Source organism: the organism of the source record quoted next, unplaced genomic scaffold (assembly GCF_019419815.1).
Source record: "Pyrus x bretschneideri cultivar Hongxiangsu unplaced genomic scaffold, Pyrus_bretschneideri_v1 Contig9, whole genome shotgun sequence".
Classification (NCBI taxonomy): domain Eukaryota; kingdom Viridiplantae; phylum Streptophyta; class Magnoliopsida; order Rosales; family Rosaceae; genus Pyrus; species Pyrus x bretschneideri.
In genome coordinates, this window is record NW_025999831.1 from 4319403 (window position 1) to 4380350 (window position 60948).

The window sequence follows — 60948 nt, forward strand, 5'->3', positions numbered from 1 at the left end:
GATCAAGAGCATCTCTACTTCTTCCTAAATTTATCTTTCTTAGGGTAGTGAAGCTCTCGATTGCCCATTGTCTTGACCTACTGGTCAAGGATACTCTTCTATGTGCTCGGCTCGTCTACGTTGTGGTTACGGTGCATATGGTACATCCCTAGTAAGCGAGTGAATTCCTCGCAGGCTGTCGGTTGAACTTGAGCCGGATTGAGTAATTGCTTCTCTCCATCTGTCATGCTACCTACTCTGATATGAGGTAGATGATGCTCTTTGCAGACCTAGCCGTGAATGAACATTTCACCTGGAAGGTTGCTCATGTTGATTATCAAAGTGTGGCCTCAACCAAGAGTCTACGCTCGTTCGTGGGCCTAACCGAGAGTGCACGCTTCTCCGCGCATTAAGACAAAAGTATACATTATCTCGAGGGCCCAATTGTGATTGTACACTGCTGGAACACTCAGTTCGTGGCTGGTCGAGTAACTATTTACCGGGATACTGCTGGAAAGGTTCTTCGTCTACCCTTGTTCTACTTCAGAACACCTCTGCAGGGGCACGTTGCATTTCAGTGCGCTGCAAGAGCTGCTTTACCAAGGTCGTCTGCTGTGCGAGGGCGCTCTTCAACTTTACGACTTGTCGAGACAAGCGTTGTTCACTATTTAAGTTGGAAAAGCTTGGACAGAATGCGTCTCCTTGAGTAACAGAAATGTAATCGGCTCTGGGCGCGAGATTTGAGTTGGGAAATGTTAAATCTGTGGAGAAATGAGGTGAAAATGCCCCATGTTTAATCGTCGGCCCAGAAATCTAAAGCTGAGATGGCTAAACCGATCTTGAACCAGCTTGGGCTACTCAGGAAGCCACGGGAGTGGGCTAATCCTCAAGCGGCCCATGTGGGTGCGAGGTCTGGGCTCGCGTCGGGTCGTGGCTTAGGCCGGCTCGCCTTGGGCTTGGGCCAGTGTGGTTTAGACTGGCATAGGGTGCTAGGCTATCTTTGGAATGGCATGGGCCTGCAGATTTTGGGCTTTGCACTAAGTTTGGGCTCGTGCTGCTAGGGCAGCATCTTGGGCTGCTCTCGGCACCTGGGCATGCTGCTCATCGTGAGCTATGGGCTTGTCAAAGGTTGCCACGGTGGTGGCTGTCACAATGATGCCCCTTGAGGGTGGTACCGCTCCACTTGTCGTCGTGTTGAGCTTTGTGGATCGCCGTGGTCCTAATTCTTAAACTTTGGAAGTTCCATTCGTTGTGGTTTCCAAATTTCTTGTCATTGTACTTTTCTTTTACGTTGATTCAAAGAATTTTTATATAAAAAATTCTAGGAACAAGAACATACGAAAAATCTACGAATGAACAAAAAATGGAGAACCTTGAATGCGAGAGTCTTCTTCGAGCATGTGAATCAAGACTCTCAATGAAAGCACCAATTTGTGGATGCAAATTTCCACCTTCTTCTTCTTGGACGAAACTGCACCTGCAAAACAAGAGCCTCACGCACCCACGATGAATGTTAGGAGGGGGGCTTTGGCCGAAGAGTCTCCGATGCTAAAGTTAGAATTTGAGAAAAAGTGTTTAGAGAATTTTAGGAAGAAAAATGAATTTAGGTTTTTGGAGAAATGTGGGGCTATATATAGGGATGTGGCCGGCCCTATTTGGAGAAATAGGGACCGACCACTTATGGTAGAAATTTGGCCCTAATTGCAAGATATTATGTCAAATAATATCTTGCAATTAATTTGGTAATTAATCCCAATTTGAAAAGAATAATTGGGAGTTACCTTGTGGGTGAGGATTTGATGAGGAGTGATGAGAGGGTTTTAAAAGAATACCATTTTGATCACCCTTGACCTTGATTGAGTCGTTGTCTGTTGTATGCACGTGAGAATCCCGATGTGCCTTAAGGGTAATTTTATCATTGTTACCCAAAAATCCATGTGTCACCTCCATAATTTTCTTGATTATTTTTGGCTCCACAATATCAGCTAACAATTTTTGCTCACCAAGTAATGGTGATGTTCACCACCTTATTTATCACGATTCACAATTGGATGAGTTTAAATTTCAAGATCTGTTTAGTAAATTGACACAAGTTTCAAAATTTAAACATCCAGTGATTATAACTTATTTCGAACATAACCACCACTTTAGGGTGGTGAGCAAAACAACACCCATTATCTTTTGACATCTCTATCGAAGGTAATCTTGTAGGACAAATAAATTATTTTTTAGGTGGAGGGACATGCTCCCTTTTTCTTCTATTCCATATGCTCGACTAACCCTTTCCAAAAGGTGTCATCTTCTATGTTTTGAACAATACGAATATATATATATATATCACCAGAGGCTTCAATTATTGGATTTAATAAATACCAAACCTCTTAAATAGATTTCAACTATTGGATTTAATAACCTTAGATACAACGTTAACTAGAAAAGACATGAGTTCTTTTCACATTAAAGGGATATGAATAAATATTGAAATCACTGTTCTAAAAATCCCCGCCTAGTGCCTAGGCGGCTGGTTATTGCCCCGATTATTGCCTAGGCGTTTGAAAATTAAGAAAGAGCACCTAAACATGTTGAGGCGCCCGCCTAGACTGTGAAACCCCACCCCAAAGTTAATTGTAATTTCACATTTTTAAATTTATGAAATTTCCTTTTTGTCCTCTATCCTTTACCCAATCCAGGTTCCCTCTTGGATTTTGTCCTAACACACACTCTCTCTTTGACTGCCACGTGGCAGTCATCCACCCCTCCTTCTGTCTCTCATTTTTTTCTTCTCCTTCTAGTCACTCTCTCAGCTCACACTCTCTTCCTCTTGTAGACCTCCCTCTTTCAGCTCTCGCTCTCTCTCTTTCCCTGAGGACACACTTACCGTCACCCACACTTCATGCTCTCTCCCTCTCCTCATCCGTGAAACACAATGCACACCCATCGGAGCTCAGTGCACCTAACTCTCTCCGCGACTCCGACGACTTCAAGCCCACTTCGTGACCACAACAGGGGACCACGAAGGTACGAATCTCTCTTTCTCATCTCTACCTTCATTTTAATAGGTAGATCGTAAGGTAAGGTGGTGAATCGGTGTCAACCGGAGCTCAGGAAATTCCAACCTTCTTCCTCAACGAAAAACGGGTCAGATGGCCCAAACCTGGAAGCCCAGGCCCCCTAGCCCAGAATTTTGGGCCAGGCTACCAAGCCCAACCCATTTATTAACCCAAACCCAAACCCTATTTAACGCAGGCCCTTGGGCCGTCCAACTCACAAATACTCCGTATTTTACTAATGTATATTTTACTATTAGAAATGCATACATGAAAAGCATGATTTAATGGTTGCGTTTTATGAAACGTTTTATGAGTAAATTAGATTTACACTTTATGATGATCATGCTTAACTGAGAATATTTTGGAATACCATACTCTATCGAATTTATGTTCTTGGTAGTATATATGATGGATGACTATATACTATTTATGAACTTGTTTTTATACTCTTTGTAGTATATATGATGGATGACTATATACTATGAAGATGTTTTTGAGATATATGTACTTATGTTGGAAAGATTATATTCAATGTTTTTGTGCATATCTAGTGGTCACTATTCTGCCTACGAGCGATGATACTTATATTGGCTTCGGCCGGGTGTAGGTTGGTGGCTTCTACCAAGAGATACTTATATTGGCTTCGGTCGGGCGTAGGGTGGTGGCTTCGGCCGTATGACACTGATATATGATACCACTAGTTAGCACACTATATACGATATATGTTTAACGAAGGTTTTATGGCATGCTAAGGTTTTTCAGAAAAACCTATTACATATTATACTATTGAGTTTCCATAAAACTTTAGGGGTTAGTACATTGTTGAATAACTGTTTCAATATTATATGTACACACACACACACACACACACACACACATATATATATATATATATATATATATATATCAACTTGGTCCACTCATGTTTATTTTGGCCCCCTCATGACATAGGAACAAGGCATACGATCCAAGCTACAAGGCATTCCCCTACCAGTGATACCAGTCATCCTCTCTGCTTTGACTTCATTTGTAATAGCACTTCCTATCACACATTCTGCTTGTATTCTGAATTAGATATATGCTCTAACATGTCGTGCATTATCACTATCATTTTATTGACGGTTGAATATTATTATATTATTTTGGTAAGGTTTCTATATGAATATTACATTGCATAGTTATGCGTGAAATTTATATGCATGTTTCACATGTTTTCGGCATATGCATTCATTAAATGGCTTACGCCATCCTCGGGTGTCAGCCAACACGTGGCCATCCCGATGTCCCCCGGACATCAGGATCAAGGCGTGTCATAGACCACCTAGGCACCCGCCTAAACCACCTAAGCACCAACCCAGACCCACCTAGACACCTGCCTAGGTTGCAACTCACTTAGATAGAAAATATATAACTTTCCTTTTGCATTTTATTGTTTCCAATAAATTGTAAGAGACTTATTGAACACTTAAATAAACACACGTTATATGTTTGCTCCCAATGTTTTCATTATGTTCTAATACTTCATAATATATATGTAATTCTATTTTCTAGTTTATGATGAAATTATATATATATATATATATATATATATTTTTTAAGTATAAATAGACACTTATTTACACGAAATACAATAGATTTACTTAAATCTACCTAGCCTCCTAGGCGCTAGGCCCCAGCCCACTGCCCGACTAGCGCCTAGCGTCTTTTAGAACCTTGATTGAAATTAATAAATTCCCTTAATGAGCAATAATTGCATTTGGTGGTGGCTGAGAAATCAAGCAAGACATCATAAGACCGTTCCACTAAATTTGAAAATTTGGATTCAAATTTTGTACTTAAGCCTAAATATTAAAGAAAGTTAGGGTTTTATAAAATCAATTGACAATATAAGAAGTAACCCAAATTCTTGCTAAGTTTCTCCTTTCATCAATGTAGAACTCTTTTTACTTTCATATTCTCGCACACCTCCTCATATGTAGCAGATTTTCAAGCCTAAGACGTGGACAATGCAAATTGTGTGACCTGGAGCACGTGTGGCCATAGGACTTTGGGCCAAACCTGCTCTGATACTTAAAGAAAATTGGAGTTCCACCATAAAACCAATTGACAATACGATAAATATCTCAAACCTTATAAGTCCTTACTAAGTTTCTTCTTTCATCGATGTTTTTTACCTTCATACCTTCACAAATATGAACTCACAAACCTCTCAAATATAGGGTCATTTTCAATAAGGAAAAATTGTTATTCACGTTAGAACCAAAAAAGAACGCTTGATAAACTTGTATATGAAAGTTTGATATTGCACTCAATAGCTAGGGATGGCAATTTAACCCGTCAAATCTGATCTCAGCAAGTAACTGATCTGAATGGTTCGGTTTTGGGCATTAAATTCCGAGTATTTTATGGTAATGGGTACCCATCATGTAAGTTTTTCGGTTTCGAGTTTGGATATTGAGGTCTCCACACCGAACCCATACCCAAAACAAAATCGTATAATTTATTAATGAAAAAATATAAATATTTATTATATGAAAAATCATGAATTATTCAAATGAAATTAATTAAATATTTTCATATCATTAATATTATAAATTATGTGCTTAAATTTCAAGAAAGTAAATGCTATCTTGGTAATATAAATATTCAATATTACTTTTTTTTAATATTTAGATGTTTAATATTACTTAGATGCATTGTATCAATCGTATTAATAATAACAATTTATTTAATATTGTTTTTATTCAAAATTCTTTATTTATTTAATTAATAATATAAATAAATATACAAATATGTAAATATCATAATGGGGAAAACCATTCCACAATGAAAAATTCGTTACCCAATGGGTTCGATTATAGGGAAAACCCGTTCGAGGATTCTATGGTTTCGCGTTTGGGGAAAATAAATAGGTTTGGGTATGGAAATGGCTTCCAAACCCAATCCGCCACGTTGTCATCCTATCAATAGCTAAGAGAATTTCTCTTATTGAATTCATGCGCATCAACTACAAAATAAGCCTTACAAAGAAAATGGAATTGAAAGCAACCAGCCCACGTTTAACAACCCTAATTACGTGGTACATGACTAAAGTTTAAGTGAAAATAAAACGGACTAGGATTCTCTCCCCTCCTCTTTCCATCCCCTTCCATCCCCTCCTCTCACATTCTCTTATTTTATCTTTCTCTTGTTATAAATTAATATAAGATGTTGACGTAGCTTAATTGTGACCATTCAATTAGGAAGGGAAGGAATGGGAGGGAAAAAAAGAGAGGAGAGAATCTTATTCCCAATAAAATGATTTATCCCTTAAGAATAAGGATTATTAACCACTACTTGAAACAAACCCTAGAAACTAAGAAACCTAGCCCTAACAACTACCCTAATAACTTCAACATCCTCCCCTAAATTGAATGTCATCAGCAATCAGTTTATACCTAAAAGTGAACAAACACCCATTAACTCCCGCATCTTCAGGAATATGTCCAAAGGCTTTGTCATTATATCTGCAACTTGCTCCTGAGTAGGACACTAATTGTTCAACTTCATCCTTGGTGAGCTCACGAGGAAATGAAAACAAAGATCTATATATTTGTTGTGATCATGCGTTACTGGGTTCTTCAAACGTTTGATTGCAGGAATGTTATCACAGTACATTGTTCATAACTGAGCTCTTGCAAAACCCTTCTCAACCATATTGCTTGACAGGCAGTCGATGCTGCAACAATGAATTCAACTTCATTGGTAGACATAGGAACCACATGGTCTTTCCTTGAAAACCATGACACTACTCCTGAATTCAGTGTAAAAACATACCCTGACGTACTCTTCCTATCATCCTGATCACTAGCATAGTAACTATCTGTGTAACCAATGAGTTCTTTATTTTCTCTCTTCCAGTAGAACATTGTAGAATAAACCAAAACTAATTGTGCCCTTCAAGTATATCAACACACTATTTGCTGCTTGTAAATAGAGTTTAGTACTGCATGTAGCTGCTAATTAAGCCTATTATAAACATCATGTCGGGCCGTGTGGCAATCAGGTACATTAGGCTTTCTACGATCCACTTATAATGAGTGTTTTTAACCTTAACACCATCTTCATCCTTCACAAGTTTGAAGCCAGGAACAACAGGATTATTAGCTGGATTGCACTTATCCATGTTAAATTTCTCCAAGACCTCCTAAACATATTTATGTTGACTAATAAAAATACCATTCGACATTTGCATTACTTTAATACCAAGAAAATGGCTCATCCTCCCAATATCAGTCATGTCAAATTCAATTGTCATAGAATGTTTGAACTCTTTGAACATCACTTCATCATTTCCAATGAATATTAAATCATCAACATAGAGAAACAAATTAAAATTTTACCTACATCTGTTGTTTTGATAAATAAAGAGTGTACAAAGACATTTTCTGAAGCCTTCTTTGACAAAGTAGGATTCCATACAACTGTACCAAGCTCAAGGAGTTTGTTTAACACCATAAAAAGTTTTCTCACTTTCTGTTCATGACCCTTTTGTACGTTGTTAGGAGGTTGTGCAACAAACACTTCTTCGTTTATTTCTCCATGTAGGAAGGCTGACTTGGCATCTAACTGATAAATCATTCATCATTTATGAGCTGCAAGTGAAATGACGACTTGAAAAGTATCCAAATGAGCCACAGATTCAAATACTTCTGCACAATCCACTCTGTATTGTAACTATACCATTTTGCAACCAAATGTGCCTTGTATTTATCCATTTCTCCCTTCTCATTGATCTTCGTTTTATAGACTAATTTAACCACAATCATTTTTCCCTAGGTGGCAGCTCTATCAACATCCGAGTATCATTTTTTTCTATGGCTTTAATCTCTTAAATTCATAACTTTTCTCCATTTTGTGCTTTTCACGGCTTCTTCATAAGAGACGAGATCACTGTCAACAAAGAGAATAAAGTGTGGGACTATGATTTTTCAGGGTAGTAAGCCTGATTTGAATATAGTTGCAACAAAAGTCTAGTCATGGAGTCACCTGCTCCGAGCGGAGCTGTATTAGACAGAGCGGCATACATGAAGCAGCGATGCCATCATCATCTTGTTCCGGGGCAATAGGCAAAGTTCGAGTAACTCTGCTAGAGGACTTTGTTTGTTCCACAAGATACACAATCTGATCCGGATATATACGTAATTAAATCCTTATATAGTCTTAGAGCTCCTACATTCTAGGAATTGGCGTGTGCCGCAAGTAATCACAGCTCCTAAAAGGGTGCAATATATATTTTTAGATATCTTGTAGGATTCACCCGCCTTAGTACGAGGATTCTATCTTAAAAATGTCTCTTCCCACAGTCCACGGTATAAATACCCATCTAGGGTTCATCTCGAGTAATGCCATCTTCATACTTGAATTCTCTTGCCCACTGCTTGAGTCCAAAAACTATTCACTAACTTGATCGTCGGAAAGTCTTTGGCCAGCACACACCCCCGGGTTTTAGGCTTACTCATGGTTGTTTATTCATTTGCAGGTTGCTCAAATTTGTGCACTTACTCCGCATATAGTGGTGTGTTAACTGGATTCCAACACTAAATAAGCCATGTCTTCTTCCTTAGATAGACCTTGTCTACTCACATAGTCCCTCATCCAAGCAGGTTGTCTTCTTCTTCGTCCTTCACTGGCAGAGCCATCATCTGTCACTTCATTTTAGAAACTTTCTCCTTGTTCAGACTTTTCATTTTCTAAAGCTTCTTTAGTGGCGTTAATGTCAGGTTCCTTTTCATCATCTTATGGACATTCTTTTCCATGCACTGTCCATTCAAAATCACCCAAGATTTTTTTTTTTCGTGATTGTCATCCCAGTCCCAACCTTTGTCCTTTTCATATACCACGTCTCATCTCAAAACTACTTTTTGAGTAATTGGATCAAATAGTTTGTATGCCATGGATTTTTCACTAACTCCAAAAAAAATGCACTTAAAGCTCTTATCATCCAATTTAACCATTCTACTATTAAGAATAGGGACATGAGAAAGGCATCCAAATACTCAATAATCCGTTGATGGTTTATAACCACTTCAAGCTTCTTTTGGAGTCATATTCTTCAATACAAGTGCTGGACTCTTGCTCAAAACATGAATGGTCTAGTTCACTACTTCTTCCCGGAAAGTCTTTGGAATCTTTTTTTCGTTGAAAGCATGCTTCAACCATGTTCATCATAGTTCGTTTATTCTCTTTCGACGGCCCCATTTTATTCTAGAGTGTGTAGGCAGCAGTTAGTTGACTTTGAATTCCATTTACATTACAAAAGTTGATAAACTCCTGTGATGTAAATTCACCTCCCCGATATGTATGAAAGCTCCTTATGCATGTACCAGTTTCCTTCTCAAACCTAGCTTTGTGGCCTTTAAAAGTAACAAAAGCTTCTTAATTTTGAACCGGGAAGTATAAAATCATTAATGAAGGTGATTCAATAACTTTTCTTGCTATTTGAGGTAGGATTAATTGATCTACATAACTCAGCATGAACTAATTGAAGAATGTAAGAGGCTCTGCATGTGCTTTCTTTTGGGAATAAATTTCTTTATTGCTTTCCCACCAAACAACTTTCACAAACTTCCATAAGAGCTTTGAGCTGTGGTAGCCCTTGCACCATTTTCTTCCGTTGAATGACCTTTAGACCATCCAACTCAGGTGCCCATAACGACGAACCAAAGTTGAGATTAATCTACAGTGAGAGAGTTAAGGCATCTTTGCTCATTTGTCAATGATTGAGCAAACAGTATGAACATTCTATTGGAGGACATTTCAGTTTCCATGATTATTTAAACCCTTCTCAAGATGATAAAGTTTACATACATGTTGCATAAGTACGGCCAGACCCTTCTCTTGCAACTGCCCAATGCTCAGTAAATTGTTCTTCAATTTTGGTACATAGAATACCCTAAGGATCACCTGCATGATTCCATTTGCTTCCATACGAACATTTCTTTTCCCTGGCATAACTAAGCTTGAGTTGTTTCCTAATTTCACGAATTCTCTAAAAGTTTTTATCGATCTAGAAAAGAACTCCTTCTTGACATACATGTGATTGTTTCATCCTGAATCTAGTTCATCACTTCTAACTTTCTTAACATCCACATAAGCCATCAACATCTCTGTACTTGTGTATGCGTACTGGACCTTTGGTCATTTCATTTCTTTACGCACGCCTACTGAAAATGACTCAGTTCGTGACAATTATAACATTCATAGGTAGATTGATCAAGTCCATATCTAACATGTCCTCTTCCTTGTCCGTTGAAAGCACTGCGACCCCCACCTCTTCATCTTGGTTAAGCTTCATGAGTTACCTTTAGTGCTTATTAATCCATAACATCCTGCTCATCTTTTGATGCACCAACAAATGGCTTTGTTATTCATTCATGGACATGGTGTCCATATTGTTTGACTCCTCAATGGAGCACACAACATAATCATATTTTGGAGTCCTGGATTCTAGAATTTTCTCAATGACAACCACATCGCTCATCTTTTCTCTATGAACTCTCATCTTGTTTTCTATGGTGAGAGTGCGTCCAAAGTAGTGATTCATGAATTCTCCTACCTTTATGTGAAGTACCTTAAACTCTTTGCGAAAAGCTAGCAATTGTGGACGCTTGACTTGTGTCGTGCCTTGATACTTCTACTTCAGGGAGCCCAAATATCGTTCACATTGTCTTTTTTAAGTTTGTCTTCAGAACTCATCGATCAATGGCTTGAAACAGGTAGTTTTAAGTCTTCAAATCTTCCAACTTTTGATCATTAATTGCCTTCCTCTGTGCATTAGTAAGATCCATTCTTTATGATGCTGCAAGAATCCGGATTTCCACCAAGCTCCAATACTCCTTGTGTAAAAAATTCTCCATCAGCATGCTCCAGTGGTCATAGTGTCTATCAACTTTTGGGATTGCAAGTTGCACAAAGCTACTTTCAATAGTTAAGTCGTTGCTGCTTCATGCTGAACTAGCTAGTGTTTTAGGCTTTGATCAAAACCCAGTGATGGGCTCTAATGTAACAACCCGTCCTGATTTTATCAAAATGAAGGGGGTATTTTCGTGAAAGTTTACCTTAGGCTAATCTTTTTCTTTTAAAATTGGTATTTGGGTCTTAATTGGTGAGTCCAAGGGGCCCACCTCCTGATTTGTCCCCCAATTCCCTTCCCCTTTTCTTTCCTTCTCTGATTTTTATAACTCTTTCTCTCTCTCATCTCTTCTCTCCCTGTAACCTCATATTTCTCTCCCTCTTCTACTGCTTTTCTTCACTCCCCTATGTGACTTCCGAACCTTTCTCCCTCTGTGATTTTTCCCTCTCTTCTCAAGTTTGTCACTCACATAAGCAACAACAACCCCAAACCAACACCACTAAACGTAAGAACCTCGGGAAAACTCAAGCAAAGCTTCGTGGAACCCCAACAGCGACGGTGTCACTGTTCATCGTCTTCTCCGATGTGTTTCGTATTTTTTCGACATTGGTAAGCTTCTAGAAACCTTTGGGTTGTGTTTTAGGGTTAGATCGAAGGTTGTCTTAAGTGGTGTATATGTGTGAATCGCAGAAAATAGCTCAGAGTAGCTTTTCTAAATTTTCCGGCAAGCACCGCCCCTTTCGAGGCAAGTTCCGGCCAAACCACGGTGACTTGGCCAGCTTGCAAGGTATCAATCTCTTCTTCTCGCTGAGTACTACAACTTTCCTTTTTGTTTCACCCAATTTCGTTGAGTATTGAAGAAGTTATATCCATTTGAATCTTAACCAGTTTCTGACGACCTCCGCGGCTTTTGAGGAATTTTCAGGCCAAACCACGATGAGTTAGATGTCATGCGAGGTACCATTCTCTTGGTCTCGTCGAGAACTATGATTTTTGTTTTTGAATCACTCGATTTCGTTGAATATTGACAAAGCTATGAACATTTAAAGTTTGTTCAATCTCCCGGCCGGAATCCGGCCTTCTGAATTGGTTTCGGCAACCCACATAACAAACGGGCCAAAGAACTGGCCCGAGGTAGCCCAGTCCAAACCAAAGCTGAGCCCAACCTAAACCCAATTTCCTAAGCCCAAGCAAATGAAACCCAAACCCATTAGCCTAAAGCCTAAACCCCTAACCTTTTGTCACTTAGGCCTTTGGGCCATTTAGAACTCGAGCCTTAGGCCAATGACCCCCAAATCCCGAACCCTCTTTTATTTATTTATTTATTTATTTATTTTATTGTTTTTCTGGAAACCAAAGGCCATTGGGCCGTGCATTTGGGCCCAGGCCCGTCACTAACCCAGCCCTAAAAACCTTTTTAAATTAGAAACCCTTAAAGCCCAACCCTTTTAAAAGCCTAACCCAAGCCCTTTTTAACCTAGGGCCTTAACCACCAAACCCTTTAACCTTTCAAACCCTAAACCCTAACCGGCCCAAACCCTTTTTTAGAGAATATTCTGTTAGGGAATATTTCATTAGGGAATATTCCGTCGGGGAATATTCTATTGACTTTTATGAAATTTACCTGGGACCCTTCTTAGGGTAATTCAACGTCCTAAATCCATTTTTGACGTTCGTTTTCCCAAATTAAATCGTTTGGATAGAGCTTTATTAATTGTACCCTTTATGTGCTTAGGGGCAATTATCTATGGCATTTCCTTCTTCGCTAGGTTGCATGGCTCTTCGGCGGCTAAGTATCTATGAGTGGACCCCTTCTTAAAATGCATGTTTTAATAGTAGAAATGCATACATGAAAAACATGATTTAATGATTACGTTTTATGAAACGTTTTATGAGATAACATGCTTATTGAGGCTAGTTTGAATTATTACTATTTTTCCTATAATACATGTTATTTATAGAATATCTTATAGATGATGATATAATATTTAGAACATGTTTCGAACACCTCTTTATAGTATAGATGATGGATGACTTTATACTATGAAGTTGCTTTTCAAATATATATATATATATGTTCAATGGTTTTGTACTTACCTAGTGGTCCCTATTCCGCTACGAGACAAGGGATACATTTCGTCCCAGGCGACGGTTACGGTGTTGGCATAGGGCCCGAAGATGGTTTTCCTCTGGCTATTAGCACAGGGACGGGGAGCTAGCATGGGGCCTGGGGGTGATTTTCCTCTGGCAATTGGCACAGAGACTGGGAGTTGGCATGGGGCCTAGAGGGATATTGGACATTCATTAGTGATTACGATATATACGAGATATGTTTTGAGACATTGCACAACATGCTAGGTTTTGGAAAACCTATTTTATTTATCATGATGTATGTGTTTTAATAAAACCTGTGGTTAGCATGTTGATAACTGTTTTATTATATCTATATATATATATATATCAACTGGTCCACTCATGTTTGTTTTGCACCCTCTTCAGGACTAGAATCAAGGCATACAATCCCCGCGTCAAGGCACTTTTGCAGCGGCATCTTCGAGTCCTCTCGGTGTAGGACCCATTCTTTTATTCATTCAATTTTTATATAAATTCTTTTAGTATATATTCTAGATTAGATGTCTGCTCTGAACACGTTCCTGAAATGCATATTCATTATATTTTAAATTTATAAGTCTTATTTATTTCTTGTTCTCTGCATTTGCCTTCAATAAATGGTTTTTGTCACCCTTGGGTGTCGGCCAACTCGTACCTACCCTGATATTTGGGAAATATCAAGATCGGGATGTGTCATCTAATACCAGATGTTAGAACTGAAAAAGAACGCTTGATAAACTCGTAAATGAAGGTCTGTTGCACTTATTATGGGGAGAATTTCTCTTATTGGAATTCAAGAAATCAACGGCATAAATGGCTTTACAAAGAACTAGAATTGAAAGCAAATAGCCCGCGTTTAACAGCCCTAATTACGGGGTACATGACTAAAGTTTAAATCAAAATAAAACTACTTGTCGCTCAAGAATAGGAATTATAAACCACCACTTCAAACAAACCTTGGAAACTAGAAAACCTAACCCTAACACCAGAAAACCCTGACAACTTCAACAATTCAATCATAAAAAGTGTTAAAATATCGAGTCTAATCATCCTCCACGGTCCAATGTCTGTTAAACTCAAATCTCAAACAATATATGTTTTTGCATTAAAAGAAGAAAAAGAACTCAAAACCAAAACCAAGACCTTCCAAAGTTTCAACAGCTAAAATAATAAATAAATAGATAAATAACCGAAACCCGGACGAAATCGCAGCCAACAACGCAGCAGTCGCTGTATACCCACCGAAGTACTTTTACCAAAGGCAACGCGGTACTATTACTAGTCACCTTCAAATCTTCTGTGCCCGCCCAACTATTAGTACAAATGAATGTCACCCTCTAATATCTTGACCTCTGGACACCTATTTAACACGCACCTAACTCCAATGGGGGAGATAATATTAAAGGAAGGAAAAGAAAACACAGACGGTTTCGTCTTCAGTCGGCATCGGTGTCCCCCAGCACTGAAAACTGGGTCGTTATCTCCCAGGACACGGCTACACCAAACATTTGGATCCGGTGGGGAAGGAAACCAAATTCAAACCCTCATTCAGTCTCATCCTTTGGCATATATTATTACACGTGTCTACATGTGTCGACAGATGAACCGTGATGCTTCTCTCCAGCCTCCACCTCAGCTTTGTATTATTACACATGCCGTAACCCCAGAACTTCCTCTAACCCCCAGTATTCGAAGTGCAGCTCCAGCATGTAAAGCTGCTCCAACCCTAGAGAGAAATTCAAGAGAAATTACTTTTACTGGAAATTTAGGAAAAAAAACGAAAGATTAATGGAGTGAAAAATGCAAAGCGGGAAGAACGCGATGGAGTCGATAAAAGAAGCAGCTGCTAATATAGCAGCCTCTGCTAACTCTGGCATGGAAAAGACCAAACCCACCGTGCAAGAAAAGGTTGACATGCATACATACATCATAATTTTTCAGTTGTTTTATTGAGTTTTTAAGTGAATCACTTTGTTCACCACTATAAGATTTGAGCATAATATCGAGAAAATCTTCACGAAGGCTCGTCTCACAGATGCGCCAACTGTGAGATGATGTGACACTTCATTGTAGTAACAAATTAAGTGGCGGAAATTGGACGATACTTTAATTATTCTTTTAATCAAACACCCCATAGCATTTCTTGAACGTTCGAGGCTTCTATCATTTCTGTATGATTTGCTTTCTCGTGTATTACACCTTATTTTTGTTCTTATTTTCTAATGTGATTTTTGCATATATAGGTGGAGAAGATGAAATGCAGCGACCCAATTGAAAAGGACGTGGCGGCCGGAAAGAAAGAGGAGAGAATAGTCGATGCCGAGATCAACAAACGTAATGCCATGGAGCAAAACGCCGCGGCTCGGCGGGATGAGGCAGGGGCTACCGGCTATACTGCGACCGGTGCTGGCACTGGAACACACACGTATTCTACGACTGGGGCCACAGGGCAGCCGACTGGAACTCACCAGATGTCCGCACTACCTGGCCACGGCACCGGTCAGCCTGCGGGCCAAGTGACGGAGGGTGCGGTGGGCGCGCACCCTGTTGGGATCAACACGGGTACGGGTCGGACCACAGCCCACAACACTCGTGTTGGCGGGAATGTACCTAACTATGGGACTGGTGGGACCTATAATTGAGATAGACTCTTTGTTTTTGAATTATGGGCCTTGGTGTGGGCCTAAAAACTTTTTTGTGGGTCAATGTGTAATATGTGGTGTTTTTATAGGTAACGGTTTTGGTGGGTTGAAGTTGTTTATCTTGATATTTGCTTAGTTTTTAGTAGTATAAAATTTGGAGTCTTTGAAGTCACTAATTTTGGTTTATTGATTTTATCATTTTTTGGATCTAGATTATGTGGATAGTAGATTGTATTATTTTCTTTCTGCTCAGAGCGATTTAGAGCGTCCCGTTCCCCCAATATCGAATCTAGATGGAACTATGAAATGCTAAATCAATCCAGTTACAAGCATATCCTGCATAAACAGCCCTAGAAGATGAGTAGATCTAACTGCCTATGTTCCTAAAAACTTCGGATTAATTAAGAAATCATTTGAGCTAATCTTCTGTCAATGCATGTGCCTTATATTTAACATGGGTTCGTAAAGTAATAATGACAGCAAGAGTGGTCTACTTCCCCACCGGAAAATATTTTGATCCAATACTTTTCAAGTCGAATTGAGATATTTTGAAACAAACTTTCAGGGTTGACATAACTGATAATTACTTGTATGATATGATTAATAGCGCCACGATGACGTCTCGTGCTGATAATTTAAGACTTGTATGCTAATAATATGAAGACTTGTGTTAATTTTTTTTTTTTTTTTTCATATGCTTAACGCTATTGTGGCAGTATAATTGTATCATACAAGTTTCTCTTTAATAATTAAGAATGGTGAAAAGTTGAAAACTCACCTGTTTAACATTTTAGTTTCCACTCACTCAGATTTTAAATTAAGTACTTACAATTATTATAGTTAGTTTATTGTGTAATTGAACTCAAATTTCCTAATTTGTGGGTTGTTTAATAAGTGGTGGCAGAGTGAAGTGTGACAAAAGCCATACATTTGCTTGGTAGGTGGTTGGCACCTCTTTTATTGATATAGCTTTATTAAGAGCTTACAAAACTTTTTCTCAACCATCTTCCGAAAAGGGATGCAGCTATGTTGAAGGGACAATTATTTCAGTTGCAAACATATTTCAGCGGAATTAAATATATGACAATCTATTATCATTTTTCGCATGCCTCAAGAATTTTAGAGTAGGTACAAATTCTCCCAATTTATGTAATTGAAAGGATCCTCTGATCAATCCAGAGATCATTTCGATTTCATTAGTAATGAGGATTCAGAATATCACACATTGATCAATCAAAGAAATATTCAACAACTAAAAGTGCACCATTTTGATATGGCAGTTGAAAATAGATCTAGAGAGTTGCTCACTCCAACAAGCCTAGGTGGACTTTGTCTAGCTCAAACTAGCCAAGACTTCTATTCCGGGTAGTGTTTTGTATAGTCCTTTACTCTTTACAAACCTCTGACTCGTTCATTCACTCCGAGATGTTTGTGTTCAATATTCTCCCTCAATTAGGGCGAGAGTTTATGCAAAGACAATGTTGAAGACAATTCCAAATGCCCTCAAACAGAGGCCACTAAACAAGTAAAGGACAATGGGCAATATTTGTGGATCGGGAAGATCAACTTTCATTCAAGGAAGCGAACCATTGACGACAGCAAGCTGGGAATGACAGATGCTCCTAAAAAACTGATTATCGCATGTTTTTAGAGGCCGTACTTGACCCATCCGGCCCCTTAAACTCGCAACTTCACAAATAAAGTAGTTTAGGTTGAGTTTTCCTTCTGTGTTTTGGGAGCTAGCATGTCGATGATGGCCTTTATTTTCATGGTCTACTTCTTACAAATGAAAGTAAATTGTGGTTAATACAAAAAGAGAGGAGATTTGTATTTGATGTTTTGGGCTTAGGAGGAATTTTCTTCACATGGACTGTCCTTATATGTTATAGAAAGTTTGAACGGCTTTTTAGTCAAAATAATCTTGGAAATTGGCATAACTTCTAACTTTGGTCTTTAAGATTTAAAATCAATAGAAGTGGTTCATAAGCTTATCCACTATCAATCATTTTGTTCATTCCGTAAAAATTCATTAAATTGAGTTTGTCCTGCATCAAGTGAAGTGGTTGATTTGACAAAAGTTCTCTCAATTTAATTGTGATTTGTCACGGAATAACCAAAATAATTAACAGTGAACAAACTAAGGAACTATTTGTATCAATTTTAAATGTCAGAGACAAAATAAAGAAATATGCTAATCTCAGTGACTATTTAAGCTATATATCTTTATTTGTAAAAATAATTAATGTTAATACAACTTCTTTTTTTTTGTCATTTTAGAATAAGATGTTATTCGACCTCTAAGACATTTCACGAATAAATGAAAAATAATATTACTAACACATAGTACTAAGAAGTAATGGTTATGATAATTGTGTTTGTAGAAGAGTACAAATAGTTCGTCGAGGAATTACTAGCATAAATTACAACTACAATAAGGTACTTGTGATAAAACTATCATACATATTGTACTTGATATGTAGTAAGGTACAAGTCTGAGACAAAAAACTGTCGTGCTAATAGCAAACTATTGGTCCTTCTCTGGAATCTTTACAGAATTAGAAACTTGAGAAATATACATCAGCTTAGTTTATGACTTAAGCATCTTCAATGATGTAGGCAAACAAAATAGGACATGGTAAGTTGATCACTCAATTGTCTTATAGAAAAAGTCTTGCTTTAATGGAATAGGTAAACCGAGTAGGCAAAATTTTATTTTATTATTTTATTTTTGTCTTCTATTATAAATTAAAACGTGGAGCCGATTTGCCTATAATGTTGAAAGTATTGTCAAAATTTGCTTACCCAGTTGACTACACCATTAGAGTATGCTTTTACCTATGTGACTCATTAAAATAGGTTTGCCTACTTCATTAGAGATGGTTATTAAATCGAATACACGTATCATTGTCATAGTAACTTGATGATGATAGATTTTTTTTTTTTCGTGAATAAAAGTTTAGGGGGAGATCTACTCTCACCACTAGCGTAAAAGCATACCCCACAACCTCAAGTAGGTAGGACTTACGCGTGACATCTAACTGTCAGCTGTCACTGTTATGAAATAAAAGATTTATCAGTGTGGTGGAAACACGACCTAATACACCAAGTGTTTCAAGCAATAAAATTATTACACTTAGTATACCGAATCGTGGTGTTTGCATACCAAAAAGTTTATCCTTGATGATGGTGGGGGTTCTTTTTCGTGGTTTTCATGAAAGAGCATTTATTCTTAAAAAGAGTTTTTATTCTCTTCTTTACTTACATTAAACCAATGATTATAATTCATTTAGTATAGAGTGGTCAAGTTGTCAGAAGTACTAAATCGCTAATACATAAGTCATAGTGGTACAACTTTTGCCTTCTTCTAGTGACGTCCTCAAATATTCTTGGGAAATGCTTCAAAACAAGACAATTTTTTAATCTTGGAACAGAAATAGAACAAATCAGCCATGCACATCATGCACAAAACCAAAATTACTAAAATACCCACATATAAATACTAAAAATCATCAACCCATTGCATCATTGTTCTCATTTGGAAGAGAAGGATGTCGAGAAAGCTTCGTGAGCTCTGGGTTTTTAGGTTGAGCTTTGATTTCGAAGAGATGGAAGTCCAAAGAGAGGCGAGAAGAGTGAGCTAGGTTTTGGGTTGACCTCATGCCTCTAATTTCGAACAAAGGGATACGAGAGAGAGGTGAGAATAGTGAGCTTGTTTTTGTTCCATATTTTCTGTTTTGGCTGGAAAGTTCCATTTTTTCCAGCGACTAAGGCTTCGGTAGGTATAGAAAGGTAGGGTGTTTAGTTTCAAGTTCATTCATCATGATTTATGGAATAAATGGGTTGTTTGTAAGATGAATTAATACTTAGAAGTTAAATTAGGATTTGTGTTTCATGTTAGGGCATATAGGTTGTGGAATAAATTTCAAGTTTTGATGTGCTACAAAACTGGGATGGAATGATTTCTAGTTCAAGTGTTCAATTGTAGAAATTGATGAAATTTTTTCCGTAATGTGCATATGGTGTGCATGGCTACATCTTAATATGAGAAATAGGAATGTTCACCAATTATAATGCATGTATGTTGGCCCCGGAATTTAGCGAGTATGACCACAACTTAGTTGGCCTCAACGAAAAACAAAATTAAGAAAAAGCTTAGAGGACATTAAGGGTCATGAGTGTCCATGAAATAACGACAACGAGTATCATGTTTTCCATGTGCACGGTTAAGCGGTGGTTAATATACGTAACAAGACTTTTCAAACTATCACTATAACCTTATTTACATAACAATTATGTTTTAATTGTATCCACTATACCAATATGTTATTGTTAAAGTTTCTCCCGTTCTGTGCATATCACGTGCATGTATTGTACATATTGTATGCATGTGGTGCACATATAGTGCATATGGTGCGTATTTACATCTTTGATATTTTTTGCATTAATGTAGTTTACTATTTTTTCCTTTGATTTAGAAGCAGGCCCTGCAAATACGAAAATAGCGAACGAGTTCGTAAAACAATTTCCTTTGATTCAATTGGGTTCTTTCGTGCCCATTCAAATTGGCAATTTCAAATCCTTGAAATATTTGAATCCAATCAAATTTGATACCAAATTCAAATGAATGAATCTTCGATTCTTCATATAAAGTTTAGGATCATTTATCTGATTGCGTTATTTTTCTAATTTCGAAGAGAGAGTTGTGAGCTATGGGTTTTTGGGTTAGATCTATGAGCATAACATGTGCATGTCGTTTACATATCGTGTACATACAATGTATGAGCGAGCTTAATACGAAGAAAGTGAACGAGTACATGAAACAATTTCGTCTATATCCTTCTCTCTTCCTTCTTTCCACTCTGATTTTGCTCTTTTCCCTCAAATTTATCTCTTCTCCATAAGACAACTGACATTTAATACGTTTTTTCCTTTAATTGCAACAAAAGCCAAACCCTATTTTAGTGCTTGTAAATTTGGATCAAAAGAGGGGAGCAGAGGGAGGGAGAAGACAAAAGAAATGAAAACCCACATATAAATCAAAGAAATGATAAAATAAAAAAACAAAAACAAAATTGAAGAATTTGGGTCTCCTCCAAGAAACACCAAACCAATCACTTCAACTCCAAAAACCCATCAATCAAAAAGTCAAATTAAGCAAACTCAGTTCACAAAACCTACAAATGAAAAGGTAAAAATCGACGATGGGTGGGTTAAAGAGAGAGCTCTTGTGCATATTCAAAATGTAGAGAGAGAGAGAGAGAGAGAGAGAGAGAGAGAGAGAGAGAGAGAGAGAGAACTTGGATGAAGAAGATGGGTGTGGGTGTGGGTTAGAGAGAGCTCTTGGATGAAGAAGATGGGTGGGTTAGAATTCTTTCGAACTGGAATTGGGCGAGAGAAGAGATTTTTTCTCTCTCCTCCCTGTTTCTCTCTACAAAATGAGAAATAAGGGTTGAAATTTTTTAATAACCTATTTATATAAGAGGACAATTTGGTCATTCAAGGTGTAAGAAAAATCTTATTTTTGTCCGATTGTTGTGCACGCCATATGCCTATTCAAAATGTCCTATTTATGTCCCAAAATTAAGAAATTGTTCTATTTATGAGTATTTCCCTATGTTCTTTTGGTGGTCTTTGGTAGGCTTTTTGATCTTGTTGCCCGTCCCCACGATCATACCTAAGATTGCTGAGCTACAAGCTTATAATCTCTCATTTTCGGAATCGAATAAATTGGATAAATCAAATGAAAATCGAACCACAAATCAAATGAAAATCGAATCACCATGATACAAGTCATTTTCATTCACTTAGTGGCTTGCTTTGTAGCAAAGCTTCTCTTTTACTTTCCAAGCCAATGAAACACGACTAAAATCCTATCACCTTCTTCAAATCATATCAAAATTACCAACATTTTTGGACCCAAAAAAGGTTCCTTTAACCGAGTTTTAACATGAGCAAAATGTCAAGCACAATAAGTAAAAACTTATGCCTACAAAGCTACACTAGCAGTAAGCGCCACCAAATGCTCACAAAAACAATGATATCATAATCTTGTTAATTCCTCTAGGTAGCATCGCACATCAACAAATCAAAACCGCTCTCCCACTAGTACAAGATTCTGACTGCAAGAAAAAGAATTTCAAAGAGCACTCACACTCCAGACTTCCGCAATTCAGCAGCCCCGTGTGCAAAGTGACATCTTTCTCCAAAGGTGCAAGTCCCTTTGGTAAAATTATCACACAGTTTCGTCTTAAAGTTACTTCCTGGAGGGGCTGGGGCTCCTGGGCCTCCTCCTCCCGGAGCCTTACCAGGGCCAGAGTTTGAAACAGTCGCAATTAGCTCACTCACCATGGCACTAGCTTGCTGAATCTGTTCAAAGGTCCCCTCCAGTTCAATGTTCCTGAGATTGGGATTTGACTCATGGTCCCGGATTGAAAGTTTGGCTCCTGTCTGGCGACAAATCTGCTTCGAATGTACACCTCCCTTCCCAATAATGGCTCCTGCAAGTGATGCATCCACACTGATTTTTGCAGTAGATGAGGCACCAAAGCTAGATGCTGGGCGTGCCGGGTGTGGCTCCATCCAATTACCCATACGGCCTGGACCAGGTCCCATGGCATGAGGATCATCGTGGGACTGAGCAAGAGGCTTGCCAAGTTCCCACTCACCATGAGCAAAATGACATTTGTCACCAAATTTGCAGCCTTCAGCAGAATTATATTTATTGCATATGCGCGATTTAACTCCAGATGAATTGGACCCATTGGAATGGGATGGTGGGCCAGGAATGTTCCTAGGTGGCGGAGGGGCAGGCGCAAGATTCATCATCTGAGCCACGGCATTGTAACCTCCAGGAACATAGTGCAGGAAGTGGCAACTCTCGCCAAAAGGACAGCCAGCAGTGCTGCAATGAGAATCATGGAGTTCTCTAATCAGATGATTGTAAACAATTCAATTACTATTCTCTACAAACACACATGATTGCTCAGGCCAACAGTGGTCACTCAAATTGAAGATAAGAAATAAGATTTCACGGTATAAAAGTTCTTCCTAGAATTGTCAAGGACTGACACAGTATCACTATACAGGTAAATATGAATTCACACAGTTTTAGATGACTGAAAATAGTGCACCACAAAAATCTCAAATACACCCTCCATTTGCACAAAAAATTCAATCTAGATTCATACAAGACAACTTCAGGAACACATATACATATTGATTCTAAGATGAATTATTTGTCGAAACTCGTGAATTGCAGGCACACATAAGATGATTTTGATTTACAAAATCTGGTTCCTAGATTCTTGAGTATTATTTAACTGATTAATAAAATTTACGGCTACGATTACAAATCGTTTCAGAATAATAGCAAGGCAACATAAACTACTTGCAAGAATCATATAATTCAAACTCAGTACCTATAACTGAGATAAAAAAAGACAGTTACTAAAAGACCCGAGACTCTGTAAGACCGTAAAGAGCCCTGATCAACCTTCCCACCATTCCCATTGTAAAGGCACAAAGATCAAGATAAAAGAAAGAAAAGCCTCTCCGTAGAAAGTATGATTTGAAGCTAATATCGAAAGAAATTTTTTTTCCTCGGACAAGTGCCTCATATCAATGTGACTGAAATATGTTATTTATGAGCTAAGTTTTCTATGAGATAGGAAGAGAATACATTGTCATATCTAACCAATGTTGCCGTCAAGAGCTTAAACAAAAGGTATGGGAAATTAACTCTCAATTTAGCAGAAAAGGGTTGGTACAAGTTATGATATTTGATTTGTACGGTACAACAACTTAGAAAATTTACTAAAATCCAGAAAATGTATCATTAGTTTATATCTTACCAAATGTTTGAGAAAAACTGGGAACATTAATTGAGCTACAAGATACAATACAAATCATTTACATGCAATGCTCAATCTCACTATATTTTCATAAGCGCGGAATTTGGTCTAGTGAATGGTTATAAATGTATTTCATAAATATATCAGTTTTCTGTTACATGGAATTTGTCAACTTCATTAGACCAAAGCAAAGTATGTACCTGTATAACAACTATGAACTCCCATTTCATTAGTGCAATTATAAGATTTCATTTTGTAAAAGCTTATAACTACCTCAAAACGGATAAGATAAATTTCATGATATTTACTTAGATGAGAAAGATTTGAACCTGAAAAATTTGGTGCATGGCTTCGATTTGCTTCCTACACCGGTTGAAAAGGACTCCAATTCTGTTACAAAACATTAATTACTTTATCTCAGTTACATTTTCTCCTGATCTTTAATCCAATTGTTGTAGAGCATCTCAAACTCATTTGAACCAAAGCGATACAAATATTAGCAAAATTAGTTTTACCTGTATAATCCTAGTCCAAATAATCCAAGTGCAACATGATGTTTATGTAACTACATTAACCATCAAATTCTAGACGATTATTATTTTGTATTAAGCATGTTTAACTTACGTAAATGACCTTGTGCACATCCAAAGCAACTTCATTTGAAGGACACAAACTTGGGAGATTGCAAAAGAACACAAACTAACTAAAACATGAAAATTCAGAAATTACCAAAATTTAAGCAAAAACCAGAAACAATTTCACAATATCACATCAGCAGAACATACCACACACTCTAAATCTGAATACATACTGATAAACCCAAGTTGCAAAAAGAAATAACACTCTAGTAAATCAGGAATTTTTATACAGCAAAGAGAAGTTCAAGCTTCAGAAACTTTCTCAGCAACCAAACAGAAAAAAAAATAGTAGAAAAACTACAGAAAAAAAAAACAGAAAAAAGCAACAAAAAAACAGTAGATTCACCAAATTCACAAGAAACAGAGTGAGAGAAAGCAAAGAGCGAACCTTGCTTGTTCTTCTTGAAGCCGCCATTAGAGTGAAAGCCGCCACCTTCATGCCGCCCTCTTTTACGAGTATCCATTACTTCAGAACCCAGATCGAGATCCAAAACGAATCCAAACCACTACAAAACGACAACGGAGAAAGCACAGAAACGATGAAAGAATCCCTAATTTGGTGGTACAGAGATCCCTAGGGAGAGGATTAGTGATGAAGGGGGACACAGAGAGGCAAACCCTAGCCCAAACCCTAACCCTAGAAGAAGGGTTTTGGAAGAGGAAGAGCAGCAGCTGCTGGAAGGATAAAAGAAAGCGGCTTCCAAAACGAGAGTGGGAAAGTCCAGAGCTTTCGGATATTATTTATTATATTATCAACTATTTATTTTTATTTTAAAAAGTCAGGAAATTACACTAATAAATACTGTTATTTGATAATCTAGATTACCATAAAATAATTCTAATTGTCGTTAAAAGAAGGTGATATGACTAAATTAATTCAACAAAATTAAGTAAAATGGCCAAACTAAAAGTTTTGGGCGATATAGTAAATTAAACAATAATTTTACTGTTTTTTTAAGTCTTATAACTCATTAGCCCTATTTTTTCATTCACGTTTTTCTTCCAAATAGAATAAAATTTTAGTGACAAAATAGTTATCTAGATCAATCTCTACAGAAATGATAATCTCTTCAACGACGAAAATAGTTTGAAGATTGTCACGAAAAAGCATTTGTGACTATTTTACATTTCTCCTGTTATAAATTTTTATTTTCAAAATTTTAAGTAAGCAGCATGTGTACAATTGCTTGTAATTAATTAATAGGGTAAAGTACAAAAAACTACCTCAAATATTGGGGTCACGACAGTTTCATACCTCATCTTTTAAAATTGACAATATAATACCGCATCTTACGAATTTGTGACAATGTCATACCTCCGTCAATTTTTCTGTTAGTTTTTCTGTTAAGTGCTGACGTGGCAAGAGACGGGGACCACTCACTAATTCAGCTGGATTAAAAAATAATTAAATATTAAAAAATTAAGAATAAAAAAACAAAAAAAAATATTTCAGGGGTGCGGCATCCCCTTTCCTTCACCCGCACCAATTTCAGTTTTTTTTGTTCTTCTCTCTCCTCCTCCTTCTTCATCTTCATCTTCATCTTCTTCTCCTGGGGCGAAACTGGATTTGTCACTTTTTTTTTTTTTTCCTTCTTCTTCTTCTTCTTCTTCTTCTTCTTCTTCTTCTTCTTCTTCTGGGCCAAAACTGGGTATGAATTTTTTTTTCTTTTTGTTTTTTTTTTTTGGTTCCTGGGTTGCAGGTAGAGGGAAAAGGGGTAGAAGATGAAGATGAGCGTGGGGGGGGGGGGGGGGGGGGGGGGGGGGGGGGGGGGGGGGGGGGGGGGGGGGGGGGGGGTGGGGACCGAATTGGGTTGGGTTGGGGTTTTTTTTTTTTTTTTCTTTTCTCCTTCTTCTTCTTCTTCTTCTTCCGTAGGAGGGCGTGTTTTAATTTTTTTTTTCTTTCTTCTTCTTCTTCCTTCTTCCTTCTTCTGGGTTGCAGTTTGGGGTTTTTTTTTTTTTTCTCTCCTCCTCCTCCTCTTCTTCCTCTTCACCTCCTTCTTCTTCTTCTTCTTCTTCCGCAAGCGGGCCGGGAGGGGGGTTGAGTTGATGGCTTTTCTTCTTCCTCTTCCTCCTTCTCCTTCTTCTTCTCCTTCTTCTTCCTCCTTCTCCTCCTTCTTCTTCTTCTTATTCTTCTTCTTCTTCTTCCTTTTTCTTCTGGGTTTTTTTTTTTCTAGTTTGCAGTTTCCATTTCTTTTGTTTTTTCCTCGTCTTCTTCTTCCTCCTCCTCTTCTTCTTCTTCGGTTCTTCCTCCTTCTCCTCTTCTTGGGGGGGGGGGGGGGCGGCGGGTGGGGTTTTCAAATTTTATTTTTTTTTTGGTGTTAAAGATTAAGGAGGAAGAAGATGAAGATGGGGAAGAGAGAAAGAGGGGGGAAGGGACGACAAAGGTTTTTTTTTATTTTTATATTTTAAAAATATTAAATATTTTTTTTAGTTTTTAATAATTTTTTGATAGAAAGTGGGCTTCGAATCAAGCCACGTCAGCACTTAACAGAAAAATTAACAGAAAAATTGACGGAGGTTTGACATTGTCACAAATTCGTAAGATGAGGTATGATATTGTCAATTTTAAAAGATGAGGTATGAAAGTGTTGTGACACTAATAGTTGAGGTAGTTTTTTGTACTTTACCCTAATTAATAAATCATATCCATTTAATACTACAGTCTAGTGGTATTCCTCTTCATTTGAAAGTGAGATGTCTTAGATTTGATTATCGCCAAATGCGAATTTGAACCATATTATTGCTAACTCATTGTGAGGTTAAGCCCACCCCTCCCCCTTAGTATAGATAATATCATTTGTTAAAAAAAATAATAATAAATCATATGTACTAATTGATATGGTTGGTTTTTTTTTTTTTTTTTTTTTTGTGGAAATAATTGAAGATTTTTAAAATTAGGGATTCAAAGCGGTTAAATTTTGGGGGGTTGGGTTCCGCTTGTTGCCGCCAATGTGCTGGGTTGCTGACGTAGGCTCAATCTAATTTCTTACCTGTTTTTTGTTTTTATTATATAAAATATAATTTTTATTAAGAAAATAATATTTGGCTGACTATTTTTTCTAAATCATGAATTTTCTAATATTCTCCATTGATTTATGTTACTGACTATTTTACTTTGTTTTTTACATGGATTATTTTTACTCTCTCACACTTTATTTTTTTCTCATGTGTACTTTGTTTATTTATGTTTTTAATTATTAAATTAAAATGTAAAAAATAGTGTGAGAATTGCTTAAGTAAAATAGTAAAAGCTAATGTAGTAACAGAAGTTACTTGAGCTTAGGAGGCATGATTGGGCTAAAAATATTACAGTTGAAGGCCCAACGTATCCGTAGCCACACGGCCTAATAGTAGAAAAAGCCCACCTTCCAAATTGCCTTCAGCATGAAAAGCCCAACGCATCCATCCATGAGTTATTTGTTCATAGGCAAGTCTTCACTGTCAAAAACTACATTAATGAACAACAATGCTCCCCTATGGTCCTCTTTTATATTAGTTATAGGATTAATCTAATGGTAGAAAAACTATTGAGTTTATATAATTCTATTACACTAAAACAAAATCAAAACACCAAAAAAATTAAAAATAGGGTTCACGCTTAAATTTTCGACGTTGAAGGAGAGCAACGAGACCCGATTTCACAGTGCCCTCGGAAAATTAAAATTTTCTTCAAAGCTACAAAAAGGTATTTCCTTTGTGGTTGAATTGATTTCAATGTCTCCCAATTTCTCCCTCTTCGCTGTTGAAAAAAAAAAGTAGAATGGAAACTGTAATTTAATCGAGAGAACCATTCTTCTTTTAATTGGGTTTCATCTAATGCTCTCCTAATAGCACCATTCTATTTTATATTCCTTTGTGGTGATGGTTCAGCCTCTACTCCATTCTTCCTTTTTTTTTTTTTGCTTCACTTTTAATTTTAATTGCAGATTGTTGTATGATGGAAGAACAATCTTCCCAGAGACGATCTCAAACTGTTAGCAATGATCTTCAAGTGTGGGAGCATAGCAGTAGAGAGGGAGGGTCGGGACGACATCCTTGACAAAAGATTTCCTCTGAGATTGAATGGGTTGCAATTTTGCTCCTCTCTCACGAAGCAGGAAGGAAGGATAAGCGTGAAGCCTATTAGCATGTTTTGATTTTGTTTAGGTGTAATAGGTTTATATAAACTCATAAATTTTTGTACCATAAGATTAATCCTATGACTCATATAAAAGAGGTCCTTACAGGTCCTCAGAAAAAGGACCTTAGGAGAGCATTGTTGCATTAATGAAACCTTCTTTTTTCAACCAAAAGATGATGAAAATACATTTTTTATTTTTTATCACAACAACAAAAATTAAGGACAGTAACGTAACTTCACAAAATAAAATTTTGCTTTTTTTTTTTAAACCTCACCTACATGTAAGTTTATGATCTCTAATTTAAGGAAAAAAAAAAAAAAAAACCTCTCTCCCTCCCTCCTCAATTCTCTCTCTCTCTTCCTCTCTCTCCTTCAATTTTAACAACCAAACTAAAAAAATTCACATACTTTATGTGTGGGCATATACTAGTATATCTATATAACATTGCTAATAATTTAACTCTATGTGTAATTGCCCTTTAAAAAAAATATAACAAGAATAAAGTTGTAAAATTAAATAATTCAATAATAACCAATCATACCGCATAGAAATTATATGAGAAAATCAATTGGCGCCCTTCATCACCCCTGACGTTGAAATCGATATGAAAAAAGTACGTGCCAAAAGACTAATATCTAAAACTACATTAATAAAATCCCTTTTGTTAACCAAAAAAGTGTAAACGAACAATTTGTCTTCTTCCACAAAACAAAATCATGAGTAATAAAGTAAATTCACACAAACTAAATTTTACCCTTTTTTAAAAGCCTAACCCAAGGATGATCCTAACATCCTCTAATTTTTTAAAAATAAAATATAAAAAAGAAACTTCTCTATAATCATATTCCTTATTTCACCCTTTCTCCTTCCCATTTTAAAAAGAAAACAAAAATTATTTTCCCATACAATGTGGGGGGCATATAATAGTAAATAAATAAGGGAAGTGTCACCAATTTTCAATTTTCACATGCTTTTCTTAATTTTCGGCTGATCGAATCGAAATTTACAAATATAAATAACAAAAAATTAACAAAGGTGTGTGGGAGGTAAGTAAAAGAGTATGAATAGCACTCTCCATAAATAAATATTCTTTTTTTAACTGTAAGTATTTTAGTCATTTAGTACTAGTATTTAGTCGTATTCGTCTTCACTTGTAAGTGAGAGGTTTTAAGTTCAATTCTCACCAAAGACAAATTTGAACCACATTATTGCTAACCCATAGTAAGGCTACGCCTGACCCTTCTCTCTTAGTATAGATAATAATAAGTAAAAAAACAAAAACTATAAGTATTTTACTTTAGAGGAGATTAATGTTAAGCAACACAAACTTGATTAGCCATAAAAGTTAAGGTACTGAACCCGTCATTCATGTGAGTCGAGTTTTAAACATTCAACTTACAAGTATAGAGAAATACTATTATATTACTTGTGGCGCACCATCAAGATGTTTTTATGAAGTGAAAGGCAAACTAAAATTGTCAATTAGAAGTGCAAGAGGCTTTTAATGTAGGTGGTTATATAATTTATGTTCGAGTCTCCCTTTCTTAGCATTGCTTATTCAAAATTTGAAAAACAAGAAAATAAGAAAAGGTTATTCTTTTACTAATAAAACCTTGTTAAATAGTGTTAACCATGTAAATTGGATTCTATATTTGTATGAATTTCAAATCGTGCAATTTGTCGTGTTCGAATTTGTCACACAGAAGATGCATAAAATTTCTCTAATACACAAGCCCAATCCAAAAGGCCCAATAAGAACGAGGGCAAAAATGTCATTTTACAAGGGCGCCAAATACAACACAGCTCAACGGTCTCTCCTCCCTTCAATCGGCATTTACGAGGTTGCTCAACAGTCACCAACTCCAACCATCCAACAAACCAAAAACCTCGATTTCATCGAAGATCCCCACACAAAAGAAGATAGACACTCACATTTCATATAAACACTCCAACGAAACCTTGTTCTTCTCTCCCCCCAGCACACCACAGCGCAAGTCGCAGGTGAGTCTTCGGATCTTTCTATGAAATGGGTTCAATGTCGACGCGTCTCCACTGATTCCTGATCAGTTCAGACATAGGATTTGATCATGTTGTTAGAATTTTAGAAATGTTTTCAATCTGGGTTGATTTGATGTTTTGTGTGTGTTTAGATTGTGCTAGTGATTCAGTGAAGTGAAAAGAACTAATCTTTATGTGATGTTGTTATTATAAGCTTAATTATTAACAACAACAATAACAAAGTCTTTTCTCGCTGGGTAGGGTTGGCTATATGAATCTTAGAACGTCATTGCACTCAGTTTTGTATCATGTCTTCCGTTAGATTCAAGTACCTAAGTCTAATCTCAATTATTAACACCACTTAATCCAAAATATTTACACAATAATTTGTGATAAAGTGGTTTTCCAGTGTGGAAAAATGATGTGCCAAATTAGTTGTTCATCCTGTTAAGATTTGATCACATAAATTGATTGTTTTTAATTGCATCAGACGACACAGTTTACAGTTTCTTGATTTGTTTTTACTTTTATGAAGAAAAAAAAAAGTTTAATTTACTGCCTGTGTTAGTAGTTAAAATCGGTATTGGAATGTCTCTAATGATTGCTGATAAGATGTGAGAAGTTTGAACTTAGTATTCTTCCTGATCTTGCAGAACTTTGATTCGGTTTCTTGTGATTTGTATCTAAAATGGCCACGACTGCAGCTCCCGGATCACACATGGCAGCGGTTAAGCGTTGCATATCGTCCTCTCAAAGAACTTATATGTCATGCACAGCAAAGTTCGGTACAAACAGCGAGGTGGGAGTTTGGAGAAGGCTTAAGAGTTCTTCGCACATCTCAGGAACACAGCCATTCTCCCAGAGCTTGAAATCAGGGCCTGCGAAATCCGTGAAGGTTGTCACAAGAGCAATGTCAGGAGTAGCTGAGAACACTCCACTACCAGGATTGCCTATTGATTTGAGAGGTCAAACATCTTTCTTCTAGAAATTGTGCTTTAGTACTCAATTTGTTAACGTGTATATGAGGTTCTGTGTTTTTCTTTGTTGTGACGAACTTGCATGTTAATGACGCACAATTAAAGTCGAGCAACAACAATAGTTATTGGGGATCAGATATTTCTAATGAAGTTTTTCGTGAAGATCTTTGTCATTATCGTCAATGATATATTATTTTAGTTTACTGGGTTGTCACTTGTCACTGATGAATGCAGTGTATGGTTTACAATTTATAATTCCATTCTATCTCTAAATCAAGAGGATATCAAAAGGAATGTGACTTCGTCTAGGAAGACACTTTTGGAAGGCAAAGCAAGACCATGGGTTTGCTTTCATTGTTTAGATTATTTGGAAATGGAACTATCCATGTATTGGCTTTCTCAGATGGATTAGTTTCGTTGATAATTGTTCACACAAGAAGAACATCGAATCTGATGAATCTAACACTGAGACAGCTATTTGCAGGAAAGAGAGCATTCATTGCTGGTGTGGCTGATGATCATGGATATGGATGGGCAATATCAAAAGCTCTTGCTGCTGCTGGGGCTGAAATTCTAGTTGGTACATGGGTGCCGGTATGTAAATAAATATAACTGAATTCTCTAGTGATATTGGAGCCTTAACTGTTGGCGAAAATGTATAGTTTTTTAATGAAGTTTTCTTTGGCATAGGCACTGAACATTTTTGAGTCCAGTTTAAGGCGTGGAAAGTTTGATGAGACACGCAAGTAAGAGCAGATCTTTCGTTTCCTGCATTTCATGCAAATCTATTGATGTTTATCTATCTGTGTCTAATTCAGGCTTTTCTTTTGTTTCTTTATCCCCTTTCAGACTGCCAGATGGCTCTTTGATGGAAATTACCAAGGTTTACCCATTAGATGCAGTTTTTGACAGTCCCGAAGATGTTCCTGAAGATGTATGAATCTCCTGATTTTTAGTTTCTGGAATGTAAAATTTGAGCCAAATTATATTTGTAGTGATGCTCGTATTGTGTTTTCTGCAGATAAAAACCAACAAACGCTACTTGGGGTCCTCAAATTGGACTGTTAAGGTACCATTTTTGTTCACCAGATTACAGTTCAATTGAGTTATTAAATTATTATTTTACCGGCTAGCAGATAATGAACAATCTTTCGGCCTTTAAGTGACGCACAGAGCCAAAAGGAAGGGGGGACCTATCAGGGCCTTGACTCCTCCCTTTCCCTCCAAAAACATAAAAGCCTGGATATAAGTTTGGCCTATCTAGTATAATTTCCCATAGCTTAGACCCAACAACAAAATACTGGAAGGTATTCTCATATAACCCTGCTATAAGGAGAAAGAAACCTCCATACCCCTAGTAATGTGCCATTCGTTGCTCATTAGATGCAATCTTCAAGATGAAAATTAGAATTTGTTAGAGGTATGATAGTTAAACTAAATGTTTCCAGATGAATTACATGCTTGAAATGTCTCAAGGTTATTTGCAAACATATAGGTTATAATTGAATATGGTCGAGCTCAAATTTTTCTTTATTATAGGTTTTGTTTCCAGATGTTGGGTTAAGAAATTGGCCCGGCTTGGCTATATTGTCTGATTCTGTAAATATGTTTCGCAGGAGGTTGTGGAATCCGTGAAGCAGGATTTTGGCAGCATTGATATCCTTGTCCACTCTCTTGCCAATGGGCCAGAGGTGAATATTTCTTCCTTTTTTAGGTTTTGCAACATTGTTTAAGATCTTCGTGTTACTTAGGAAGTAAATGTATCATTCACAGGTTACCAAACCTCTTTTGGAGACGTCAAGATATGGATATCTTGCAGCTATCTCTGCATCGAGTTACTCATATGTTTCTTTACTCAAGCATTTTGCTCCAATAATGAACCCAGGCACTACTCTAACTTTAGTACTTTCTTTCTCCTCCTCCTCCTCCTCTCCTCCGCTCTTCAATTTTCAAAAATCCCATGATGTTCTAGCAAGTGTTTTTAGACAGCCTTGAATCTAAAGGTAAATGTTATCGTGGCAGGTGGTGCTTCACTCTCTCTAACATACATTGCTTCAGAAAGGATCATTCCCGGGTACGTGTCTTCTTGCATTGATACTACTTGTCAATAGTTATTCTCAGAGTAAACTTTTTTTTTAAGCTATTTTACTTGCAGATATGGTGGAGGGATGAGTTCAGCGAAGGCTGCTCTAGAGAGTGACACACGTGTGAGTCTTTTATCTGTTGCTGTATTATCTTTTAGATTGACCATTGTCTAGATTTTTCCTAATTTTTTGTAATCAAACTTATATATCCCATTTCTACGCTTGAATTCAGGTGCTGGCCTTTGAAGCTGGAAGAAAGCACAACATTAGAGTTAACACAATATCTGCAGGTACTACAATTATTTTCTGTTGACAGAATCTATCTTCCACTCTTGACCACCTTGAGGTCAAACGGTGTTTACGTTATGAAACCAAAATATCGATGTTACATGCATGCTTTTAATGATAAGCTAATTAGCTACATTCAACTTAAGGTGTTGATAAGCAATAGTGGCACATTTTTGTTAACGGGGCTTCAAGCTTATCTAGACCTCACATTTTTGTTAAATCCTTGCTGCATGCTTCTGTGTCCTCACATTTTCTTCTCTTGCTAATGCAGGACCATTAAGAAGTCGTGCAGCAAAGGCAATTGGATTCATTGATATGATGATTGATTACTCGTCGGAAAATGCACCCTTGCAGAAAGAACTATCCGCTGGTGAGTGATTAAGTACACAACCAAATACAAGCATGAAAATCATATTTTCCATTCTTCATTATACACGATTTTACCTTGCAAACTTAAATGAACTTCAAACTTTCATGGACACAGAGGAGGTGGGGAACGCTGCTGCCTTCCTGGCATCGCCGTTGGCATCAGCTATCACCGGAACTGTTCTGTATGTGGACAATGGTCTGAATGCGATGGGAGTCGGAGTTGACAGCCCAGTTTTTGAAAACCTTGATATTCCAAAAGCCGCAAAGTAACTCTCTGTGCTAGTGCTAGAGGTCAAAAATAACATGGGTGTTTTCCATCGAGAATTGAGGGTAGTAGGGTCTTTTTAGTTGGAATCCATTTTTGCTGTTGACATTGTTATGCATGCTGAATCTAAAATGACATTTGTTATTGGTGTAATTGTTATTCACAACCAAAATGAAAGGTGCGATGAAATTTCACATCATTTTACGATTTCTTTTCTGAATGGCATCAGCGTTTTCTTGACTGCAATTGCGCACGGGTGAGTCTTCCACAATCGATTGATTAGTATCAGGCTCAGATATGCCTTCCCCAACTGGCGGCTCCTGCATAACCAACCCTCTGTTCCTCGAGAACTTCCTAATTGATGTTGTGGATGGTGTTGTTTGAGAATCTTCGCATAGCAAATCGCCTTGAGGATTGCTTGATTTGTTTACTTTATAGGTCCTGCGCGGCATCAGCTGCTCGCCGTCCCCAACAATCTCTTTCATGAACTGAGAATTTCACAAATGCATCATTTGTTAGAGGAAAATCCGTCATCAAATCAGCTATAGTAAAACATATAATCGATAAAGTCGTCACCCTTATGTCTCCATCTCTTGAGTCGAGCTCAATCTCTGGAGGGTATTTGTTTGGTCTGGAGTGCGGTGCATCTTTCTGGAACTTTAACTACCTTCCAGTCCTTGAAATCAAATCGGAAGACCAAGTGTCCGTAAGTAGCCTCCCCGGAAGCAATTTTTTTTGGCAGAAGGAGCATTCCTTGGCGCTGAAATAACAAAGACAAAACCATGTAATAACCAAGTAAGAAACCCTATAACCATGCAAAGAATTCGAAACAGAAGGAATGTATGAAACAGAAAAAAATGGATAGCTGTTATTACCTAGTGCAGCATCGGGGCAGGTTTCTGGAAAACAATTGAGACTGCCCTTCCAAGAGACTGAGCTGCTTCCACTTCTACTTCGTTTCTCCAGCTGTTTGAGAATACAGTTAACAAAACCTCTAGTTGTGATTCCTTCCTTGTTATGTGCCTTGACATAGGTCATCAAGTGTCATCTAGTGGGTTGTGATGTCCAAAAGCGCGACATGATGACCTTTGCCAAGACACATAGTTTATGGCTTTTCGTTTTGTGTTTTTCTATACATTTCTTTTTACATCTCTCCCATCTTCCTACTCTTCTATCTCTTATTTATCTATCGTTTTTCTTTGTATTTCCGCTCTATCATTAATGGGACCTAATTGGGTTGAGATGAGAATACACGATTTCAATTTCTCGGTCCTTTCCCAATCCAAATCCAATCACTTGTGAATTTTTCCTTCTGGTTTTGCAATTAGTTTTTGCTAAAGAGTGCTATTTTTCCATTAAATTATTTTGATTTAATTGATTGAAGACATAAATTTTGAAATTTCATCTTAATCTAACCACAATCGATAGAAAAGTGAACATCACCTTCATTTTCGAAGATGAGAAAAATGCTCGTCATTTGGAGCACTCTAGCAATGAGCATTCAGCAACCAAATCCGCGCCTAAACATTACTACCACCAACTCAACTCAATTATTTCCAAAATATTTAAAATTTCAAAATTTAAATTTCACTTCTTCCAAAAAATTTAAAAATTTAAACTTCGTGCCACGTGTCACCAAACCGATCCCCTCCTCGACCAACATGCACTATATCCGAATCTTCTTTGTGAGGATTTTCAAATCGTGTCCGTTCATCATACATCATGTGATCAAAAATCATTTTAAATACTCGTATTTAAAATTAAACATGAACAGTACCTGAAAAAAAACTAAATGTTTAATGTACAATAACCGAATACAATTCAAAGATTCTCGTTCATATACCCCTACCATTTGTAAACACCATCTCAGACAACAAAAAACAGAAGCCCCATTTTCGTAAATTACCCCAACTCCAGGGCTAAATCCTGACGGACCCGCCCAGATGACAACTCCCACATGAATCTCCAAATCAAAGCCAAAAACTCAATTCACTGCCAAATTCAGTGTGACAACCCAACATCAAATCGGTTATAAATTTTACCCCCTTTTCCTCCAAAATTCCGAATTAGGCTTTTCTGCAACAACAAAACAATGAAAGCGTCGGTCAAATTCCGTGAGGACCAGAAGCCATTGATGCGGGCCAAGGTCCCACTCAGCATCCTGGGCCTCCCCTTCCAGTCCGGCATCGTCGCGGGCGAGTCCAAGGAGCTCACTCTCAACCTCGGCACCTTCTTCGAATCGGGGCCGTCCGTCAAGATCGCGTATCGTCCCAACGACGCGTGGAACCCTTTCTCCCTCGTCGTTAAGACCGGGACGGGATCCTTCGGATCGCCGATTTCTAGCTCCATGCTGATGAGCGCCGAGTTCAATCTCCTCGGCCGCGGGAGAAACCCTAGCTTCATGCTCCATTTCAAGCCACAGTTCGGCGACTTCTCGATCAAGAAGTCGCAGTCATCGGTCTTCGAGAAGATCGTCGGTTCTCAAAACGACGCCGCTGTGGTGGAGACGCCAGTGGTGGAGGCGGAGTTTTCGGGAAAGAAAATCACGGTTTTGCCATCGGAGAATCCGGCGGATGGAGTTCTCACGGGTGTGTTCTCCGGGATGGAGGTGGCGGCGAGGACGTCGATGCCGGTGAGGAACCGGGCCGTGGTGAGTTTGAGGTGGGGGGTTCGGGTTCCCGCGGAGGTGAAGAGATCTGGGGCGAATCCAACGGCGGGGATTGCTTTTCAGAAAATCCCATTCTTGGTGATGAACAAGATTGGGATCGAACACGTGGACGGCTGGGAATCGAATGGCAAAGCCACAAAGGCAGCGGCGGAGGATAAGGGGGTTACATTTCCGGGAAATGGTGAGGTGGCGGAGGCTTGTTTTAGGGTGAAGCATCAGCAGGAGGCTTTGCGGACGGAGAACGGGTTGCTGAGGAAAGCCGTGGAGGATCTGCGCCACGAAATCGCCGACACCGCGAAGTCGATTGCTGAGACAAATGGGGTAAGTAGAAATTCGAGCGGGAAAGTGGATTGGCGGTCGAACGGGAATAAGAAGTCGCCGGAGGGCGATGTGGCGGAGGAACTGAAGAAGGCAATCGGTCACTGATGGGTGGCTCCGCCGTGCCGGCGGCTGAATTTGTGGAAAATTCGAAATCGTACTAGTCTGGTAGTGAGCTATGGAGCGAATAGAATCAATGGATTGTTTATTGATTTTGGTAATTTGGATTTTTGATCGATATTGTTAGATATTTTGGTTTTGTAAATTGCTGAATAATAGGTTGGGGATACGGATACCGATGAATTTTTCTATTAAAACAGTGATATTTTGGTTAATCATGCAATCGTGCTTCTAGTTTCAACATATCTGTCATGTCACAAATTCTATATAATAATCATAACTGTCGTACAAAAGTTGTGTAAGTGCTAAAAACGTACAGTTCCATTTTCCATGTGTTTTGAGCTCATTCAACTTATGCGGGTATACTCAATATGACAACTTGGGATTCATAATTCTAGCTGTACGGTAAGTAATGAATTATCTTTTATCTTTTCCTTTTTTAACAAACGATATAGCATTCACGAGTTAAATTAGTTGTTAGGAAAGAGAAGGATCGCTGATGATCGAAACCAGAGTGCATAGATTTGATTGCTTCCTCTTCAATATACTGTATTCCAGGTTCACATACTTTATATTTCTCTTAGTGTAGATTGATGTAAATTATCACTTGTAATAAAAAGAACATAGTCGTATGAATAAAGCCTCCTTACCAAGCACAAAAGGGACGGAAAATGTCATAATACAATTCTGCAAGACGTTATTTTCACATTTAAAAGAAAAAACTAAATATATTACTTGCATCCCTATTGAAGGAAAAGACATATTTCACCTCTTGTGCATAACATGTTTTTACAGTATAAATTCTAAAATCGGAATCATTCACTTTTTAATTTTTATTTGAAGATCCCTGAAATGTAACTAAATAGACGATTTATCATGAATTATAATGTGGATTTGTTTCATACTTTTGAAAGCATAAAGGATTCTGAATCCAATAATTTTTTGTAGAGATGATTTTTAAATAAGATTTAAGAAATTAAACAAATCTAATCATATAAATTAGGATTAAGAACCTAAAACTCCGAATCATTACCTTTTTAACATTCCAAATAAGTATCCAACCTATTGAAAATGTCATATCCGTTAAGCCCTAGTTAAATTTTTGTTAAATTAGGGCTTACTTTGTCTCCAAAATCAATAGATGGTCATGGAAATATGGCCTCCACCAACTAATAGTCACAAGCTATCACCGTCAAACCCAATACACAATCACCAACTGCACCCTACAACTCAAGGTCACTCCAAACCAAAGAAAAACAAATATGTTGTAGCGGGTGGGAGTGGTCAAGAAGGGTATCCACTTCACATCATCACCCACACGGATCACATAGAGCTTCAACATGTTACCAAACAAATAAATCTAGTGGCAGGTGCACTTACTAACCCAGGACTTACAACAGGTCTAAAGTATTGGAAATAGACCAGATTCAATCTTGTAGGTTTCTCCTTTAATATCAAGATTATGAAGGTGATACATCAATATCAGCCTAAGTTCTTTCTCCCCTTCTTTCTGAGTCTTCCTCCCTTATTCCCTTATCATATTTAACTCACCTAGGACTTAATATTTCCAACCACCAAGTAGGCCAGTCAAAGCTTTCAAGACTAGTATAAAGGTTGGGATGGAGTTTTGATGGCCACAGGTGGAGCTTGGAGGTGGCGAGGACTTAATATTTCCCGATCTTCATTTTTGTTTTTCATTTTTTATATTTTTTTTGTAAATTTGTTATTTGTTATTTATTTTTTCATTCATGTCATTTTTGAAGTTATTTTTATTATTATTTGAGTCTAAGTAAGCTAGAAATGTCCTGTTGTATGACCCTAGAAGACTTGGGTGTTTCCGAGACTTCTCCCTTAATTAAATTTCTTTTATCCTCAAACAGTTGAAGTGATACTAAAATATTGAGTTTTTTAGGTAGTTAATCCTATAATTGATAGAGTAGTACTATTTACACACTTATTTTTACTTCTTACACAATCCTTTCAATTTTTACTGTTAAATCGAATGAATTGAAAAAAATCGATACTCAAAGTTAATAACACTAAGTAAAAAGTAAAAGTGTGTGTAAATAGTATTATTCTAATTTATATGGTAACGATACTTGCAAAAAGCGTTATTTGTGCAAATTTTAAACTTGATAATTTTTTTAAGAATTATTATTAGCACTACAAATCTCAATTTCAATTTGCACTCTAAACATTCTTTAATAAAAAAAAATATACATTTATAAGAAGTGTAGAATATAAATTTTAAAGCACCAAAAACAGTTTTCATTTTTTTTTTTCAAAATTCGAAAAGGTAAATTTACTTAAATACTACAAAATTAGGAAATAAAATAATAAATTTGGCCGACAAAAGCTAAGCCAGTACGGTAGGAAGCGTATGACATGCTCGACATAAGTGCCTATATCACAACGCAACCAAATAAACAAACAAACAAACAAAAAGCCCTAAAAAGGGAATTAAATCAAACATATTTCTCAATGGAATTGCAGAGGCCAAACCAGAAGAACCCAAACTTATTAGAGACGATGGACTGACTCGGTGAATGATTTTCCTTATGGATAAGCCCGCTAATTTTTCCGAGAAACAAACACCAACATGGGGGACCTGGGAGGAGCTCCTCCTCGCCTGCGCCGTCCACCGCTTCGGCACCCAGAGCTGGGACTCCGTCGCCACCGAACTCCGCAAGCGCAGTTCCAACCTCCACCTCCTCACCCCGCACGCCTGCAAGCGCAAGTTCCACGACCTCCGCCGCCGCTTCAACGACGCCGTCTCCGCCGCCAGCGACGATGATAAATCCCCCATCCTTTGGCTCGACCAGTTGCGGCAGCGGCGGCTCGACGAACTCCGGCTTGAACTCCAACGCTACGACCGCTCCATCGTGTAAAAATCTCAAACCGTAACGACGGCGTTTGATTATTATTTTTTAATTATCCATCGGAGTTAATAGTTTTTTTTTTTTTTGGTGATTAAAATTAATCGTGTAGGTCTCTGCAATCGAAGGTGGAGAGGTTAAAAGAAGTGCGCGAACAGAGTCTGAGGGAGACAGAAAAACCGGTTGAAAAATCGGATCTTGAGAAGACCCAAGAGGTAGAGATCAAACCGGCTGACGTCTCGCCGGAGAAGAAAGATATCTCCGTGCGCGACGGACGGTCGTTTGACGAATCGAAAACGACAGATCCGAAACCCGAGGAACCCGGAACCGGAGATGCCGATACGGGTAATGGTTCGGAGCCTGATGAACCGGGTGAAGCAGCCGGTGAGGAGATCGGGACGGCCGATAAGTCGAGTAATCCGGCGGTGGAGGATTCGTGCAACGGAAGTTCCGATTCGGTGGCAAAGGAACCGGCGGTTATGGAGTCGGAGAAGGGTAACTCGCGGGAGTTGAGGGAATCGGTGGCCGAGTCAAAGGGAGGGGAGGAAGGGACGAAGGAGAGTCGTCAGAGTAGCAGTGACGTGCAGAGCTCGGCGAGTTTGTCGAGAAAAGCAGGTGAGGAACCTGAACCGGTCGGACCGGAGGACCATGGTGAGCCGGACCAGGAGGACCAGTCTCCCGCCATGAAGGGGGTCCCAGTTGAATCTCAGCCGTTGGTTGATTTCCTCGAGATCCTTCGCTCTCTTAAGTTTGCCTCCTTTTTCGAGCGCCGGCTCCATTCCCAGGTTTGCTTATTTTTCCTTTGAAAAGGAAATTATTTTTTTTTTTTAAATCTATAAAAACCTAACGACGACGTATTTATGTCAGACGTCCCTATCCAATAAGGTGGCGACACGTCACCGTTGTTTGAAAGGCTGCGACGTTGTCTTGTTTTTTTTTTTTCTCCATATTTTGTGTTTTTATATTCTACCTGATGGTGCAGATTAAGAGGACTAAAAGGGACCCACCTCGTGCCGTGTTGTGTCCAGTTCAACTTTCTATTTATTTAAATCATCTTCGAGGGATAAAATTTAAAATATAAACTTTTAAAACCCTGGGCAAAAATAAATCCTGAGAAAGAAAATATATTTCTGGACTAAATTTGTTCAAAGATTTAAGTCGGACTTAAATTATTTTGGACTCACCAAATTGTTATATTTTAATTTTTTTTTTTTTTTTTACTTATAATACAACGATTTTGATCAAATAAGATTAAATCTAATGATAAAAAAAAGATTTTACGATTCAAAATTAAATTTAACGTTCAAAATATTTTAAGAAAATTATTTAAATCAAATTTAACTTAAAACTTTATAAACATCTATGTATTTGTATGATTTTTAAATACTTATTAGAATTTAAATATTTTTAGATTAAAATGTGCATAAAAATAAAGTAGGATGTTCTACATAAATTTTATTTTTAAAAAAGTTACCGAAAAAAAAAGAAGGTTAAAATTATTATTTAATAATGTCGGACTAAAATTTTAAGCAATAAAGGTTGGAGGAGAAAAGTAGTTTTTGGATTATGGCTAAAAAAAGTTTAGCTTAAATTTTAAAGTTTTATCTCCAAAGATTGGAGATGGTCTTAGAGGAGTGTTTTTCACTCTTATTAATTTGTGGTTATTGATCTTATTTACCATATTCGATGGATAGCACTACCTTTGTTCAAATTCCTGATTATGTCTACCGCATTCCTGGGTTGCGGTCTCTTTTTAAGCTCTCTATATATCGGGTTCAAATCCTTTCATGTTTAGTTGGTGTAGTTTAGAATACTATATGTTATAATAGCACAAAATGTTATTTTTTTTGGAGTTTTGTCGAAACACTTTCGGTATTGTTCATTTTTAACGAAAAACCACATTTTTATCTTTTTTCTGATACTATTCATTACACCTTTATTTGTCATTTTTTATTAAAACTAAAACTTTTTTGAACTTTTTGTTAGTTTTTTTTTTTTTTTTTTTTTTTTTTTTTTTTAATGTCAGGTCTTGCCCTTAGATTTCAACTTTTGACTGTTTTTTGGGTCTATCTTTAGACTCTTATTTTGCACAAAAAAGAAGATGGTAGCTAGAATAGTTGGTAGGGGACCCATAGGACAAAACTATAGTGCAATATAGGTGTACCACACCATGTCATGGTGTGCACACTTTTCATTTTCCTTAATATGTGGATGATTAGAACTTCGAACATTTTTCAACAAAGTAAAGATAAATACAACTATATTTAGGCTAGATATAAGCTTGATTTGATACTGAGGTGATTCTGATTGGGAGCTGTTTTTGTGTTTGATAAACATTCAGTTTCAGTTTTTTTTCACAATTTTGGATGAAAAAAAGCAAAAAACAAGAAGCTGCAAAACCCAGCTTTGAAAAACTGATTTTTTTTCACATCTGTTTTACATAAAAGTTTACCAAACACTATAATACTACTTTTTTTTTTCAAAAGCACTTTTACAAAAAAGTTTATTAAACACTCTGTTGCTTTATTTCACAGCTGCTTATTCTCACAGCACAGCAGAAACAGTTTTTTTTTTCAAAGCACAACAATATTAAACCAGCCTATAGTCAGGATGCCCATAATGGATGTGCACTTGAATTCAAATTCTACTCCGTGCAGTTAAAAAACCATCTCTTGTAAAGAGGATTATTGAAAAATGGTGAAGTGGATTTGTCTGAACCGATGAGATAAGTTACAAGATGATATTTTAAACTAGTCTAATTGACGGGGAGGAGATTCAAACTAGATGTGTCTCTTGAGATATAGTTGCTTTGTTGGGTTAAAATTTGTTTTGCCAAAATTGTATACATTCTTTATGTTTTTGTGGGCAAAATTGTGGCGCTTTCAACTTGAAAGCTGCAGAACAATTGCAGTGACGTCGTCCATTTAGTAATCTTAAATGATTTGACATTATTGGAAATTAAGAGTTAACAATATCGCTTATGGTTCTCAAATTGCAGGATTATACAAAAATGATTCGGCAGCATGTAGATTTTGAAATGGTGCAAACCAGACTTGAAGGAGGTTGGTACTCACGGTGCAGCAGAAGCTTATTTTTTCGAGATATGTTGCTTATTTGCAACAATGCCATAGTCTTCTTTGGGAAAAAGTCTCCAGAATACAAGGCTGCATGTGAGCTTCGGTCACTTGTGTCAAAGGAAATGGCTTGTTTGCCTCCTAAGCAAGAACCGCCACCTAAAGAAGAAACTCCGACACAACCAGCTCCCCCTGTGAATCCTGAACCTGAAACGTCGGATTCATTGCTCGCAAAATCAAAACTATCACTTCCACTCAATGCTTGTCGCAAACGCAGCTCCATAACGGCAAGAGCGTCCACATCTTCTTCAGGACCAGAAAGAAGAAAAGAGCAGGCCTCTACATTCCGTGATGTCAAACCAGCTATAAATTGGAAACAAAAAGAGGAGTCCTCGGATGAAATTGAGAAACTCCATGTCACCAAGAGAAGAAGAAAGGAAAGACGTAGGAGCAGTACAAGAAACAACATGACCAAAAATGTCAGGACCCGTAGTAATACTAACAACGAAAGAAACTCAGATGTCAATGAGAATTCGGAGTCCAAAGCTGAGATGGAAAAGAAGAGCAGAGTGTTATCTAGCAATGAGAATTCAGAATCCAAAGCTGAGACGGAAAAGAAGAGCAACAATAATGCAGGTGGGAAAAAGCAAAGTGCCGCAAATTTCTTGAGTAGAATCAAGAGCTCCTCATCCAAAACCGTATCATTGCTAGAGGCATCAAAGACCCCTGAGAATAACAGCAAAGGAGGCAGAGCAGAGCAGAGGAAAAATGGAAATGGCAAAGGAAACACGCAGAAAGATCAAGGTTCGCGCAGAGGTTCTGGTGGTAGACAGGCAGCGAAAGAGCAGGACAGCCCATCGAAAAGGAATGTGGGACGGCCCTCAAAGAGGGCGGCAGCAACAATGGCTGGTCCAGCTAAACGAGCTAGAGGCCGATGAAGCTGAAGTGCACAGCAGTCGACAGGCAAAGAAGGGGATGGTTGGTTCTTGGTAATGTGCCTTGTTATAATAATATTACAAACAGTTTTTTGTTCTTCTGATGATAGAGTTATATATAACGATACTTATAATTGCATTGTAGGGTTCTAATGATAACTCATGGATTATATAGATGGAACTCGATATTTTCTCAATGGAATTTGTTGATAATTGTATGCTTAAATTATGAAAATTGTTATCGGCACTCATGAGGAAGAATTTGCGAACGAAGAAGGGCAGGAACTTTTTGGAGTGGTACAAGAATGAGGGTAATGACTTGCGTTGCTCCTTTGCGCTTGTGATAGGAGAAGATTTTGGAGAAGGTATTGTACTTTCTAAACGTAACACTTTTGATGGTAAATGAATTAAATCGAAGTTCGACTCACGTAAGGGATGAAGTTGTACAAAAAGGGTCTAAATGTGACGTTTTACGTGTGGAAAGAAATTTCAATGATGTAAGTAGGGGTGGGTTCAAAAAACCGAAAGCTAAACCGAACCAAAGTCGAAAAAAATCGAATTGAAACTGCCAAACCGAAAAAAAAAAACCATATATAAATTCCTAACAAATATGTTCGGCGTCAGAGTTCCCTGACCTCCAGGTTGGGGATAGTTGCTCTAAGCCAACTTGATTGTAGGGTTTGTGTTGATATCATTATACCAGTAAGTTCTTTATAGGTTTCTAATATTTAATGCTTTATAAAATTTCTTAAAGTTTGCAAACCCTAGCCGTCACTCACTCACATTTCAATTTTCACCTTTTCTCAAACACACTCTCTCTCCCCTTCCGCTGCTTCCTCTCTGCCTTTGTGATAGGATCCATTCAGTAGGAATGGAGAGGAAGAGGAAAATGCAAGGAAAGTAAGAAATAAAATAACAATTTTTTTCATTCATGCCTTTCCCAAATGGTGAAAGGAGGCTTCTATACAACCTTAGAGGAGGGGTGCCCCGATTGGAACACATCTCCACCCTCACTACCGTTGGATGAAACCAACTACTACTAGGATAAGACAAAGTACCATAAAGATATAAACCCAATAACTAGGATCCTAACACTTTGCTTCCTCGGTCTCTCTCTCTCTCTCTCTTCTTCCTCTATTCCTCCAAATCACTCTCTTTCTCTCCAGTCTTCTCCTGTGGAGATGCTCTGTGGATTTCAACGGTAGCAAAGAGGAGAGCCAAACCACAATGACAGTGGGGCAGTCCAGGGGCACAATATGGGATTGATGGGCAGTTGACGGTGGACGAGGTTAGTCTTAGTTGGCAGCGCCTACATCTTCAGTTTTACACCTGCAAGAGAAGAAGAGACGACATGGTGGCTCTGAACTGAAGCCGTCAATCTCTGATCTCCGTTTGTTGGGTTTTATTTATTTTTTAGTTTATGGGTTTTAAATTTTATGGTTACCCATTTGAAATTTATGTAATTTAAGGTGGAAAAGTTTGTATTTTTCTTTGAATATGTTTTGGAATTTTCTAGATCTATTGTGAACTTGACTTTGAATTTGAATGTGGGCGTGCGATATTGGGGTCTGATTATGTCATTTAGACGAACCCATTTGCTTTGTTTTTGTTTCGATCTGCATCGATCAGTTAATTTGTTGAATTATTTCATGATTTTGCAAATTTTTAACTTTTAGAATTTTGAATCCTGGTGATGTACATTTCATTGAAGAATATATGTTTCTATATTTGCTTAAGTTTTGAAAATTTGAATTCGATTTGCTTGATCATAAGTAGTTGAATTACTTGAATATATTCAGGATTTTGAGGCTCTCAATTCTTTGATATATGAGAACTGGGATGTTGATAGGCATTAGGTAGGAGGTTCCTTCCATTTACATCATTTTTTGAAAAAAAAAAAAAAAAATTTGAAACTGAACCGAAAAAAACCAAACCAAAACAACCGAAAAAAATTTGAACCGAACCGAACTGAAATTTCGGTTTTAGCAAAAAATCGAACCGTTTCGAACCGAACCCAGCCCTAGATATAAGTGTGATGGTAAAATTAATTCAACAGATTCTCATGCGTTTGACAATAAGGCCTCGTTTAGCAGCTCGGACTGTACTGACTATTTTTGTCGGATAGGATAAATAGCCACCGGATAGTATTGACTAAATTAGTTGGGCGTTTGGTGCAGTATCGGACAAATGACCATATTATTTATAGTGTGTTTGATATATACTAGATAGGAGGAATCAAACTTAAAATAAATTAAAAAAAAAAAAAGTGAAATCATTTTTTTGTTCCCAGATCTCTCCGCACCCCCGAAACACCCTCCCTCTCTCTCCCTTCTTCCCCGACTGTAGAAGAATCCCAAATAATTGTTCCCCAGCTCTCTTTGCCGCACCCCCCAAACTCCCTCCCTTTCTCTCCCATATTCTTCTTCCCCAACTGCAGAAGAATCCCAAATAAATTCAAATAGCCAGTTGCAGAAAAATCCCAAATTGAAATCATCTATCCTCCGCACCATGTTTCTTTGCAAGACCCAGTTGTAGGGGAGGACGATGAGTAGGTGATGAGGAAGGCCACAAGGAGAGGACGACGAGGAAGGCCACGAGGACTAGGAGAGCAGAGATGGCGAGAGAAAATGGCGTGACAGAAGGCGACAGGGAAGACGACGATGGCGAGAGAAGGAGACGGGAAGGACGACGATGCCGACAGAAGGCGACGAGGAGGAGGACGATGGCGAGAGAAGGTGATGGGGAGGACGATGATGCCAAGAGAAGGCGAGAGAGAGAGGGCCGAGTTCACGAGAGAGGAGAGTGAAGCCAACTAAATAATCCGAGCGTTTTGGTTGGTTTTATTAAGCAGGCATATACCGTGTTAAATAAGCTGACCGGTTAAATTAATCCAGCGCTTATTTAGTACGAGTGAACGCTAAACACCCGAGTCCGTATAACTAATCCTATCTGATCCTTTATCTGATCTGCCAAATAGGGCCATACTATTTAATTAATATTTTCTTTTGTGTTAGCAAACCCAATCTAATTGGGCTCTATAAAAAAAGGGAAAACTTGAAATAAATCCAAATTTGTAAGCAATTACTAGATATAATCCAATTTTATTTAATTATTGATTTAAGTCCAGTGACTCATTGTCCACGTCATTTTATTTTCATTTTTTTGTCAAAATTACCCCTCTATTAACATTATCCTTTAATTCTAGATTTACTTGTATTATGAAATTAATTATTTATCTTTAAATAATCCCCTACTTTTAGAATTAGTTTTAAAGTATATCTCTTCTTCCATAACTCTCGTATACAATTTGTGCTGTGTTCTCCAATCCCTTCCTTCTTGTTCAGTCTTCTTCTTTCAAGTTTTAAAATTTCCAGAAAAATGTTCTCTTCCCAAGATAAATTAAACAACCACAGCCCACATGCATAAGGAAATTGAAACCAACATCTTGCTCAATAAGAATGTCTCAATTCAAAAGGAATGAAAAGGCCAAGCCTAATGTAACAGAGACTCAACTACTCTAAAATCAGAAATAATAAAACTTGTCAACACTGAAACAACCGGTAACTTCGGGCTGAACAAATTCCAAACCAGGCAAGGATTCGAGTCAACATCCAGGATACTAAACCAACTCATTCGCCTTATGAAATTCAAGTATAGTGGTTGTCAAGATGTATAAAATGTACACTGTTGGGATCTAGCATATAGAAACTAGAAGGAGCAAAAAAAAAAAAAAAAAAAAAATTTCACCCTTTCTATAACCAGAACAAAGAAGATCCTAGTTATGTGGAAATCGATAACATCACACAAGATTATGTAGAGGAAAACTCGTGTCCATAGCCCATCTTCAAAATACATAACCACAAGATAGATGTTGTATATTTTGTTTATCTACTTGTATTATATATTTCTGTAATGAATCTATTTGTATATTTTGTTTATTCTACTTGTGTTATAGATTAATTGTATTTTATCTACCTATACGATATGTTTTTGCTCATTAGTCTATCTATATCACATATTATTTCGTGTTATCTATCTATATGATAGGTTTTTATTCATAGTCTACCTATATCATAGATTAATTAATATTATCTACCTACATCACAAATTTTTTATCTACCTCAACAACGTTTCTTTTAATTTTTTTATAAACTTATAAGATTGGTTGTAATGTGTTTTTAAAATGTTTTTAATTAGAAAATGGGTAGATAAAGGTATTTGAATATTCAAATTTTAAATTTTTTAAATTCAAAAATAAAGAATTTAAATATTTTTTATTTTCAAGGGGCAAAATAGGTGTAATAAAAAATCAAATAAAATTGGACCCAATCAGAAAACAGGTGAATTTTTTGGACCTGGATCAAATTGCCCCTAAAAAAACTCAATCTAATTGGTACCCCTTCGTTAAAATTAGTTCCAAAAAAAATTAGCATGATAGATGCTTCCAAAACCAGAGTAGTGTGAATCGCCAAATAGACCACAAGTTCAGCAAGCATGCAATATAGCCAATTTTTGCCAAACAATATACCCAAAGAACCAAAAGACCTGGAAGAATTGGAGAAGATGGCAGGCCATTGGTGGAATACAGAAAAGCTGACACTATGATGCCATATCAGAAAGTGCCTTGTTGCAGCCATAATCCATGAAAGTGTTGATATAGAATCAATGAAAAATGCTAGTGGATTTGTGCCACACGTCTCAACTGTCATATTGTGCTCCAACTGCTGAGATTCATTTGACAAAGTAAACATGAGAGAATTTAGAGGTCCAAAACCAAAGAATGCTGGACAAGAAACCGAGTGTGACTCGTTGGATGCAATTGCTAGTTCCATTGGAATCTTCAAAACTATGAAATTTGAGGCATCAAGAAAAGTGATTGATATCCCCGAAGTCGCATAGGAAATGTCGTCTTGGAAAAGTATTTGGCCTATGAGTGCAGTCCTTAATTGGTCAGCTTCCACAAACCTTGGATAACCCAGTAATTTGATATATAAGAGGTGAGGAACTAACAGCTCTATCGGAACAATGTTTCCCAGTAAAACACCCATCCACACAATTAATGAGACGAACACGTTATCAGCGAAAGAAACTTTCGGATTGAACCAATAGCTCATGCAAGTGATATCAGTAGTAGCAAACACACGAGCACCACATGCGTGTAGTCATTCCAATAATGCAGAATCGCATCAGTCATTCTGTTCACATGCTCAGTGAGTAGGTTGGAGGTCCAAAAATAGTGTGGAAAACAACTTGTCACAAACCATTGAATACCTCAATTCTTCACAAATATTTTGCTGTTGGAAATTTAGAAGTATGTGGAATTAGTTTAGAATTCAAGGACTGCCCTTGCCACCAAGTCTCGAGAAGAGTGATGCAACCAATCAGGTATTGCAGGTCAACATTATGCCGATATGATCCCACAATTAATCCATACAGTGGTATAGTGAGAGGGGCCATAATTCCATGTATCAGTGCTTCTGATATTGCCTTGGTCTCCTTTTGCAAATTTGAATCATAACGCTGATCGTTGTTATCATGAGACTCGGAGATCAGAACGATAACATACCACATCACTCCATCTCGTAGACATTTCATGAAACAGTTCAGCTGCATTCAAAATACCTTTCTCGAATGTGCCCACAAGGTACTTACAAAACCACCAATTGGAATCATTAAAAAAAACATCACATAAGAGCCAACAAAATAAAACCCTCAAATTTCCCAAACAATCATTCAAGGAATTAAATATCTTAGGTCTAGTTTTCGTAGTGTCAAGGAAAGAGAGCTGCGAATGCGCATAAGTTGCAAATTGGCGTCTGAGTGTGTGAGCGAGAAACCCATACTTTGTACACCTTTGTCTAAGTTGTTGCAACCACTCAGATGAGGTAGTGCATCGGTGGAGTTGGTGGAATTCGGGACCAACGACGGCCCATGAGAAGGCAGAATAGTATAGGCAAAGGGCGATGAAGGAGAGCCAAACATTGACACAATGACATTTGGTGGTGTAGTTTGACGAGTGCCCAGGGAGACTGGGCGAAGACCCAATTTCTGGCGAAATTGAGGAAATCGAGACGGCAAAGAAAGAGCTAGGAGCCTTCATAACTGACTCCAAATGCGGAATAGAGGTCAGTGGCGGCGAGTATATGAGCGGCCTCGGGTAAGGGTTTAATGGCGTCGATTCAAGTGCACGGGAAATGTTTAATTTAAGCGTTGAATCCAAACCCTCCAATTGAGACTCTATCCCATCTTCTAATTCCGTAGGCTGAGTTTGCAACCTGTCTTGGCAAACACGCAGAGAAGACACGGATTTCGTAACACGTTGAACTTGCTTGCCCAGATTCGCATGATGAAGAACTGGCTCCAGCGATGCCGTTGTGAACTCCATGAAGGCGGGTGTGGACGTCGTCGGCCCCTGTAAGTCTGGAGCTGGAATGGTCATGGGCGAATTGGGAAGGGTCAAGTAGGCGTGGGTGAAATTGGGGCCGTGGGTTGGTGGAGGGGGCGGGTAGTGGTGGGAGAAATATGGGTCAGAGTCAAATGGATGGAAAACAGAGCTGTTGGAGGACTGGGGTAAATATTTGGAGGTGGGGAAATCACCAACGGGATGGGAATAGGAGTGGAATGACGGCGTGGTGGGAGAGGGGGACGAAGGACCAGCAGTGAAAGGGGTCCTCGACGGGTGGAAGGTAGCGATGGCCTGTGGTGGAGAAGTACTCCATGTGGGCTAAGGGATGGTAGTGGATTGGCTCGTTAGAGAACGGAGCTCCTAAAGACAAGTTTGTTGGAGTTGCTCCTGCTAAGTGCGGTGGATGGCCAGATCTGCGAGGTGGTGCTGCAAAGCATCCTGCCGTAGGTTCATCAGCGTGACCTTGGCACGCAAGTTCTGGATTTGAGTGATGATGTGCTGTTGCCGAAACTGCCGGTCGAGTGCCACATTCGAAACATCGGTCACGGGCACCGATGCCGTGCGCTTGCCCATGGAAGCACACTTGGGCTCTGGATACCAGATGATAGGATCTATTTCGTGGGAATGGAGAAGAAGAGGAAAATGCAAGGAAAGTAGGCAATAAAATAACAATTCTTTTCAGTCATGCCTTTTTCAAATGGTGAAAGGAGGCTTATATACAACCCTGGAGGAGGGGTGCCCCGATTGGAACACATTTCCCCAACTACTACTAGGATAAGACAAAATACCATAAAGATATAAAGCCAATAACTAGGATCCTAACAATTTGCTTCCTCAGTCTCTCTCTCTCTCCTTTCTTCTTCTAAATCACTCTCTATCTCTCCAGTCTTCTCCAGTGGAGATGCTCTGTGGATTTCGACGGTAGCAAAGAGGAGAGCCAAACCACAATGGCAGTGGGGCAGTCCAGGGGCACAATATGGGACTGATGGGCAATTGACGGTGGAAGAGGTTAGTCTTAGTTGGCAGCGCCTACATCTTCAGTTTTACCTCGGCAAGAGAAGAAGAGACAGCATGATGGCTTTGAACTGAAACCGTCAATCTCTGATCTTCGTTTGTTGGGTTTTATTTATTTTTCAGTTTATGGGTTTTTAATTTTATGGTTACCCATTTGAAATTTATGTAATTTAAGGTGGAAAAGTTTGTATTTTTCTCTGAATATGTTTTGCAATTTTCTAGATCTATTGTGGACTTGACTTTGAATTTGAATGTGGGCATGCGATATTGGAGTCTGATTATGTCATTTAGACGAACCCATTTGCTTTGTTTTTGTTTTGATCTGCATCGATCAGTTAATTTGTTGAATTATTTCATGATTTTGCAAATTTTTAATTTTTAGAATTTTGAATCTTGGTGATGTACATTTCATTGAAGAATATATGTTTCTGTATTCGTTTAAGTTTTGAAAATTTGAATTCGATTTGCTTGATCATAAGTAGTTGAATTACTTGAATATATTTAGGATTTTGAGGCTCTCAATTCTCTGATATATGAGAACTGGGATGTTGATAGGCATTAGGTAGGTTCCTTCCATTTACATCATTTTTTGAAAAAAAAAAAAAAAACTGAAACTGAACTAAAAAACACCAAACCAAAACAACCGAAAAAAATTTGAACCGAATCGAACTCAAATTTTAGTTTTGGCAAAAAATCGAATCGTTTCGAACCGAACCCAACCCTAGATGTAAGTGTGATGGTAAAATTAGTTAAACAGATTCTCATGCGTTTGACAATAATATTATTTAATTAATATTTTCTTTTGTGTTAGCAAACCCAATCTAATTGGTACCCATCGTTACAAGTTTCGGTGTTAAAACAATTTTTTACATGTAATGTGTCATTACGCTTTAAAATTGAAACGGTTCATTTTTTTTTCATAATTGTCGATTTGTTCCACACATATAGATGGCTTAACAGTTTTCTTTTAATGAATTTTTATAATTTTTTTTTTCAAAAGAGAATGACTTTTAAAGATGTACTTTTTAGACGATAACTAAAATAAACGATTTTGATTATGACGTTTATATAACAAAATGATGTCATGTCGTCTTCTGTGTATAGTAATGACTTGTCCTAGCCATAATTTACAAATTGTCACCTAAGCTTTGATTAAAATCTCCATGTTTTCCTTTATTTCTTCTAAACGAGAAAAGAAAAGAAAATAATAATAATAAAAAGCCAGATTCTAATGGGGGACCTTGACCTCTTTCTTTCATTTGGATTTCCTTCCCTCAAGGGGTACCCTTTTATTCCAGGTATTCTTGTCAAAATGTCAAACGCAATTATAAATTCAACACAAAAATCCTTCAAACAATGTGGTTGTGGATATCATCCCTTCATAACAAAGTCATCCCCCAATCCCATCCCCTTCTCTCTCTCTCTCTCTCTCTCATCATTTGCCAGTTACAAACACACTCTTTTCATGACAATTGAGGTAGAGGAATTCCATATGACCTTTCAAAACTAACCCAAAGAATCCCAAAACCAGATATCCAACCTTCTGCTCAAATGGGGGCTTCAAAGCCGTCGCCTTTGATACCAGAAACGCCGGCAGATTCGCATCAACTGAAAGGGTCTCTTAGAATTCATCTGCAGAATCAGATTTCGTTTGCGTTTTCGTGTCTTCTTCTGCAGGTGTGCTTTTTTCTTTGCCATTTCTGTTGATTAATATTTCTCTGCATTTTGGGGTCCTCCAATTTTTCCTTTGTCTTTGGGGGTTTGTGGATGATCCGTTTGTTTATATGTGCAATTGATGTTTTAGATGTCGAAATTATAATCAAGTTTTGAATTTTAACTGGAGCTGCTGAGATGTTTATGATCTTGTTAAGGTCTGGATTAAGATGCTAATAAGGTAGATTATAGATTTCTGGTGATGGGTTTTATGCTTATAAACCCCGGAGTCCCGAAAGAACAAGATCTCATTTGAGCTACCTTGTAGGATATGTAGTATGCTGGTGTATGTTGAATTGTTGATTTATTTCAAAGACATTTACACAAGAAGGAATGAGACTAGTAATCCGCAGCGTTTGGTTGAGTTATGTTATTTGGAAGTGTTATTGGCGTAGAAGAATATACACTAGGAGGGTTGATTCTGTTTATTTCACATCGATCGTATCTCTGAGGAAAGAAGAGTTTAAATATCCTAACCTCACTCTAACTAATACCGAGACATTTTGTGATAAAAGTCCACACTTGATGGATACTGCAGGTGGTAATCACCAAGTTGGGGACAATATCGGTGTTGTTAGAAGTGAGCCTTTGGCCCGTGTCTCTGATAATTTGACAGTTTCTGTTGTAGAGTGCATTTTGTGATTGATTTGATTCGTAGAAACTTCATGTGATTAGTGTAAGTTCATGTCTTTTCCTCCAACCGATCGTTGTGTTGATTGTTTTAATGTTTTGGTATGAAGTAGAAGATTCAAAATTTTTTTGCGCACAGGACATTCTGTTGTTTCACAGGACCCTTGATGGTTAAACCATTTTATTAGATTTCTTCTCAAAAAACCATTTTATTAGATTTTGGTTGCAAATTGGAGACAAGTTTAGCTGCTTAATGCAGACCTGGTTTGGTCTTTCGACTTTCTGCTAGCTGTCTCTTTCAACTTGTGCCTTTGGGATCCAGTTTGCTGATGGTGTATGATTCTCTAAGGTAGTTTGGACATTTGTATTTCACTATCGAGAATGCCTTTGAATACTATGTTTATACAAGTTATTCATGAAACCGTACTTAGTTCATCGGTAGTACTTCTACAGTAGTAGAACAATTGTTTCTTTTATAATCGGTGTACTCAACTTAAATCTGTGTATCCAATTTTTCTTTTGCTTTGGAGAGCAGAATAGCCATGTTTCTAGCATCCTTCTTGCATCAACATCCATTTACAGAGTATATGGAAATATGTTACGGTTTGAAAGGGTATAGTTCGTACGATTTGAATGTCGATGTAATCACGAAATATGTTACGATTTGTGTTTTCTTTTGACAAATATGTTTCTGTTTGTGTTTTCTTTTGACAAATATGGTACGGTTTGTGTTTTGATTTGACATGTTCATCGATGAATGAAAAAATGTTACGATTTGTGTTTTCTTTTGACAAATATGTTTCTGTTTGTGTTTTCTTTTGACAAATATGGTACGGTTTGTGTTTTGATTTGACATGTTCATCGATGAATGAAAAACCTCAGCCTGGATTTCAACAGTAATTAGAGCTCACCCTTTCAACAACGATGAACTTAAATCGTTTATTCATCCTATGATATTTGTTTGTGCAGGGTGCTTGCATCTCTGGCTCTACCGGCACCCAAGATGGATGCACCAATTTCACGAGGGCAAGCTCCGGGCAACTACTTGGTGTAGTAAACCCCACTAATCGCATTAGCAAACAATTCAGTCCGATAATCGCTTCGTGTTCAGGTATTTATCAATTTAATCATCACCATATCAAGGGAAACCAGATGGAATTTTTACACGATGATCTGAGTTTAACCTCAGTGATATTTTTCCACGAATGCGAATTTGTTTGCTTTCTTCGCAGGATTTATGCACGCGGTTTAAACACGCTACAAGTGATCAACACCGTAAGCTATAAATCTCCAGCTTCGTACAGGAGGGAATGAATCAGGACAAGTTCTTGATGTCATTTGCTATAAGCAACTTTACATTTGAGCAACAATCTAACAGGTACCTCCTCAACTTCTTGCCGTATGTGAAACACTAAATCGTGATGTTTTCACATTTGGATGTGCCTAATAAATTCGATCACCACCTGGATTCCTGCTACCTCCAAAGGGTACCAGCCATAGATCATCCTGTTGTGGACTCTGTCAATACTCTGATGCTTTCAACAACGATACTTGTTCCCACTGCTATCCATCCATTGATCGACTGTGCAGAAATGTGTGCTCTCTATCTGCTTTGAAGAAAAATTACAAAGAATAAGCAGAATTCAAGCAGTTTAATCACAAATCACGGTCATAACGTCTGTTTGGATCTAGTGTGATGCTCATATAATTAAAAGCCGAGTAATCCACCCATCTTTATGAATACATTTTATTTACGAGTCTTGATTCTCAGTCATTTTGTACACTGTTAGGTGATGGGTTATTTTCATTTTAATCAACTACAAGATTACAAGGCCGAAAAAAGGCGCAGTATTGCAAATACTACTAATGAGTAATTCCAATCTGCTGTTAAAAACTAACTTGCATACCGGAAACTCCAGACGGTACAACAATTGGCCGCTTAACTTATTTGAGCTCAAAGGAGAAGAAAAAAGAAATGTAAAACAGAGTGATCAATGATAATTATGTACACATATATCTATTACCACTTTCACCATCCGATGCATATGCCAGCCTTTGAATGGCATCAACAAGGGCCTGTTCGTGATCCTGCGTTTGATACATATAAGTGTCAAATTGGAATTTTAACTTAAGAATGGGAGAAACGGGAGAGAAAGTAAAGGAATTAATATTACTTTCAGAATTTTCCTTGCTTTTTCGAGCTCAAAAGGATCTGGCTCGCTTGCATTGAAAACTCTCTCCACCTGGTAAAATTCAAAGCCGCGAAATGAAAATAACGAACATAATTTCAGATACGGTGGGCTCAACACCTAGTAAAGTTCATCATACATACCTCCTTCACCAGGGTATCAGTATTTAATAATTCTAAATCATCTGGTGCCTTCGCTATACCATTTTGCGACGGAAGTTCTTTCTTTGATTGAGACTTTGTGGGTCCTCGCTTTCTTGTGGTATGGCTCGTAGATTTCTTAGCCCTGCGTCCTGATGGGCCCGGATCTTCCCAACAGATATCCTCAGGAGAGATCTGTAATCAGTAACGAGTCAATGGAATCCCCATCCCCTTTTTAAAAATAAAACATGAAGTCTTCATTTCTCGGGATAGAACTTTGTCGATTACCATAAACAATATAGAAGAATATGATTAAAACCAGCAATGTGGAAAATGTATATATGCCAAGAATAAATAGTCAATGAAAGCCGGTGAGCAGTTTTTAATTATACCGGAGGGCTGCAATTATATAGGTTTGTTTATGTAATCAAGGGCTAAGATGCTGGTATAAGATGTACACATCTGCTTATTATTAAAAAGGTTAGCAGAAGAAATAAATGCTCTAACTCTATATCTCTTATGCATTCTCCTTGTGGTTCCTACTTTTCGGTTAATGATTCGGTTTGACAAATAGCTACAGGAATATTAGCAGGTTAATGTCATAGTGGAATAGATGCACACATCACATAGAACTTATAGACTCACCTCTTTAAGATCAACCCATTCCCATGTCTCATTTGGTGTATGTATGTCATAGACCAAAGCATGTCGACCCTGCAAAAAATACAAGTTTATTTGAATGTTTGAAGAATCTGACGCATGATAGAAAATCAAAACACGGGTCATTTAAACGTCAGGCTAAGAGCACGAAAACATGTCAAGTGGATGTATCTTTAATGTTAAATTTATATCAACGTCACGTACCATTGACAACTACTGTGGTTCAATCATTCAAACTATGTTGCAAGACTATTGCATGTTTTTAAAAAGGAGGCAAAACAATATTAAGATCTGACACCGACAAGGCGATTCAGACTAGAAGTCATCAACTTTTAATTAGAAAAAATGTCTACGTTATTCATTTTTAATTTAGAGTCAACTGAACCTATAACAAACGAAACAACTCTCCATATTGGTATTACAAGGTACAGTGTTCACTTATGCAATTTAAGAGAATTTCTAGCTTCTATCATATCAAATTTAGTAGGAGCACAACCCCATCTAAGATAAATTAAAAAATAAAACACCAAACTGGAAGTATACCACTAATAATACCTATTAACTCGGCGAACTTTCATCTATGCTTCTTTCACTCTGACATGTGCATGTTACCAGAAACTAAACTTACAAATTCAAAACAACTAATGTTGTTACAGAAGGACTGAATCAGAAACATCTTATAGAGACTTCAAACCTACCTCTGCCGGGTTGTAGTAAGTGATAACGGCTTCATAGAAGCTGTTGTCTTCAGGCCACCTTGTCCACACTTTCCTTCCAACTAATGAATCAGACGTTTCTGCTTCAGCCGCTTCAACAAAGGGACCAGAAGAACTGCGGGTGAATTGTCTACTTCCGACAGGTCCTGTTGAAGGGTATTTCATGGACTTCATTGAGGATAAACCAGGGAATGGCTGACCATGCTAAGAATAACAAACACAACTAAGGTGAATTAAATGTTTTTCTTCACACAACCATAATGATTACTTTAAGTTTATAATTGACTTTCCTCATGGCTCAAATGAGCTCCTTAAATTACTTTTAAACACAAGGGCTGCAAAACAAGTGCTAATTTAAAGCCAGCATTGCAAGACGGAATGCTTGTAAAGTTACCGATTGTGATGTTTTCTGTTTCTTTCGGGACGCTGAAATACTAGGACTAGGTAAAAGTTCATACACATTCTGAGATGAAGTAAGCCTAGCAGCTTGATGACCACCTTTGTCTCTCCACACTCTGATACAAACATGTGACGATTAAAAAGTATAATACTAAACTCCCGGCCAATATATGAGTCACTCTGCTACATCTTTTTCAACTTTCAAGAGACTTACCTTATCTTATCGATGATGTCCTCAGAATTAACCATGGTCAGAAGCTCTCTGTGTTCATCATCCGATACTCTCAGTTCTTTCCTAAGTTCAGTAATCAAACCTTCCTTCTCCTGATGTACATACCCATGATAAATATTAAAGGTTGATATACAAACAATAACAAGGATTCAAGATAACAAGCACAGTGACATGCAACCATAAATACCCAAGTAATCGCATTAGACTGCGCTTTAAACGCCCTTAGGACTGCACAGTATGCTTCTTGCTCAAGGTGATGAATTTCAGCATCCATGTCTGTATACATCCTAGAAAATGAGATAGAACCTACAGCTGATCTTTCGTTTCCTGAGACTTTACCCCCTCGAGGAATTCTGTTTTGATGAGATGGAGGAAGATCATCATCAGTGCCTGCAGTTATTCCATATAAAGTTATAGAGATCGTACAAGAAATCTGTCACCCGTAACTTTACCTCAGAAGAGAGGATAACCATTACTGTTTAGACACAACTAACAGCGCAGATTATCAAGATGAAAGTTGGCACCATATCCATTTGGGAGTCTTCCAAACCTATAGATTGCAAGGTATATTTACCCTGAACATAAGTAAAAAAAAAAAATAGAGGTAATTTATAATCTGTATATTTATCAAATTAAGGATTACACGTTTTGTTGAGAAAGTTAACAATTTGCAATGAAAATCTGCGACTACTTGGGTTGAATCTGTTATTAAGCACCAACTCGAGAAAAACAAAATTGTCTAAAGTTCACAAGAATTCAATCTTAGTTGGCTCGCATTCAATTCTCTGACTACAAAATTAAGGCAGAACTGCTGGGAACTTGCTTGGTACATAGTTCTCGTAAGTTTACTTAGATGACAAAGGCAACAAACAATTGTTTCAAGTAGTCCATAAACAAAACAAATGCAGTATGGGAATTTAATAACACTTGCATCGTTGATATCCATGCATCTCACGTACACACATATTTACACGTACAAATTACGATTATTATATTATCAATCTGTGAATATGGTAAAATTCATTCCTTATCCCATCTTCAGTTCCTTCCACTCTATCCAGTATCCATAATGATCATTATATTTGGGAAAAATGAAAGGAGTTACAAAAAATGTACTTACGAGTCACTTTGAGTTGGCAAGCCTAAGTAATTTGTAACCCCTTTACAAACAGATAGCAGAAAATGTTTTACAGTAATTTTTCTTCTCTCTTTATTCACTATTTGCGCAACAACAATCACTATTACAATACGTAAGAATTCCAAACCCCTAAGTATTTCACACATAGAGAGCAAAAGAAACCTGTCAAAACCCTAATTCCATGCATTGCCAAAACCCAAATTCCCAAAAACAAAACCCAGAGACGAACACCAACAAAATCACACAATTATAACCTCAACCTCCCCAATTCGAACAAACCCAACAACCCCCACAACCCTAATTTGCAGAAAAACCCACTCCGCATTCCGCAGGGCTTGAACGAAACCCAATTGTACAAATTATCCAAATTAAACCCTAACCCACTACCCGAAATCCGTTAAGAAAATGACCCAGATTAGAGAAAACGGTAAAGGTTCGAACTTTTCTCACCACTGATTTCGGAGACATCATAGTCCATGTGCAAAAATGTCCAAGACTACAACAACCCTAGAAAAAGAAAGCAAAGTGCAGGGGCTAACGTTCGTGAAGAATGTCCGAAAGTCGCGAGCTTTGCCTTTCGTGGAGCCTTTTAGGAATTCGACACAAAACCTAAGTCTAGATCTTGAAAATTTGAAATCAAGAGAGAGAGAGAGAGGGGAGAGAGAGGGGTCGAGGAGGGAAGGGAGTTGGGGGGGAGTTATATAAGCAGAAGAAAGCTTACAGTTACGATTTCAAACTGGTCCCGTGTTGCGAAAGCTTGCCGTTGCAGTTTTGAGTTGGTCATTTATACAGGAAAAAGGCTGTGGGCTTCGGCTTTAAATTTGGCCGACAAGTTTATTTTTCGTATCCGAATTAAATTTGGGTTGAACTTTAGGCATTTCGATCACAATCTTCAGGCCCAAACGTTTTGGATTTGCTGGGAGGACCCAATTAAAGTACTTAATTAGTTTTGAAAACTCTTAATAATAATAACATAAATAAAATAGGAAAATTAAGGTATGGTTGGGAACGTTTTCAAAAATTTGTTTCGTTTTCCAAATATAGAAATAAATATGTAAAGGAACCAAACGGTCTCCTTTTGAAAAAAAAAAAAAAAATGAATTTGTATAAGATCATGTGTTATAGTAATTATTTTCGAATCGAATTAGCCTTCCGTATTCGGATATATTCCTATTACCGAACCAGATCAAAACCTGATTTATTAACATGTCTAATTGGGAACCCTAAATGATATTTCTTCCGTTTTTCAAGAATACAATCCCAAAAAAAAATAAAAAAACACATTAGGGGTATAAATTATTATCATTTTTTCCTTGAACAAACGATATTATTACACTAGAGGAGAGGAAGAGGAGGGGGTGAGCTTTGTCTTACAATGAACTGATGATAATATGGTTCAAATTTACCTTTGGTGAGAATCAAACCTAATATTTCTCACTTACAAGTAAAGAGA

At 37.6% G+C, this 60948-nt stretch overlaps 6 protein-coding genes across 12 annotated transcripts; 4 read left to right on the forward strand and 2 right to left on the reverse strand.

The window, feature by feature from the left end:
• Window positions 1-14462: 14462 nt before the first annotated feature.
• On the forward strand, window positions 14463-15875 carry LOC103964863 (18 kDa seed maturation protein-like). Its single transcript, XM_009377852.2, has 2 exons — window positions 14463-14943; window positions 15279-15875. The coding sequence occupies exons 1-2, from the start codon at window positions 14836-14838 to the stop codon at window positions 15675-15677; spliced, it is 507 nt and encodes a 168-aa protein (XP_009376127.2). The 5' UTR covers window positions 14463-14835; the 3' UTR covers window positions 15678-15875.
• Window positions 15876-21559: 5684 nt separating this feature from the next.
• Window positions 21560-24893, reverse strand: LOC103964861 (zinc finger CCCH domain-containing protein 14). Its single transcript, XM_009377851.3, has 3 exons — window positions 24554-24893; window positions 23857-23917; window positions 21560-22578 (listed from the first exon to the last, which is right to left on the reverse strand). Exons 1-3 carry the CDS (start codon window positions 24627-24629, stop codon window positions 21825-21827), a joined length of 891 nt encoding a protein of 296 aa, XP_009376126.2. The 5' UTR covers window positions 24630-24893; the 3' UTR covers window positions 21560-21824.
• A 5234-nt stretch (window positions 24894-30127) lies between these two features.
• On the forward strand, window positions 30128-34466 carry LOC103940555 (enoyl-[acyl-carrier-protein] reductase [NADH] 1, chloroplastic). 2 transcript variants are annotated; one of them, XM_048576313.1, is made up of 13 exons: window positions 30128-30287; window positions 30938-31249; window positions 31746-31855; window positions 31952-32007; window positions 32111-32195; window positions 32283-32330; window positions 32878-32952; window positions 33035-33146; window positions 33284-33335; window positions 33417-33468; window positions 33578-33635; window positions 33905-34003; window positions 34118-34466. In XM_048576313.1, exons 2-13 carry the CDS (start codon window positions 30973-30975, stop codon window positions 34270-34272), a joined length of 1179 nt encoding a protein of 392 aa, XP_048432270.1. In that variant the 5' UTR covers window positions 30128-30287; window positions 30938-30972; the 3' UTR covers window positions 34273-34466. The 2 variants fall into 2 exon arrangements, with proteins under 2 accessions (XP_048432270.1, XP_048432271.1); XM_048576314.1 differs by having other exon boundaries at window positions 30989-31249.
• Window positions 34467-36104: 1638 nt separating this feature from the next.
• LOC103940561 lies at window positions 36105-37588 on the forward strand. The gene has a single exon (XM_009350706.3). The coding sequence runs from the start codon at window positions 36360-36362 to the stop codon at window positions 37359-37361; it is 1002 nt and encodes a 333-aa protein (XP_009348981.2). The 5' UTR covers window positions 36105-36359; the 3' UTR covers window positions 37362-37588.
• Window positions 37589-39916: 2328 nt separating this feature from the next.
• Window positions 39917-44455, forward strand: LOC103940557 (uncharacterized protein DDB_G0284459). Its single transcript, XM_009350694.3, has 3 exons — window positions 39917-40257; window positions 40362-41034; window positions 43248-44455. The coding sequence occupies exons 1-3, from the start codon at window positions 39920-39922 to the stop codon at window positions 44259-44261; spliced, it is 2025 nt and encodes a 674-aa protein (XP_009348969.1). The 5' UTR covers window positions 39917-39919; the 3' UTR covers window positions 44262-44455.
• A 10704-nt stretch (window positions 44456-55159) lies between these two features.
• LOC103940558 (protein EMSY-LIKE 1) lies at window positions 55160-60257 on the reverse strand. 6 transcript variants are annotated; one of them, XM_048576447.1, is made up of 11 exons: window positions 59946-60257; window positions 58834-58907; window positions 58545-58747; window positions 58340-58449; window positions 58121-58241; window positions 57709-57930; window positions 56996-57064; window positions 56354-56545; window positions 56196-56264; window positions 56046-56109; window positions 55160-55631 (listed from the first exon to the last, which is right to left on the reverse strand). In XM_048576447.1, the coding sequence occupies exons 3-11, from the start codon at window positions 58641-58643 to the stop codon at window positions 55585-55587; spliced, it is 993 nt and encodes a 330-aa protein (XP_048432404.1). In that variant the 5' UTR covers window positions 58644-58747; window positions 58834-58907; window positions 59946-60257; the 3' UTR covers window positions 55160-55584. The 6 variants fall into 6 exon arrangements, with proteins under 6 accessions (XP_048432404.1, XP_048432403.1, XP_048432402.1 ...); XM_048576446.1 differs by having other exon boundaries at window positions 58545-58710; window positions 58810-58907; XM_048576445.1 differs by having other exon boundaries at window positions 58834-58932.
• Between the last annotated feature and the right edge of the window lie 691 nt (window positions 60258-60948).

Bases quoted from the DNA above. Each gene is read 5' to 3' on its own strand.
- LOC103964863 (XM_009377852.2), top strand. From the start codon at position 14,836: ATGCAAAGCGGGAAGAACGCGATGGAGTCGATAAAAGAAGCAGCTGCT. The intron at 14,944-15,278 runs GTTGACATGCAT...TTGCATATATAG, and splicing joins AACCCACCGTGCAAGAAAAG to GTGGAGAAGATGAAATGCAG.
- LOC103964861 (XM_009377851.3), bottom strand. From the start codon at position 24,629: ATGGATACTCGTAAAAGAGGGCGGCATGAAGGTGGCGGCTTTCACTCT. The intron at 23,918-24,553 runs GTTCGCTCTTTG...GTTTTGTAACAG, and splicing joins CTTCAAGAAGAACAAGCAAG to AATTGGAGTCCTTTTCAACC. The intron at 22,579-23,856 runs GTTCAAATCTTT...TTCTCATTGCAG, and splicing joins CCATGCACCAAATTTTTCAG to CACTGCTGGCTGTCCTTTTG.
- LOC103940555 (XM_048576313.1), top strand. From the start codon at position 30,973: ATGGCCACGACTGCAGCTCCCGGATCACACATGGCAGCGGTTAAGCGT. The intron at 32,196-32,282 runs GTATGAATCTCC...TGTTTTCTGCAG, and splicing joins CCGAAGATGTTCCTGAAGAT to ATAAAAACCAACAAACGCTA. The intron at 33,469-33,577 runs GTGAGTCTTTTA...GCTTGAATTCAG, and splicing joins CTCTAGAGAGTGACACACGT to GTGCTGGCCTTTGAAGCTGG.
- LOC103940561 (XM_009350706.3), top strand. From the start codon at position 36,360: ATGAAAGCGTCGGTCAAATTCCGTGAGGACCAGAAGCCATTGATGCGG.
- LOC103940557 (XM_009350694.3), top strand. From the start codon at position 39,920: ATGATTTTCCTTATGGATAAGCCCGCTAATTTTTCCGAGAAACAAACA. The intron at 40,258-40,361 runs GTAAAAATCTCA...TTAATCGTGTAG, and splicing joins CGCTACGACCGCTCCATCGT to GTCTCTGCAATCGAAGGTGG. The intron at 41,035-43,247 runs GTTTGCTTATTT...CTCAAATTGCAG, and splicing joins AGCGCCGGCTCCATTCCCAG to GATTATACAAAAATGATTCG.
- LOC103940558 (XM_009350695.3), bottom strand. From the start codon at position 59,973: ATGGACTATGATGTCTCCGAAATCAGTG. The intron at 58,748-59,945 runs GTGAGAAAAGTT...GAATAACTGCAG, and splicing joins TGATGTCTCCGAAATCAGTG to GCACTGATGATGATCTTCCT. The intron at 56,110-56,195 runs GTAATATTAATT...TATCAAACGCAG, and splicing joins AAGCAAGGAAAATTCTGAAA to GATCACGAACAGGCCCTTGT.